Genomic DNA, 53,339 nt, shown 5'->3' with positions numbered 1-53,339 from the left:
AAGGGAATATTCCAATTAGGCATTGATCTTTTGACCCACATGGGACAATCTGCATTTTCCTACAGTAAAATCCCATCAGTAAATGTTAAAATCTCTCAAATGGGTGTCTGATCTTCACCAGATGATTGATCTTGCGTAGAGACAGCTCTTCCAAATATAGTTATGGCAGGTTAAACTTAGCCTCATCTGGTGTCGTGCTCTAAAATAACAGTTTGCTCATTAGAAGAAAAATGAAGATACTGAAACTCCAAAACACGGGATTATGATGAAGTCCCAAATGTTGCATCAATTTGCATCAGACGCGAGAGTTTCAAAACTGGGTACAGAAAAAAAAATATCACTGTAATGACCAATTTGTGAGAATCATATCAACAAGGAAATTTATGTATCTGTCGTACTGAGGTATTCAAATTCCTGAGTTGCAGCGTGTGGTTGGCGAGACGATTGCAATTCTTTGGTAGTTAAACACACATTTGAAGTTGGCATTCGGGAGCTAGGAAATGGGGGTGAAATTTAGCCGTTGGGGGGGTTAAGAAACGAGGTGGTCTCCTCATTTGGTAGTTGAGGTGGTTAACGAGGTCGTGGAGGGTTCTCCTCTCCTATATCTGCGGCTGAGCATTCCAAAAAAAACTTAGACAACTACAACGATACTCCCTCTCTCTCCCTTCCCCACCACCACCCCCGCTCCCCTTTCTATCTCTCAATCTTCATCTCTTCATTGTGGTCAGTCGTTGGTTTTTCCTCTGAAATTCTTAGATCTTTAGTGCACGGTGCAGAAAGATGGCTCTCTTGGCAGCTGTGGCCATTGTCCCGATCGGCCTTCTTTTTCTTCTTTCCGGACTCGTTATCAATCTTTTACAGGTACCATCTTTCTTGTCTAATGTTGGTATCCACACAGACAGACAGACAGAGTCTGTTGGTAGATCTGCTTATCTTGTTCGTTGGTTGATTAGTTTGTTTTTGGCTTCTTTTACCGGATACAATTTTAAATTTTCTTGTTTGTGTCGAATCAAAGGCTGTGAACATGATATGAGAAGCAGGAATTGCATACATTTCGTGGGAGTTCTTTTCCGTTTTGTTCACAAATGCACGCGGGTATGCGTGCAAGTATTCATGCTTCCTTTCAATTCTTGTTTCAGGCCATTTGCTATCTTTCCTTCCGCCCATTTTCCAAAAGGTTGCACAGGAGGATCAATCGAGTTCTCGCTGAGCTGCTGTGGTTGGAGGTGGTGTGGCTTTTTGATTGGTGGGGAGGATTTAAGGTCTCTCTCTCTCTCTCTCTCTCTCTCTCTCTTTACTGCTGCTACTACTACTACGAGGGAATCCGCCTCTGCTGTTTGCACTGCTTCACCAGATGCCATCGTCTAAGCTAATACATTTTCCAAGACATGAATGTAATAATTCTAAAAACATGGATTCCCTGCTTCTCCATCTCGTTTAGCTTCCGAGTCCTTTCATTAATTAGCGACTATGTCTCAAATAGATAAGACGAGCAGTTCCTTAAGAAATTAAGTTCAGGTACTGGAGTTCCTAAATACAGTACTTCGCATGAAACACTTTTCCAATAAGGTGATTTGCTTGTTCAATACTGCATTCCTACTCTACCTCGTTACGTTCCAGCTCTTCATGTTGCTTGTTGAGTGTCCGTTCACCAGGTATTCCTTGTGCATACGTTTATAGCCTTCTAAATGGACTCTGGTTATTAGCAGAGAGAACCCCTGACAAGTGTACTCAATGAAAGTCTCCATATGTATTTTTCCAGACAAGAATCAATGCCTCATGGTATACTGGAGCTTGATAAAATATTCAAGCTTTCATCTGTAGCAATACACTTCAAAGCGCTTCTCGGGAAATAAGAAAAAAAGGATTCAAACACCTGCAATTATGTCTAGAAGGAGTTCACCTGGTCGCCACTGAAAACACGTCCTAGCTAGCACATTGCGACGTTCCTGTATAGCAGGAATTTAATTTGTTATATATCCCCTGTTGCCTTCATTCAATTCACAGTTACCGAACAGAATAAATACTTCTTTAATGTGATAATTGGTCAACACAAGCCTCATGATCAGTGACTATTTTCTTCTGCTGGCTGTCCAGGTTCAAGTGTATACTGATTATGTTACATTACAAGCTATGGGTGGGTGATAATATTTTTATTCATTTACTTTATTTGCATCCCTTGTGTTTATGGGAGTGCAGATGCACTAATGCCATGTTTGCCATGTATAATGTTTCAGGTAAGGAGCATGCTCTTGTCATGTCTAATCATAGAAGTGATGTCGATTGGCTTGTTGGATGGGTTTTAGCCCAGGTAAATTTCTGACAGTCACCTTTTAATAGTTAGCTTGCACACTGTTTCTTTATGAGATAAATAGAAGAGCTTGTTAGTTATATTGTAGTAGGATATGGTTTCTTTTTGCTTTCAATACAATGGGGATGACTGCTCTAAGTTACGGAACGTGTTGACTTGATCTTCTCATTGTAGCGCTCAGGCTGTCTTGGAAGTGCACTTGCTGTCATGAAGAAGTCTTCAAAATTTCTTCCGGTAAGTCTGGCGTCTGGTACCCCTTTCTTTGTGTCATTTTTGAGTCTATAGTTTGTCAATTGCAGTGAATTATTAGCCTTTCTATACTTTTGTTTGTACAAAACTCTTCTGTGTTATATGCCCCTTGCTCAGCCAGTTATATGGCTGTTGAACCAAACTTTTCCGAATCTCAATCTCTGGGCTGGTTCAACCTAGTGGCTGTCACAGCAGAACATGAACGCCATATTTGGACTAAAAAAAATTCGAGACTGATGTACCTCATTGGTGACAGTGGCAACAATAACAACAGCATCAGTAGCAGTAGTAGTCATACGGTAGTATTTGTGGTTTTGGAGAAAGGAAAGTTCTTTTGGAATAACGAATGCTTGACTGATAGTATTCCATATGTTTCCAGGCACTAATTCGTTCCATCAAGCATGTTTGACATGTGTAGGTTTTTGGATGGTCAATGTTCTTTTCCGAATATGTTTTCCTTGAGAGAAGCTGGGCAAAGGACCAAGCCACATTGAAGGTAATAAACCATTACTTAATCTAAGCAGGTAAAAGTAGTGATAAACTTAGCTTTTTGTATGCACATATCTTTACTAATTCCATGGTTTACGTTCTTCACAACTGCAGGCTGGATTGCAAATGTTGGAAGATTTTCCTCAGCCTTTTTGGTTAGCTCTTTTTGTTGAAGGAACACGATTCACCCAGGAAAAACTTTTAGCAGCTCAGCAATATGCAATGACTGCAGGACTACCAGTTCCTAGAAATACACTAGTTCCTCGAACAAAGGTCTCCTTTCTTATGCACTGAAAATCCCGATAAAACTCAATCTTTTATGCTTTAAGAATTTCCTGAGTTTCTCATGATTCTCATTATTTTATCAGACCCTTTAAGAACTCTTATGTTGCTTCTCGTGCTTTCTCTTAATAGGAAATGTGATGACCCTTAAAAATGTGAATTGCTTTCAAGCAGGAAGTCAGTCTAGAGTTTAAGTCCTAACTTAGTGATCTCTTCATAGTTAATTAACATTTATGTTTCATATGGTACATGCATTGGATGTCTCTAGTAATAAGATTCTTTAAATTTGCCTATTTTTCTCATGGCACGTTAACTTGTACTGTTAGCTTATAATGAGAAATATCCTCCCGTATTTTACAATTTTCTGTTCAAAGTACATTATATTTATTTTCTTTTGAAGGAATAGTTGTCAAACATGGCAATGCAAATTTCATTTTATTTATCTGTTGTATTTTATGTTGAGTTCAGGGATTTGTGTCAACCATAAACACCATACGTTCCTTTGTACCTGCTATTTATGATGTCACTGTGGCTGTTCCTCGTGGTCAACCTGCACCCACAATGCTCAATATTTTGGCAAGGAAGCCGTCTGTGGTAAGACGAAAACTTCATTATAATCATGAGTTCTAAAACTTAGCTTTAATAGGTAACAAACAAATAGATTTACAAAATCTTCTTGCAATGTGATACATTTTTCTCAATGGTGTTCATGCTGGAAGTTTGGGCTACATGTTACAGCCTTAATTGCATTCATCCCGGCTTAGTGTAATACCAGCGATACATAGTCTGTAAGTAATTTTTAAGTCTTCTTTACCTATGTTGCACCCTAGGTCTATGTTTTTCCTTCACTGTTTCTTTCTTTTTTTTCTGTTTTCCCTTCAAGCTGAAGATAAACCCATACCAGCATCGATAATCAAGCTTCCCAACAAGCAAAAGTTGGCTCCTAGTGTTCATAAAATCAATCTACTAACCAATCAACTTGTATCTCCCTTTCTATAACCTCTTAGATTTGTCTTTATGTTGTTTACGACACCCTCTTGCCAAAGAATTCTTTATATCTGTGTGCCTCATTACCTGCTTTTTGGGTTGTCAACACACCCCCCCACCCCTCCCTTCCTGAGGTATCCACAGTCCACTATGCTCGACTTTTGGTCCAATCATCAGCTCAAATGCTTTCATTATTATTGTCATTTATTTGTGCTTTAGTTGTTTTTCACTGTTTAAGGTAAAATAGTGTAGAAACACGAACCACAAAGAGAGAGAGTGGAGAACGAACACACAATCTACGTGGAAAACCTCAGAAAGAGGTGAAAAACCACGGGGAGGCTCTGACCTAGGGGCACACCGCAACCCTAGGAGAGAGAAAATTATATTTCACTTAATTCAACACTAAACACAAGTGACAATATATAGAGGAAGAGAGGAGAAGCCGCCTAGGGTACCGAGCCCGCCTCGGTACCCGCGCCCCATAGAACCGGGTCCAGGAATGGATCCGGTTCCCACAGCAACATATTCTAACACTCCCCCTCAAGCTTGGCATACATGTCAAACATGCCAAGCTTGCTAACATTCTTTTCGAATGAAGAAGTACAAAGCCCTTTAGTTAGGACGTCTGCAACTTGATCTTCAGACTTCATATATGGCAGAATCAGCTCCTTTGAGTCAATGCGTTCCTGGATAAAATGACGGTCAATCTCCACATGTTTGGTCATGTCATGTAGAACTGGATTATTGGCAAGATTAATCGCAGACTTGTTGTCACAGTACATCTTCATTTTATCTCCCAGTTCCACACCAATATCAGTCAAAAGAATCTTCAGCCACAGCATCTCTGTAACCCCCATTGCAACAGCCCTGTACTCAGCCTCAGCACTAGACCTCGAACATACTTCTTGCCTCTTACTTCTCCAAACAACTAGGTTACCTCCAAGAAAGATACAATACCCTGTAGTAGACCTCCTTGTGTCAGTGCAACCTGCCCAATCTGCATCTGAGTAGCCCTCAATAGTAAGTTTGTCTTGTCGAGCATACAACAGTCCTTTTCCTGGGTCATTCTTTAGATATCCCAACACTCTTTCTGCACTCTTCCAGTGACAATCCGTGGGAGCATGCATAAATTGACTTAGCACATTTACCGCATACGTGATATCAGGGCGAGTTAGAGTAAGATAGATAAGCTTACCTACTAGCCTCTGATATCGCCCTTTTCCTTCCTCATCCAGAATAGTGCCCGTCTTGATACTTATCTTAGTTCCCGACTCTATAGGAGTAAGATAGGGCCTACAACCAAGTTTGCCTGTCTCCTTTAGTAAGTCAAGAGTGTACTTCCTTTGATTCATAACCAGCCCTGTCTCTGATCGAGCAATCTCTATCCCCAGAAAGTATCTCAGCTTACCCAGATCCTTGAGGTCGAATTCTTTAGCTAATCTCTCCTTCATCTTTCTGTTTTCTTCTTCGTCACTGCCAGTGACAATCATATCATCAACGTAGACAAGGAGAAGACTCACCAGACCACCTCTCTGCTTTATGAATAGGGTATGATCTCCATTTCCTTGCTTGTACCCAGTAGACTTCATAACGATCCTTAGTCTCTCAAACCAAGCTCTAGGCGACTGCTTCAAGCCATACAAAGCTTTCTTGAGGTGACAACATTTTCCCTCTTGAACATACCCGGGAGGCATGCTCATATAGACTTCTTCCTCCAGATGGCCGTTCAAGAACGCATTTTTAACATCAAGCTGGTCCATGCGCCACTTCCTGTGCACAGCAAGAGCAAGAATAACCCTCACGGTCTTCAACTTTGCAACAGGGGCAAAGGTCTCAAGATAGTCGATCCCATACTTCTGGCTGAACCCCTTTGCAACCAAACGAGCTTTATATCGATCTACAGTGCCATCAGGTTTGTACTTCACGTTGTAAACCCACTTAGAGCCAACTAAGTGTGTCCCTTTAGGGATATCAACAACTTCCCATGTTTTGTTCTTAGCTAACGCACCCATCTCCTCTGTCATAGCATGTAACCACTTGGGATCATCCTTAGCATCATCCACCGACCTGGGAATAACAACTTTGGATAAGGTTGTGATAAAACATTTGTAATTTGTACTGAGCTTAGCATAAGAAACAAATCTCTGAATAGGGTGAGAAGTACATGACCTGGTGCCTTTGCGCACAGCAATGGGGAGCTCTTCATTCGATGGACTTGGGTCATCCGGGGAGATCACAGGATTGGGATTGGTTCTATCCTCATCACCAACATATTCCACTGTAGCTTTTTCCTTTCTAACATAAACCTGGCCAAACAAGTGATCCCGGGCAACAATGGGCTGAGCATCCACCGTGACCCCTTCCATATGGCTGCCCTTCTCATTACTGACCGTGACCGTGTCAATCACACTGGGACTAACCTTGTAATCCAAAAACTCCATAAACTGAATTAGCTGATTAGAGGAATACTCTTCCCCTTTGTTCCCAAGACACTCCCCCTGAAGAGGATTCACCGAAAAATATGACTCATGTTCATGAAATGTGACATCCCTCGAAACATACACTTTGGAAGTAGTAGGATCCACACATTTATACCCCTTCTGAGTGGAAGAGTACCCCAAGAAAACTCCTTTAATAGACCGGGGATCAAGTTTTTTGAGAGTAGGGCTATGATTATGCACAAAACAACTGCACCCAAAGACACAAGGAGTAAGAGGCCACGGATTCTGAGTGGGCCACAGGGTAGAATAAGGAGACTGACCATCCAACACCCTAGTAGGCATACGGTTAATGAGATGTGCACTAGTGAGAAGTGCATCACCCCAATTCCGCTTCGGGACATGACGTTGGAACATAATGGCCCGGGTAACATTCAATAGATGACGATTTTTACGTTCAGCTATACCATTTTGAGGAGGGGTATAACTACAAGAGGTTTCATGAACAATACCCTTGCCTTTCAAGAATTCATCAAGGGATTGGGAGACATATTCCCTTGCATTATCCGTACGGAAAGCTTGAACAGTAGTATGGAATTGAGTCTCAACAAAGGCAACAAAGTTTTTCACAACTGCTGGAACCTCACTACGTTCTCGCAACAAGTACACGAACGTACATCTAGAGTAATCATCAATAAGCGTCAAAAAATAGTGACAACCACCACACGTGGGTACTCCAGAAGGACCCCAAACATCGGAATGAACTAAGGCAAACGGATGAGTGGTTTTATTCAAAGAAATAGGGTACGAAGCCCTGACATGTTTAGCCAATTGACACACTTCACAAGCGAAGGAGTCAATTGAGACAGAAGCAAACAAATGAGGAAATAACTTCTTTATTAACTGGAAGGGTAGATGTCCAAGACGCTCGTGCCATCGCAGAACAGTAGATCTATCGTTCACACCAGACAAGTGACCACTCGTGGCAGAAATCAATGCTGAAGCAACTTGTACCGGCAGCCTGTAGAGCCCATCAGTAACCGAACCAATCCCAATCTTCTTCCCCGTCACCAAGTCCTGCAGGGAACAATGATCAGCAGAGAAAATCAGATTACAGTTTAATTCTTTAGTAATACTGCTGACAGAGAGTAAGTTCACAGGAATATTTGGAACATGCAGGGCATTGTGGAGACGGTATTTGTTCAACAGGGACAAGCTCCCTTTCCCAGCCACAGAGATAGAAGACCCATCTGCCATAGACACGCGTTGCTTGCCAGAGGAAAGTTGATATTCTTGAAAGAGTTTAGAGTCCCCTGTCATGTGGTGAGTGGCTCCACTATCAACAATCCAATCACCAAGAGAAGGGTTACCTTGATCAGTCGAGGCAACGAGAGCTTGGGCTAGCTGAGCCCCTTCAGACGTGGAGGACTCCTCAGGGGTAGTAGATAGACGGCTGATGTACGCCTGTAGCTCCTTGAGTTGAGCAGGGGACAACTTGGACTTTGCACCACTAGAAGAATTGCTCTAACTGGAATCAGACACAGAAGGGCTACGCTTGCCAAAGGGAGGACGACCTCTGACCAGTCTCTTCTCGGGATGAAGATCCCAACAGAAATCCACCGAATGCCCCAACTTGTGGCAATGAGTGCAATGTCGGGCAGGACGCTGCCCAGTCCCTGAGGCACGGCTGACAAAGGCAGAAGGGCCATGACCGGTGTCAAGATGCATCACCTGGCGACGTTGTTCTTCAGACTCAACACGAGCATATACTTCCTCTATCCCCGGAATCTCATCACCATTAAGAATCTGGCTACGAATAGACTCAAATTCATCCCGCAGGCCTCCCAGAAACAGAAACGTACGGTCCATCCATTCCTTTTCCCAGTAGAGGGAATGATCTGAACCGCATGTCCACTCATCAGTCACATGATAATCTAACTCCTCCCACTTGGTCTTCAGGGCAGCATAGAAGGCAGCAACAGACAAATCACCCTGTGTCAGAGAGTAAATACTGCGTTTAATCTGATAGGTGCGCAAATGTCTCTTCTTGCGACCATACATCTTTGCAAGCACAGTCCACATATCAAAAGAGGTCGGCTTCCGCAGAATGAGGGGCTGAATATCGGATGACACGGAGCTGATAATCCACACCTTCACTTGGCTGTCCTCCAACGCCCACGTCGCCCATTGAGGATCAGATTTGATGGGCGCAGGTTTGTCGCCAGTGATGTAAGAGAGACGCCCACGGCTAGTAATCCCAATCTCGAGAGCGGCAGACCAAGATAGGTAATTGTCCTTGGTCAGACGGATGGAGGTGACCTGGATCGGCACGTTCTCAGTCTTGGAGGCGCTGCCCGTGTCAAGAACGGCATCTTTTTGAGTCCCCATCGCTTCTGCCATCACAAACAAGCACACAGCAACAAGAGGCATAGCAGCGGGAATGAGGCAACGGCGACGGGAAGGAGGCAGCGGCGACGGCGGCGGGATTGAGGCAGCGGCAACGGGAAGCAGGCGACGGCGCAACACAGAGGCCACCCACGGTGGCAGGAACAAAGAACGGGGCGAACGGAGGACCGCGGAGGCGTAACAGAGGACGGCGGCGGCGGAACAGAGGACGGCGGCGGCAGAGCAGGGCGACGTCACACGGGCAGCAGCGGCGGCGCCGGAACTTCAACGGCGTCGGGCGACGAAAAAACTTGACGATCCTCGGAAAAAACGCTTCTCCAACTCCGCTGGCTCTGATACCATGTAGAAACACGAACCACAAAGAGAGAGAGTGGAGAACGAACACACAATCTACGTGGAAAACCTCAGAAAGAGGTGAAAAACCACGGGGAGGCTCTGACCTAGGGGCACACCGCAACCCTAGGAGAGAGAAAATTATATTTCACTTAATTCAACACTAAACACAAGTGACAATATATAGAGGAAGAGAGGAGAAGCCGCCTAGGGTACCGAGCCCGCCTCGGTACCCGCGCCCCATAGAACCGGGTCCAGGAATGGATCCGGTTCCCACAGCAACATATTCTAACAAATAGATTCATAAAACTTAGGATAAGTTGTATCCTCTCTAGGAAAAACTATGCTTTTGACCTCTAGTTGTGGTTTCTTTACATAAGCATTTCCTCATGAGATGATACATACCATGTCAAACTGCTCTTTTTTTCTTATTTAGAGCTTGAGATTATTTATTTATTCTTGCCAGATACATGTCCTTATCAAGAGACACTCTACTGATGAACTACCTAAGACAGATGCTGCAATTGCTCAATGGTGTAGAGATACATTTATAGAAAAGGTGGATGCTATAATTTTGGGTCATTTCAGTCATTTTCTATAACATGAAAATAATTAGATGTTGTTTATGATCACAAAATAGTATTATGCCCCTTATCTCCTCAAAATATAGCATTGCACTGTGTGGCTCGTGTTTTTTCCTTCTTTTTGTTAGCATACTGTGCCAAAAAACTGCAGTCTTCAATCTCCTCTAATATTGCTTTGTTTGGTGCTAACAATCCTTTCTGTTTATGACAAGCCAGGATTTGTTGTTAGACGCACATGCAGCTGAAAATACTTTTGGTGAGAAAAACCTTCAAATGATAGGTCGACCAAAGAAATCTTTGCTGGTAATTTTTTGATCCGCTAGCAGGGAATTAACATTTACCTTTTAGGCTTTATCTATTGCGAAATATCAAGGCAGATGAATTTTAACTAAAGATGTTGAATGTCTTCTTTTGCGCTGGTTTTTATTCTCATAACGCAAGGCTAGTGGATCTAGAACAAGGCATGTTTTGACTCAATATGATAGACTGGTATTTTATGTTTTGCTACTAGAGTAAGGATGAGAATTGACAAAGTATATGGAGAATCGGGTGTCATAATAGAGTATTAAATCTGGATTGTCAGGAAGTACTGCATCTCATATCCAAGTTATTAGCAATACGTAAGCTGCAACTCTTCTTGTATCTGACTCTTTGAGTGCTTTGGCATCAAACAGGTTGTTCTTATGTGGGCATGCATCCTTGTAATCGGTGCTTTCTTCTTCTTTACATGGACTGCACTTCTGTCGACATGGAAAGGGATCTCATGTATTGTAGCCATCCTACTGCTCATCACACTTGTTATGCATGTGTTCATCTTGTTCACCCAATCAGATCGTTCAAATCCAGCAACCGTGCAACCTGTCAAGCCACAAAATGAGGTCTCGTCGATGCAATCTAAACAAAAGAAGCAATTATAGTAGCTTTTAGCAAGCTTTTACAATTTGGTTCTGATTCACAGTTTGGTCTTTTATGTTTTTTCCTCTTTCTTTTTCCCTCTTTTTCAGGCTCACCGTCCTCTGCTTTGTTAAAGCTAGAGCTACTGCTTCTTGTTGTCCATGTACTGCCAATGATACTACTTATGAAAGAAGCAACTTAGATTCAGAATCTTGAATCAACTGAGGGCATACTAACCCTGGATTAAATCTTGTAAAATAATTACCTTTTTTCATTTTTTATTCATTTTTTGGTGGATGGCGCTAATGTGATTATGAACCTTGTAAAACCATTACATTTCTTACTGTAATTTATTATTTCATTTTTTTTACTTTTATGGGTGGGAATAATGAGTTTAATGCTTAATTCTGCCCATAATGGTAGCAAAAAAGCAAGGATGCTAAATTATGTTGACTTGGCACGTTGGACAGAAATCAAAGACCAGGTCATTTATTCTGACTTTGATAATTCCTTCTGATTTGTTCTGTCTCGTTGTGATTAAAACTTCTTATAAGCCCGAATTTGTAAACCTGCATTGCTCAAGAGGAGCTCATTCCTTTTTGTAAGAATTTCGGGCTCTTCCCTGAGTACCAAACTACGAAGGGGATGACATCTAGCCATAACCCCTTTGCCTGTACTACCTATCTATCTGTCTATATATATATATGTGTGTGTGTGTGTGTGTGTGTGTATATATATGTATGTTGTGTGTGTGTAGAGAGAGAGAGAGAGAGAGAGAGAGAGGGCGAGACAGAGACAGAGCAAGGCTGCAAAATATCTTCTCGAATGAGGGGGACTACAAAAAGAACAATAGACTAAGAGAAAAATGAAACTAGTGAGAGAGGGGGAGAGATCAATAATCATGAGTCGTAACAATACCATATGACTATAAAGGCAGAAGTAAAAGCAGTGCTGAATTAAAACTGGTTTCCTAGCTAACAAAATTTTAAATGGCATGCCTACGATGCAAATCTGAGTTTCATTTCTACATCTATCATAAAACTTTGCCCGAATACCTTTGTGACTACTTACATAGCAAGTACGTAGATAATTTTATACAAAGCAATATCAACTACTGATGACTACCGTGTCTCTTTATGATTCCTGACAACAAGGAGATTATGGTGTTTTCTTGAAACATGAAAATTAATTAGTAGTCAGCTCTGAAATTAACATTTTATTGTAGCTAAAAACATATTGAAAGCCTGTCATCATCAAGTTGTTTTAAATGTGTAGATAATTACTTTAACAGTTTAAAACGGTAACTTGTTCTTTTTCTCTCACCGCCACGGGCGACTAATAAATTGTTCCAATTTCATCACCATGGGTGGTAACAAAGAAATATGGAGGGTGTCAAATTGAAAGCAGTATATTAAGTCTCAACCCTGTAATCTCTTCATTGTGGTGTTTTTTGGAAGGCTTGCAAAAGCAAAAACAACTCTCTCTCTCTCGTTCCTTGTCTTCGTCTCCAAAATGTCCACTCAGATTATTATTTGTTCTTCCGGAGGGAGGGTGCGACTGTCTTCTTCCTGCCAAGATGATTAACCTCCCCATTCTCTCCCAGCTCATCGGCTCCTGTGTTGTCTCTCATTTCTCTCTCACATCTTTTCCTTCCTTTGTCACTTCACATTCTAACCTTTAGTTTGCATTTTTTCCTCCTTTATGTGCAGATTGCTATACCCTTTTCTCGGTCTTTTGCATCTCCTTTTTTCAACTTTTTCTTCCTCCTCTTTCGGTCATTGTGTCGCTACGTTTTCCCCTTTACCTCTTCAACTCTTCTGTCTCTTCTTCTTAGCACATGTTGTTCATCTTCCCCCTTTGTGACCTTTTCCTTTTCATTCCTGTTCTCTTCAATTCCCTTTTCTTCTCTTCTTTTGCCTCCTACTGCAGGTTACCTTTCTTTTATGTCTTGCCTATCTCCTCCTCCTGCTCCTCTTTCGCCCCTTCCCCCCTCCTGGACAATCTGCCTCCCATCCGACTTCATGGAAGGACCTCTTTAATGCTCTTCTCTACCTCCCTTGCAAGTTTCATGCCGCAGCTCACTTCAATGTCCGATATCCCCCTTATTAGATTAAACAATGCGATCCATTACGTCCACAATAACTAAACAGACAGGTGTGTGTATTGATACCAGCATGCTCCTGCGCCTTCGTCTTTTCAGACTTTGTCTGCTTCAAGTCTCTCTTCTGCATCCTGTACATGACGAAGACTGCCGGGCCTCTCTATGGTGCTCTAGCTTAACATGCTCCTCGCCTTCCCCGATGGTGACCGACTTCTTTCCATTAGCTGATTCAGATACCACGCCACCCTCTCTCTACCTGCTCTTCGCCTTCATGTGTTAAGAGTCGAGGAGGCTCTCCCCGGCTCCTTGGTTTGGTGCATATTTAGTTGTTTGGTATATATATATATATATATATATATATATATATTATATATATATATATATATATATATATATATATATATATATATATATATATATATATATATATATATATATATATATATATATATCATATTGGCTAGTTAAGATAAATACAAATTTGTATTTTAAAGGAAAAGGGGAGGAATCTCTTCAATCGGCCAATAGAGAAAAGGTATAGCACCATCGTTATCGATATCTATTTTTACGTTGTGCGTCCATTTTCAACGTTTACTTCTACGTTAAGCGGATGAATGTCGGCCCTCAAAGCATCATTACATTAAAAAAACAGAGCATGAGCAAAAGGTGTTCGGCATCAACAATTGGATGTACCCAATTATCAATTCATGATAATTCATGATAAGGATTTTAATTTTATTTATTCATTAGATTCAGTTAACCGAGTTTTAATCTCATATCTGATAGGTGATCCAATAAAAATCGGACTCAAGGGTGTAGCATAGCAGGTTGCGCTGGTGGGTCTGTAAACATCTGGTGCATGTCGCTACTCTTTAGGGGGCGTTTGGTTGGCAGGAAAAGCACTGTTCAACAGGAAAAAAAATTCAAATTTTTAAAACTTTTCCATTTCATCAAACATGGAAAAAAAATTTGGACCGTTGGAGATGATTCTGGAAAAATATTCCAGAAAAATTTCTCCAACCAGAGGGGTGGAGAAATTTTTCTAGAAATTTTTTTGTGACCGTTGGAGGAGGAAATTTTTTCTCCCTCCTCCCTCCTTCTCTTCTTCCTCATTCTTCTTCACCATTCTCATCAAACAAAGAAATTTTTTCTAGAAAAATAATTCCTCCATAACAAACACAAACTGGTTTTGGAAAAACGGAAAAATTTTTCCGTTTCTTCAATTCCAGAAATTTTTTTTTAGAAATTTTTTTTCAGAAATTTTTTTCTGACCATCAAACGGCCCCTTAATACAAAATAGATGCACTGCACCCTAGTTAACGGGTATCTTTTTATTTGTGTTTGACAGTTTGGAACTTTGATTCCACAATTGAAAACAAAATATTTGATAAAATATAAATTAAAATTATTGATTGATGATTAAATCCATCATGACAGGTGCCTTAAAGAGAAATGAACAAAATCTAAAATTTTGAAATTATATTTCCACCCCTAAATTACAATCATGATTTTGGAATTTTGATTTAAGAATTAACTTTTAATTCTCGAATCAAACAATTTTTTGTTTGATAACAGGATTCTTGTTTCATCAAAATGAAAAATTGGATTTTATAACTCCACAAATTCTTGCCTCGTCAAACACCTCTTAAATTACTTGGTATTTTTACCTGCTAAGGTGAAATGCCAAAAATCAGCTAGAAAATGCAGATCACATTTTCTTTAGCATAAAATTACGACTTCAGAACCTGCAAAGATACCTAAATCATGTTTGACCAGAATACAAATAACTACTTTAACAATGAAAAGGGAACAATTCAAAAGGTTTCTCTCTGTCTCTCTTGGTACATGTCAAATGTGAAATTAATTAGTAATTAGTCTTTAGGATTCTATTGACAAAATAAATTATTTTGTCCTTAAATACGAGTCTTTTGAAGCTATAATTCATAATACATAAATCACAATGCCCAACATGAGAATAATTGTTTATGTCAAATGAAAACTTGAAAAGTGAACAATACAAAAAAAAGTGAAAAGTGAATCTTATGTTTATAAGGTTTTGCCTTACTAACATTGTAGTGCTCCAATGTTTAGTTCGGTATCAAAGATTGTGAGAAATCTTCAAAGGTTTATAAAGAGGGTTATTGATGAAAAGATTGTCATGGTTTCTAATCTTTTTGAGGCTGGAGCCAAAACTGCTAGGGGACAGATTGGGATCCGCTGAATCAGGGGTTTGAACCCAGGAGTGGGTCGAGTTGTTATAGTGGTATCAGAGCTGGTTTCAACACTCGGACCTAGGGTCACACACGCGCGGACGCATGTGCTTTAAGGGAGTAGATTGTAATGCCCCAAATGTTTAGTTCGGTATCAAAGATTATGATGAATCTTTAAAGGTTTATAAATGTGATCATTGATAAAAAAATTGTATTAGTTCCTGGTCTTTTTGATGTTGGAGTCTAAACTGTTAGGGAGCGGGTTGGAATCTACCGAACCAACGAGTTGTTATAAACATATCATTAAAGAGTAACTCATTAAAAAGTGATCACAAGGTTTGGAGAGTAACTCATTAAAAAGTGATGACAAGGTTTGAACTTAAGACCCATTCGAGTAAGGTAGCTTATCACCCAATTGTCTTGGAACCCCATTAAACCTTACATTAAATTTACATTAAATTTGAGAAGACTTTTCCACATAGATGCTTTAAAAGGAGGAAAGGTCGTTATCTTGTTGAGCTATTAAATGAGTCTTATAGTAAAATTTGGTTTTCAAATTTTCCATTATATATATATAAAAATTACAAGGAAACAATATAAACAATATGCAAAAATACCAAATAAATTTATATAGACAAATATTAAATCAAATAAGCAAAAATGAGATACTTTTCATAGAAGTTCATTATTTTTCTTTTAAAGCATCATATTCACGTATGGACGAGAAAGGGATGCACGAAAGAGACATGAGAAAGCAAGCTATATGGTAAAAGAAGATTTAATTATTAGGGGAACATGAAGAGGGAAACATCACACCATGCATGACTTTGAATTTCAAGTTCTCCAAGTGGTGAATGTGAATTATTGACAAATAAGGAGACCATTCATTGACAGGTTTGTCACCGACCTTGGCAACGAAGGAAGCTCCCAACAGCATGGGCTTGTTGGTAAAGTGTTTCTCTCGGTGCCTCATCGAACCAAAAATGTTGGACAACAAACATCGTAGGCATCTCAGCAACCATTAGGAGGAAAGAGAGAGATCTGAAGGGAAGACGAAGCTGCTGGTCGTCGGCGTCTTCCTGTCAATTCCCCTAATTCCACCACCTCCTCCTCCTCCTCCTCCTTCGAGAGGGAGAGCGAGAGAGATCTTCTCTGGAGTTCGGATTCCGGCGGTCGGCAGATTGGCGGGAAGAATTCCGATCCCGCGATGTCGATCAACATGAAGACCCTAACGCAGGCGCTCGCGAAGACCGCGGCGGTAATCGAAAAGACGGTGCAGACGACGGTGCAGGAGGTCACCGGGCCGAGGGCGCTCCAGGACTACGACCTTCTAGACCAGATCGGCTCCGGTGGCCCGGGTCTCGCTTGGAAGCTCTTTTCGGGCAGGCCCAAGGCCAAGCCATCCCAGGCCCAGTACCCACTCGTCTGCATTTGGCTTCTTGACAAGAAGGCTCTCTCTGAAGCCCGTACCCGCGCAGGCCTTTCGAAGACCGTCGAGGACGCCTTTCTAGATATTGTCCGGGCCGACGCAGCTCGCCTCGTTCGCCTCCGCCACCCTGGTGTTGTTCATGTTGTCCAGGCTTTGGATGAGAGCAAGACGGCCATGGCGATGGTCACGGAGCCGCTGTTCGCTTCCGTCGCCAACGTCTTGGGAAATTTCGATAACATCGGCAAGGTGCCGACGGAGCTGAAAGGGTTGGTAAGCGGACGCCGCTACGATCTGTTTGTTGTTCCTTTCGCTGCTCTTTACTTTTATGAGTCTGTGCTGGTTATTGGCTCCATTCTTTTGGAGATTTGTGTCTGTAGTTGTGAAAGTGCTGGTGAATCCTTGTGTGCGTCATTCTGTTTTCTGTTTCATGGTTCCTTGTCCCAAAATCGTATACCATCCAGAATTCCCACGTTCTTGCTGTATAATGTGGAGACATAATAGGTTTACTTCTTTCGTCATTCTCCTTAATTTTATTGAACCATCCCTTGATGCCTTAGGTCACATAATGTCAATCACAATCTTCGTGCTTGCTACTGAAGTGTACCCTTCACTACTGTATGTTCTGCCTTGCGTCTACCTTAAACTACCTTTTTATCCAGCACTGATATCGTCGTCATTATTTAGTACATCCACCATATTCATGTACACCCTAACATCGGCCTTGTGCTGAGCTCACAATTTATCTTGATCATTGGCTATATTTTTCTGTTGTATGTACCTCTGCCTGTCTTCTTGTCTTCCTTTAAGTATATATCCATGGAAATATCTCTTTCTTGAGAAAAACTTGCATGGAAGAGTAATAATAGAGGACCCTTTTTAGTCTTGAAAGAAAGGTGGAAATTACACTTCTGTAAATTTACGATGAGATTTATTTTTTTATTAAAAAAAATACACGGAAGAGTGTTATTCTTTAAGTTGATGTTGAAAAATGGAGATGGTTTATCAGTGCAAGTGACACCGGGCGTTTACTTAATTGCAAAAGCAGATGGCAGTATAATTCACAGAAATTGGCTGGTTGAGTTTGCTAATCTGTCATGTAGTAAATTTGCCCCTAGCTGATATCATGTTGGCATTCACGATTTTGAAGAAACCAATGCATTTAATTATAATGAATAGTTCTTTTGCAGAACCATCTTTTAGGTGCTAAATAACCTCCATTTCATGTAGGAAATGGGACAGTTGGAGATCAAGCATGGCCTACTTCAAGTTGCAGAATCTCTAGAATTTCTGCATACCCATGCCAAACTGATTCACAGGGCCATATCACCTGAGGTAATCCTTATTCGTTGCCACTGGATATCATGCCTCGATTTAGTTTTTGGTTCATTTTTCATGTAATAGCTGCTTTTGGTTAGTCATTTGCTGCTTCAACTATCAGCTGTGAGTCCCTATGAGCTGTGTGTGGGACTCTCATACATGCATGCTTCTGAGCATGTGTGAATGCGTAGTTTATTATTAGGCAATTAAAATATATATTTTTTTCATTGTCTCCTAATTTGTCATGTATTGCATTGTGTTGCTTTTGCTTGACTGGACTATGGTGGTCTGCTGTCAAAAGTTTTTGTACTGTTGTCACATTAGTTTTGCAATTTTTTTTTTGGGTTGAGGCATGAAAGTTTTTTTTTATTGCGTTTCTTTCCTGCCTTGTAGTAGGTATTTCCGTGTTTTGTACCTTGGATGTCTATGCACTTTTGCTCGCTTAATTCCTGAGAATTCTAAAATATTATTAAACTTAACGCCTCCTTCAAATGGCAGAGCACAAATTTAGTGTTGGTACAGAACTTTCTAATTAATAAATCTATGAATAACTAACTGATCAAAATGATAAGTGTGCATGGTTGGTCAACCTTTTTACTTGGGATTGAGTCACTTGACTACTGGCTTCTGGGTCTAAGGGTTGACCCAATGACTTAGAGAGTTATCAACCTAAATTTTAGTGTTATGAGTCTTATGACATAAACAAAAGACAAATAGTGAATGTCTAAGGTGTAAAACCATTAAAGTACATCATTTAATAACTTTTTTTTATCTTCATAACAGGTGTCTTTCTATGAGCTTATACACCAGGATAATAAGACACATGATAGGAAAAGCATAAACACACTTAGCTTTTTTAGTGACCTTTGTTGAAGGCATCATGTGCTCAAGTATCTAAGGAATAGCTTTACACTAAAAAAAAATGCTTATGGGCCAACTGAATCTGTGAACATTTAGTTCAATAGTCCTGGACGGCTCATGCACTGTGAAAGTTTGGATGCAGCAATTTGAAAAAATTGCAGATACAGGGTACCATTTATATATATATATGTGTGTGTGTAGCTTCATGCATGGCTCCGGAAAATAGAAGCAAAATTATTCACAAGTTCATACATGATGCATCTGTGCAGAAGACCCCCTTGGGAGTTAAGGAGGAAAGAGAGTGAATGATAATGCCCTTACATTAAAGTTTTGGATCAAGTTGGGTGTGAATTGGACCAGATCCAAGGTGTACCATGTACCTAGTTGGTTTAACATACCCACGTTTAAAAATTGGCAGACCAACATGGGTACACCAGCCATTATCACTTGCCTATGTTACATAGGTTTTTGTGTATCGAGGCCATTTCATGTGCTTGTATGTTCTCTGACATTAAGTCCTTTATTGAGAAGAGGATGGAATTGATAGATCGAGATATAACCAAAAGATTTTGCCACATATTTTTTGATGCATGATCATTCAATGGAAGCATTGAAGGACGAGCTTCTTGTTTTACTCTGGAATAGTTTGAGGGCAATGACTGGTGTGGTCAATCACCCTGCTGTAAACTGATAGTTGGAAGCTGAGAGATAAATATGGATATAATAATTGCACTTATCTTCCAATTTATGTTGCAAATTGCAATATGTCTGGGGCAAGCTTTTGCCTTGAAAAAATCATGTGATGATGAATCATGGTTGTCATCCTGTAGAGATGTTGACCGCATAGATAGGAAATATTTCCTGATCAAGTCGAAGCTTCCATTCTCCTCTTTTATTAAGTGTACAATTATTTTGCTGGTTTTCTCTACCATTAAATTTGAGGTTTAGTGAGGTAAGTTTTAACTTCTAAGTTGTTAGATGCCTATGCTAAAAGCAGTGTAACCGATCCTGCTTCTTATAATTTCCAGTGCCATTGTTAATAATTCAACTTCTCCACAGTTTCCTGCTATGTCACACATGTACTTAGTAGTCCAACGTGTGCCTAGCCACCTGCGTAGGCACACCCAGGCCTTAGGCACTTACCTTTCGTCTAGGCTGCCCCACCTAGTAATCTCAGTGAAAAAAGGTTTTGTCTTTTTCTTCTCCTATTTTCTTCTTCTTCTTCTTCTACTTTTACCTTTTTTCCATTCTTTTTCTTCTCTTTTTCTTTTTTTTGCCTTCTCATATTCTCTGTCCCTCTTCTTCTTTCCTGTCTTTTTCCTTTTATATACCGTTTTTAGCCCATCTAGGCTTTTTTGGAGGGCCACCTCCTGGCCCACCTAATGCGTTTGATTGCTAAGCATAAGTGGGGGATATGAGTCTGACATATTTCAACAGACATCGGGTGCATGTTTAGCAAGAATATTAGGGGGTAAGTTCTAACTTCTAAGTTGCCAGGTGCCTATGCGAAAAGCAGTGTAATTGAATCCTGCTTCTTATAATTCCCAGTGCTATTGTTATAATTTAACTCCTCCACACTTTCCTGCTATGTCACGCATGTGCTTAGTAGTCTAATGTTTGCCTAGCCACCTGCATAAGCACAGCCAGGCCCTAGGCACTCACCTTTCATCTAGGCTGCCCCACCTAGTCACCTCAGTGAAAAAAGGTTTTGTCTTTTCCTTCTATTTTCGGCTTCTTCTTCTACTTTTACTTTTTTTCCATTCTTTTTCTTCTGTTTTTTTTGCCTTCTCATTTTCTTTCTCTCCCTCTTCTTCCTTCCTGCCTTTTTTCCTTTTGTATACCATTTTTGCTTTTTTAGCCTACCTAGGCCTTTTTGGAGGGCCACCTCATAGGCCCACCTAATGTGTTTGATTAGTAATCATAAATGGGGGATATGAGTGTGACATATTTCAAAAAAGATCAGGTGCATGTTTAGCAAGAATATCATATATATATATGTGTGTGTGTGTGTGTGTGTGTGTATTGTCTTCCAGTTTTTGTTGTTATTTAAGTTTGTTTGGAATATGTTGGAGATTGTCCATTTGCTTACTTATTATGTTTTTTGTCCGAAACTTGTGATTTCTGAGAGCAGTTCCCAGGTATAGCTAGCACCTTCCCATCATTCTCTCTCTCCACCTCCTATCGTGGATTTTATGGTAACTGATTTTCGGTCTTTAGATATCCATTATGGTAGTCTTGTACTTTCTAGACACTTTTTTTCTATTTTTTAAGATTCTAATCTGCAAATACTATTTTTTCTGAGCATTGTTATTTACCTATTTGTATCTCCTAATTGTTCTTTCTGTTGAATTCTTAATTCTTTGAATTAATTTTTTTCTAGTATTTGTATTTTCTTCTCATTTTTGTTTTTCATTTTGAATTAAATAAATCATTCTGTTTTCTGATTTATTTTTTCCCAAGTAACTTTTACTCTGATTCGATGATTCATATATGCTGTTAACATTTGATGGGTTTTTGTTATACCAGGCAGTATTTATCACTTCCAGTGGAGCTTGGAAGCTTGGGGGATTTGGCTTTGCCATTCCTGCAGATCAGAATTCGGGTGATTCAACTACCATACAATCTTTTCACTATGCGGTGAGTAGCTCATGGTACTTCATCAATATTTGTTCCAAATTTTTTTAGTGAATGTGATTATGAATATCTGCCATGACTGATGTCCTGGCTACTGGAAATATTTTATGCATAATGTAACAGATAATGCCAACATTGCTCCTTTGGAAGTTGTAAATGGCCTTGTCAAATTTTCATAACATGTTTTTTCTGTTCTTGTACAAATCATATGTCCTGCTAAATAAATTTACCATCATTACTCCTTCTCATTCTTGTAACTATACTCGAGAGGGGAAGACATTTTTTCTTGCAGATGCAAGAAGGGAAAATAAGCTGCTTTGAATAGGTTGTTGGTACCTCTTCACAACTTTACCTACAGTTTGATAGTGTTGTGTTCAAAACTTCAAATTGTGCAAATTAGTTTTTCTTTGTTTTTACTGTTTGGCATAACTTTATGAAAAATGAAACCAATATGCTCGTGGTTACAATGCATGGGGTTTCTTTTGTTCAACAGGCATATATGAACAGAATTTGCATTGACAAATTTGCTTGGCATGAGTTGCCAAACACATAATTGCGGATACTGCTTAGAAATAGGTTCGTTCCAGTTTAATCAGGTTTTCATATGATTAGCATACAACATGACAGAAAATGAGAGTCCAAAAGAAATATCTGTTTGACATGGTATAGAAGATGGTAAAACTTGTCATGCTAATTGGTTTGGATTTGCCGTTGACGTTTGCCATGTTGTGGTTTCTATAATGATATGTTTCAGTGGCAGTTTACTTTTCTCTATGTAATTTTAGTGTTCCTTTTTCTTTAACTCTAGTAACTAGTAAGGCGGTTCTGCTATTTTGGTCCAGGTGGTTTTATGTGGTCTTCTCATTTAGCAAACATGCATATGGTTAGGGTGATGGCACATGTCCTCTGCTATTTTTCTGTTGCATTGACACATAAAATTACTTAGTCAGACAGGACATCTCTTAACTAACTCATACACTGTTGAGATCATATATGCTTACTAATTCTTATTTGGATATTTTTTGTCTTATTTTATTTTGTAGGAGTATGACATTGAGGATTCCATGCTTCCGCTTCAACCTTCTCTAAATTACATTGCTCCAGAACTAGTACGCAACAAAGACACACAAATTGGATGTGCTGCTGATATATTCAGTCTTGCATGTGTTGCATATCATTTGTTGGCACACAAGCCCCTCCTAGACTGCAATAACAATGTTAAGATGGTAAGAAGGAACCTTGTACTTGTTGGGACCCTCTTTGTTTGCTTGTTCGTTTTTCAAATCTAGTGGTTATTCTTTTTCCGTTGTTTGGTGTTACTTCAGGAAGCTGAATATGCAAAGTAAAAAATGCATCTATGTGTATATAGTGCTCTCAACGTGTTTGCTACTCGGGAAACTGAATCTGGGAAGTAAAAGGTGTATCTATGTGTATATTTCCTTCTTTGCTGTTACCATCAAGCTCATAGTACATGTTCAGAGGTCAGTCTGGTACATGGGCAAATAATGCTCTACTCTAGATTTAAGTGAACGAAAGCAATTCAGAACCGTTTATCAAATGCATGTCAATAGGACATTACTTATCTCGTAATATTAACTTAATCTAGCTGTTTATGAGTTAATTGAGATTCTCAGGCACCATTATTGTTCTTTTATAATTTTCATGTTCCAAGTTAGCCTTGCTGCTGCTTCTTTATTCCAATTTCCAGGAGCACCATGATCCCCATTTTTTCTCATATTTTCATATATTGCTCAACCTTTGTGCCATTTTATTTTGACAACCTAGTGAGACGTAATTTCTTATTGACTTCCCAGTGGTCCTTCCTGAGATGTGGATGTGAAGTAAGGTGCAGATCCATTCATGTCTTGCTAATTTTGCACGTTAAAGGATTTGCTACTTTGCTCTTTTGCTATGAATGGGTGAAAATTTTGTATGAGCCTACGAGGATTGGAATTGCCCCTTCTACAGTGCGGAAACAATCATGAAATACACTTGAAATTTTGATCAGATGATTTAATTTAGCATTTCCCTTTTATTTTGTTACATGTGGTACTGTATATGTTTTTATGAGGCATTTTCTCATTGTTGTATCGTACTTGCAGTATATGAATCGGTTGATGTATCTATCTCATGATGTTTTCTCAAGCATTCCACCTGATCTTGTTGGTGATCTTCAGAGAATGCTAGCTGTTGACAGTCTTTCCCGACCCACTGCCTTGGATTTCACAGGTGCCGTCTTATTCTAGTTTATGCTCAATTAGCTCGTACAAGAATATGCATCCCATGATGGACAATTCTATAATCATGGAATTAAAATTGCACCCAACATATTTAGGTATGATAAGTGCATTTGTTCTTGGTTGCCGATTTACCAAAGAATGTTTCATTTCTCATTTTAAGCTTTTAGACTAAAATGTAACTATTTAACTGAATCATTGCAATCAAATTGCTTTAATGGTGGTTCTCAGGTTAGAGAACTGTTTGACCATTTTAGCCTCACAGAATTGAGACTTCTCTGCATTTGTAGGATCCCTTGAATACCCATATGCTATTGGTTGAATGTTTGTAAAATTGCTTTTATTACTCTTATTGTGAAGTCCAAAGACAGTATAATACCTTGTGTAGAATGAAATAATTGTGCTGGTAGCCAAGAGAAAAGTTGTTTTGTCTTCTCTTGTTCTTTGTTGCAAAGGGTGAAGCCTGAACAATTCATTGTCAACAATCAACATGTATTGCAGTATTGGTATTCCATCTGTCTTGTAATGCAATGCAGGAAGGTCATTTCATTTGATGTTGTGAGCCTTTTATGCTATGCCACATGGACAGAAATGGATGTCGATGTGATGCATGTAGTTGGCACGAAGATTGAACTTTCATAAGTAGTGATACGACCAGAGAGAGAGTGCGTAATTTTTGAATTAACTTTACCCTAATCTCAAAGATAAAAGAGATTAGGGCTGGCGGTAACAAAAATTACAATATCAGTCCAAATAAAATAAGATAAACTTTAAAACACAGATTTTAACTTCCTAATATTGCAGAAAGATTCTGAACAACTATTAAGGACATTTAACAAATAGTTTGGAACTTGAAATTTGTTTTTGTTAGAGCTAAGTTACCTTGTTAAGACAAGGACATTAGAAAACACAGTACGCCCATGACATTGGGAATTATAAATAAAATAGCAAGTGCAGCCTGCATTGGAACTCTTGTGATTGGAAGAGAAATATAGATGAATTCATGGACAGCGGTTCCATGCCTGTTTGACAGGTATACTTGGCTGACATGAGGAAGAATTATAAATTGTAGACATCTGATATGATTAGGGTTATCTTACTGGAAGATCAACTAGTTATACCATAAAATGGTTGCATATGCAGTTATGCTATGCTTTTGACTTTCCTGGTTTAGGCTGGAGTAATTTTCTATTGTTAGGATTGGATTTTCTTTTGCTGCATGACAATTGATGCTTTTTTTTTTCCTTCGTTGTTGTTCTGAAAGCAATCTGTCCATGATTGATCTTTCAATTAATATGATTTTATTATCACCTTTATCTGGTATGATCATTTGGAAATAAATTTGCATCATGCCATCATTAGCTGGCATCTATCATCTGACAAGTGCTCAAGTTGGTCAAAACATGTACTTGTTGTGAAGGATGGTGTTTGCACATGACGCTGACAAATAATTGACAGCCATGTTGGTACATCTTGTCTGCCTGACTGCTTGCCACTGTTTGGCCTTGTCTTTGCCTGACCTGTTACTGTAATCCCTATTATTTTGATCACTAATGCAATTTATAAATTGTTATTATTTGTCCTTATTACTCGAAAGAACCAAGAGAATATGCGTGGTCAGTTGGATATGAAGAAATCATCCCTACTGTTAGGAGATGAGGAAATAGATTCAATGTGTGTTGCGTAGTGTGCACCACCATTTGAAGGGACAGGAGGGAATTACATGAAACATTTCTAGGAACATATCACTGCCAAACTTTCACGTTTCTTTTTGTTCCACCTATGTTCTTACGTTAGAAATGTTTGGAGCTTCAAAAACTCATTTGATATTTTTCTTATTTTCGTTGAGCGCATTTCTGCTTATGGTCTTTTTGACATCTGTTTAGTGCATGTTTCTGCATCCTCCATCATTCTGGTTGTCATAATTCCCCATATCTGTTCGTTGCTTCAGTAAGACACCTTGATCATCCAAGCAAGGCAACCTTTCAATTTGGTCGGTTTAGGGTTTCTATAGCATTAGGGAATTTGGTAAGCATTAAGCTGTATATCGATCTGCCATGTTTAAGTAACACCTAAATTTCAGATGACTTATGTTGCTTTATTTTCAAGATCATGCATTTTGTATGTTTAAGGGAATGACTGTAGTTTTGCGGATCTGTTCTGTTTCATTACATAATTCTTTTTGTTGAATTTCTCATTCTTGTCTCTTAGTGTCTCCATTCTTCCGGGATGATACCAGGTTGCGTGCTCTTCGCTTCTTGGACCATATGCTTGTAAGCCCATTTTCTACTAATTTTTGACTTTGTGCATTTCAAAGAATACATTTTATGTAAAAGAAGACCACTAATTAATAAATGATTCCATGTCAGGAAAGGGATAACATGCAGAAATCTGAGTTTCTAAAAGCATTATCAGAGATGTGGAAGGATTTTGACATCCGAGTACTACGGTATAAGGTCTGCATTCGGCTTTTTTTTTTTTACCATGCCTACCTATGCTATACTGACAACTGATTTTTATATAACTTGGTTTTTCCTGTAGAATGTTCATGTTTTCTGGATTAATCTTTCTCTCTCTCTCTCTCTCTCTCTTTTTGTGTGTGCGTGCTTCTTAAAATTCTGCGTCACTCTTTTGTACCTACACCTGTGACATGGTCTCTATGGAAGTGCCAAATTTAGTTATCCTTCATAGATTCATGGGTTGGGATTGACTGACTTTTTTAATGTAGCAAGTTGCTATAATTTGTTCATCTTGTAGGTGCGTGGATGTCTTTGCGTTAGTTAGTTTAACAAATATTGCAAGGCTTGATTCTACAATTTCTCATGATATGACGAAATTATACATTCTTGTCGCATGCAGGTGCTACCACCTCTTTGTGCAGAGCTTAGAAACATGGTTATGCAACCAATGATATTACCTATGGTTCTAACTATTGCTGAATCTCAAGTAAGTTCACATCTTTAGATTTTCCTTCTTGGAATTGCACCTTCTTGACATCTAAACTCTAACATGTATGTTGTTTTCATATGATTTTTGTTTAGTACTTCCCTACATTGGCTGTTTGGTATGTTAGATGACTATTGACTAAAGGTTCATTTTCACTGTGTGATCTACCCTCTCATGGAGTATTAAGCTGTACCTGGATATCAAGTTTTGGGGTGCTCAAGTTACAGATTGTGTGTGCAGAAACAACTTGCCATTTTCCTTTTTTGGTGTATGTTGCGTGGAGAGGTGGAGAAGAGGGAGAAGAGAAGAACGTGAGGAAGGAGGAGAGAATAGGTAGCAGTCATCAATCTGTCGGCTGCTCCTTTTCCATTAGACTAAATAAGGATTAGAGTTATGTTTAACCCTTTACATAAAGAGTCCAACAAAATTTTAAAAATTCAGAAAGCTACCTAATATTAAATTCCAAAATACATGAAACTTTAAATACCAAAGCAACACGTTTCCTTAACACTCCCCTCAAGCTGGAGCATAGATCTCTATCATGCTCAGCATGCTACAACACTTCATGAAATTGGATATTGGAAGAGTTTTGGTAAATATATGTGCAGGTTGATCTTCAGAAGCAACATACTCAGTAGAAATAATTCCTGCTTGGACCAAGTCTCTAATGCAATGACAATCAACTTCAATATGCTTGGTCCGTTCGTGGAAGACCGGATTATTTGCTATATAAGTAGCCGCTTTATTATCACATTGCATTTTTATAGGCAATTCTATCTGAATTCCAATACCTTCTAGCATGCCTCTCACCCATGTGATTTCAGTAGCTGTTTGGGCCATGGCTCGATATTCTGACTCTGCACTAGATCGAACAACAACAACTTGCTTTTTACTTTTCCAAGAGACTAAGTTGCCACCAACAAAGATACAAAATCTCGTAGTGGACTTTCTGTCATCAATTGAGCCTGCATAATCTGCATCAGAATAAACTTCTATCTGAAGTGAAGTGCTTTTTCTAAATAATAGACCATTTTCAGGGGAGCCTTTTATAAATTTCAATAATAACATGGCTGCATCCCAATGGGCTTTTCTTGGTTTATCCATAAATTGGCTTAGTTTTCCCACAGCAAAGGATATATCAGGTTTGTTACGTATAGTAGCTTTCCAATGAGAGACCGATATGATTTGCAATCAATAGGTTCAGATTTGTCATCATATAAGTGAGTGCGAGAATTCATAGGAATAGATGCTGGTTTAGTTCCAGTCATACCTGTTTCATGTAGCAAATCAATAGCATATTTTCTTTGAGAAAGGAATAGACCTTCTTTACTTTTTTTCACTTCAATCCCCAAGAAGTAATGTAGAGAGCCAAGATCTTTAGTAACAAAATGCTGTTGTAAATACTTCTTTGTGTCTTGTATTTCTTGTTCATTGTCACCAGTTAAAATAATATTATTCACATATGTCACCATAACAACTATACCTCTTGAAGTCCTTTTTATGAACAATGAATGATCTAAAGGTGATCTCAAACTTAGACACAATGTCACACAACTTCTGAAACCGTGCTTTGAGACTCTGTTTCAAACCATATATAGCCTTATTTAACAAACATACCTTGGTACACTCTCCTTGTTTCTCAAAGCCGGGTGGTTGCTGCATATAAACCACTTCAGTTAAGTAAAGATATTTTTAACATCGAGTTGGTACATGTTCCAACCATAATGAACTGCAACAGATATAATGAGTCGTATAGTGCCCAAATGTGCCACATGAGAGAAAGTTTCAAAGAAGTCAATACCATATGTCTACGTGTACCCTTTTGCTACCAAGCGTGCCTTGTAGCGCTCAACTGTACCATTTGAGTTGTACTTGATAGTGAATACCCATTTCGAGCCAACAATATCTGCCCCCAGAAGGAGGTTCAACGAGATCCCAAGTGTGACGAGATATTAGAGAATCCATCTAGAGTCCAACATAGCTTGTTCATGTGAAATAGGAATGGATGTAGCTGACAAAACATCAATAAATTTGCACATATGATCTCCTACATGAGCTGTACTAACAAACTTAAAAAGAGGATGAATTGTGCATTGTCTAACTCTTTACGTAGTGCAATAGGTAGTTCATCAGGAACAGAAGCATCAAGGGAACACTCAGACATGTCATGTAATTCAAAACTACTTACCTCCCGAGAGCAAGATGGTGCAGGGTCATTAGATGATGGATTTCTTCTTGAATATGTGAGAGGAGGATCTTTAAACCGTGGAATGGAGGGAGTGGAATAGGTGGGTGATGATGAAAAAGGAAGGGACTCAAGTGGAATTGGAGGAATTGGAAGTGGAACAGAAGATGGCATCTCAGACTTTGAATATGAAGGACTTGCAGGAAAAAATGGAGACGACTCGAGAAAGGTTACATCGGCATTGACAAACTCTCGATTAGATGTAGGATCTAGGCATCGATACCTTTGTTGATTTTTAGAGATCCCACAAACACACATTTACTTGCTTGCGCAACTAATTTATCTCGATTGGGACCAAGTTTATGTACAAAGCATGTGCACCCAAATATACGTAGGGGTAAAGAAAATAAAACTCTATTTGGGTAGAGAATTTGAATTGGTATCTTGTTGTCTATGGAAGATGATGACATTCTATTTATGAGGTAACATGCGGTTAGAATTGCATCTCCCAAAATTCGGAAGACATATGAGAATGAATCATGATTGTGCAGGCTACATCCAACAAATGGCGATGTTTTCGTTCAACTACACCATTTTGTTGAGATGTGTGAGGGCATGTAAAATGTGGTACAATACCATGGGATTTATAGAATTCAAGTAAATGAGAAGATTTGAACTCGAGAGCATTGTCAGTGCGAACAACCTTGACACAATAATTAAATTGAATTTTTATTTTCAATATGAAAAATTTCAAGATACAAGGAGCTTCAGTTATGTCTTTCATCAGAAACACTCAAGTGACACGAGAAAAATCATCAACAATGGAAAGATAATAACGAGACGACAACCGACTTGGAACCCGACTAGGCCCCCAAACATCAACATGAACTAAATCAAATAGACTGCTAGACTGACTTTGACTCGATGGAAAGGAAGTACGACTATGCTTGCCCAGTTGACAAGCTTCACACTCGATAGACGTTGTGGAAGAAATATGAGGAGATAGCAGCCGAAGTTTAGGGAATGATGGATGACCCAATCTGAGATGCCACTGGAAGGCACTTGAAGAAGAATCAACTAAGAATGATGCCTCCTTATCGGATGTATGCAAGATGTATATTCCATCTATCTCATAGCCTCCACCAATCTTTCTCCCAGGCGATAGATCTTGAAATACACAAGTACCCGAGTAAAAAATAACTCTGCAATTCATCTCTTTAGTTAGTTTGCTTACAGATAACAAATTCTTTGGGAATTCAGGAGTATATAGCACATCATGAACATGCAAAGATGGAGAAAGATAAACATCTCCTGGCGATAGTCTTCCATTCGCCAATCGAACATGTTGAGGTAAATCAAATTTCTACAGGTTTGAAATACTAGTATCTCCACAAAAGTTTTTAGATGCTCCAGAATCAATTATCCAACAACCTTTAGAAGTAGTTTTACCTGCAGAGTATGCTGAATTTGTGACAGCTGTATATGCCGATGAGGTAGAAGGTGTAGCATTTGATCTATGCTCCATAATTAAATCAATTTCAGCTGGACTTAAATTAAGAGAGTAACATCTACTGAACAGTGGGATTCACCTTAGGGGCTATATTGATAGACTGTGTGTTTGGAGTAGAACTAGATGAAGATGTCACACTCGAAAAAGTGGATGAGTTAGGTTTACCCACTTTGTTCCAGCACCTATCTTCTAAGTGACCAAGACGACCACAATATGTGCACTGAAGTCTTCCACGTCCTTCAGGACCTCAGCCTCTTCCTCTACCATGGGAAGAGTATAGTCCACTTCTTCCTCCTCCAAATGAGGCAAGGGCAGAAGGCTGTGAGTTGTTCGAGGATGGAGGAAGAGTAATAACCAATCTGTTTAGTCTATGTAGAAATATGCAAGGAAGAGAGGAAAAAGAAGAGGCACACGATATACGTGGAAAACCTCAAGAAGAGGTGAAAAACCACGGAGAAGCTCTAACCTAGGGGCCAAACCGCAACCCTAGGAGAGAGAAAATATATTCCACTTAATCAACAACACAACACAAAGTGGGATTATAAAGGGGGAACCCGCCTAGGGTACCAAGCCACCCTCGGTTCCCGTGCCCATGGAACCGGGTCCATATCTAGACCCGGTTCCCTTACACAAGATATTCTAACACTCCCCCTCAAGCTTGGCATACATGTCAAACATGCCAAGCTTGCTCACATTTTTCTCAAACTGAGATGTACATAAGGATTTGGTTAAAACATCTGCAATCTGATCTTCAGACTTCATATAAGGCAGGATCAACTCCTTAGAATCAATGCGTTCCCGTATGAAGTGGCGATCAATCTCCACGTGTTTGGTTCTGTCATGCAGGACGGGATTATTTGCAAGGTTAATCGCAGATTTGTTGTCGCAGTACATCTTCATCTTCTCTTCCATTTCAATTCCAATATCTGTTAGAAGGATCTTCAACCATAGCATTTCTGTAACTCCCATAGCAACTGCCCTGTATTCAGCCTTGGCACTGGATCTAGAACAAACTTTCTGCCTTTTACTTCTCCAAACAACCAGGTTACCCCCTAGAAAGATGCAGTACCCTGTAGTAGACCTCCTCGTATCAGTGCACCCTGCCCAATCTGCGTCAGAGTAACCTTCAATATTAAGTTGGTCTTGCTGAGTATACAGTAATCCCTTCCCTGGGTCATTCTTCAAATACCCCAACACTCTTTTTGCACTCTTCCAGTGACAATCAGTAGGAGCATGCATAAACTGACTCAACACATTCACAGCATAGGTGATATCAGGGCGAGTGAGGGTAAGATAGATGAGCTTACCAACCAACCTTTGATACCGACCTTTGCCTTCCTCATCCAAGATGTTGCCAGTCTTGATGCTTATCTTAGTACTAGACTCCATTGGGGTTAGAAAGGGCCTACATCCAAGTTTACCTGTCTCCTTTAAAAGATCCAGGGTGTACTTCCTTTGGCTCATAGCAAGCCCTGTCTCTGATCGAGCAATCTCTATCCCCAGAAAGTACCTTAGTTTACCCAAATCTTTCAGATCAAATTCAGCAGCTAACCTCTCCTTCATCTTCTTTTTCTCTTCTTCATCATCACCTGTGACAATCATATCATCAACATATACAAGAAGAAGACTCACCAAACCATTTCTCTGCTTAATGAATAGGGTGTGAGCACCATTTCCCTGTTTGTACCCATTAGTCTTCATCACTATCCTCAGTCTTTCAAACCAAGCTCTAGGAGACTGCTTTAGTCCATACAAGGCTTTCTTGAGATGACAACATCTTCCGCTTTGGGCATATCCAGGGGGCATGCTCATATAGACCTCTTCTTCTAGACGGCCGTTCAAGAATGCGTTTTTGACATCAAGCTGGTCCATGCTCCACTTCTTTTGCACAGCAAGTGCTAAGATGACTCTCACGGTTTTCAGTTTGGCAACAGGGGCAAAAGTTTCAAGATAATCAATACCATATTTCTGACTGAATCCCTTTGCAACAAGGCGAGCCTTATACCTTTCCACAGTACCATCAGGTTTGTACTTCACACTAAACACCCACTTGGAACCAATCAAATGAGTGTCCTTGGGGATATCAACAACTTCCCACGTGTTGTTCTTTGCCAAGGCATTCATCTCCTCTGTCATGGCCTGAAGTCATTTAGGATCCTCTCTGGCATCTTCCACACACCTGGGAATCACAGACTTAGACAAGGATGTAATAAAGCATTTGTAATTCTTACTAAGTTTCGCATAAGAGACAAATCTCTGAATAGGGTGAGAAGTACATGACCTGGTTCCCTTGCGCAGGGCTATGGGAAGCTCTTCATCCACTGGACTTGGGTCATCCGGGGAACTCATAGGATTGGGATTGGTTACATCCACACCTTCAACCACATCTGTCTTCTTCCTGACGTGCACCTGGCCGAACAGATGATCACGGGCTGTGGGCTGATCATCCACAGAGCTCCCTTGCACAGGGCTGTCGCTATCACTTCTGACTGTCTCTGACACACTGTGGCTGACCTTGTACTCTAAAAAATCCATAAACTGAACCAGCTGGTCTGAGGAATACTCTTCCACCCTTTTCTCTATATACTCCCCCTGAAGAGGATTCACAAGAAAATACGCCTCATGTTCATGAAAGGTAACATCCCGAGAGACATAAATTTTGGAGGTAGTAGGGTCAAGACACTTATAGCCCTTCTGAGTTGGAGAATACCCCAAGAAAACAGCTTAGGATTCCCTGTCATATGATGCGTAGCCCCACTGTCAACAATCCAATCACCAAGTGAGGGATTACCTTGATCGCTTGTGGCTACAAGAGCTTGAGCTAATTTAGCTCCTTCGGACGTGGAAGTTTCCTCTTGCGTAGTAGACAGCCGACTGATATAAGCTTGTAATTCCTTGATTTGATCTGAGGAAAGTTTTGATTTTTCAACAGTTGAGGAACTACCCTGACTAGAGTCAGGAACAGAAGAACCCCGCCGACTAGAAGGAGGGCGACCACGAACAAGTCTCTTCTCAGGATGAATATCCCAACAAAAATCCACAGAATGCCCCAACTTGTTACAATGACTACAACGTCGAACAGAACGTTGTCCAATCCCAGAGGCACGACTGACAAACGCTGAGGGAGAGCTCCCATGGCTGGAGTCAATATGCATAACTTGACGACGTTGTTCCTCAGATTCCACCCGGGCATACACCTCCTCAATCCCGGGAATCTCGTCACAATTAAGAATTTGGCTCCTAATGGATTCAAATTCATCACGTAAGCCTCCAAGGAAAATAAAAGTCCGGTCCATCCATTCTTTGTCCCAGTACAGGGCATGATCAGAACCACAATGCCAATCATCATTCACATGGTAGTCTAGTTCCTCCCATTTAGTCTTCAGGGCTGCAAAGAAAGAAGCTACAGACAAGTCACCCTGTTTAAGAGAGTAGATGCTACGTTTGATTTGATACGCACGCAATACTCTCTTCTTACGGCCATACATCCTCGCAAGCACAGTCCACATGTCGTATGCAGTCGATTTACGCAAGATCAGAGGTTGAATATCTGCAGAAACAGAACTAATGATCCATACTTTCACCTGACTGTCTTCCAACGCCCAAGTCGCCCATCGCGGATCCGTTTTTGAAGGTGCAGGTTTCTCCCCAGTAATATAAGGCAGGCGACCATGACTGGTTATCCCGATTTCTAGGGCCGCAGACCAAGAGAGATAGTTGTCCTTGTTCAGCCGGATGGAGGTGACTTGAACAGGCAAGTTCTCGCTCTTGGTAATGCTGCCCGTATCTAGGGCATCATCGATCTTGGGAGTCATCGCTTCGACCATCACAATCACCAAAGAGAAGCAATCCCCAGCACCAGAGACGACAGACAAGAGGCAGCGGAGGCGGAAGAGTAACTGGCGGTGATAGCTAGGACGGCTGCGACGGCGACGATGACGCCAGGCGACGGCTCACGCCGGCGATGTAGGAAAGACGACGGCGCTGAAAATAACCCCGGCGGCGGCGCTGAAAAAAAGAACGCCGGCGGCGGCGCTCGAACTGGCGGCGGCGCTGCAACAGGCGGCGGCGCTGGAAATGGCGGCAACGGCGGGAGACGAGCAGCGGCAGAAACGATGAAAACGCACGATCACAGAGCAAAACCCACACACGGTGGCTCTGATACCATGTAGAAATATGCAAGGAAGAGAGGAAAAAGAAGAGGCACACGATATACGTGGAAAACCTCAAGAAGAGGTGAAAAACCACGGAGAAGCTCTAACCTAGGGGCCAAACCGCAACCCTAGGAGAGAGAAAATATATTCCACTTAATCAACAACACAACACAAAGTGGGATTATAAAGGGGGAACCCGCCTAGGGTACCAAGCCACCCTCGGTTCCCGTGCCCATGGAACCGGGTCCATATCCAGACCCGGTTCCCTTACACAAGATATTCTAACAGTCTATTAAAGGCCTAATCAAGATCAGGAAAATCTGAACCTGTAAGCATTTGAGCCTTGGATGCAGAATAATCAGAAGATAGTCTAGCAAGAAATTTAACCACAATCATTTGCTCCATGTGAGATTTGAGACAATGCTTACAGGGCGGTTTTAAGTTCACCTTTTCATAAGTAAACTTCAACTTTGTAAAGTATTTTATGAAATCCATGTCACCTTGCTGTGTAACAATTCTTGCTGAACTTGTAAAATTTTGCTGATGTTTTTGTCTTGAGAGTGCGTCTACCGAAGAGAATTCCACATATCTTTGGCTGTATTATAATAACAAAGCCCTGCTGCAATGTGGGGCTGAGTGCTATTTATAAGCCAAGCACTAATAATGCTGTTTTCTTCCTCCCATCGTGCGTATTTCCCAGTCTTTTCAACTGGTTCATCTTCTTTCAATATATATTTATTTCCATGTCCAACGACTGACAACATGAAGGTTCTAGCCCATACATCATAGTTGGCTCCATCAAGTTTGATAGTAGATCCAAACGAGAATGGACTTGAGAAAGCTTTGTACTCAACACCAGCCTCTATGTGCTGATTTTCAGATTCAGTTCTATCAAGTCGTATAGATTGTTGGCAGCCATGTTAGAACCACGAAACCAAAACCACGAAAATAGATAACTATAAAAGCCCCCAGCAGACAGGATATATACCAGCAAGCACAGATTTTTTTAGCCAAATTTCAACACCAACCTACGACAAACTGAACATAAACAACATTCGCAGACTTACTGCAATCAGATTTCAAGACAAACCAGCTCCATTTTGACTGAGAATCAACTCTGCACCACATGGCCAAGCAGATCAGACGTTCTCTGGTCTGATTTTTTTTTTTGAATGACATCCACGGAGTCAAATCTAATATATTCTGCGACAGTCAGATTTGATCAACATCAACTGTTTGTCAACGACATCACCTGAGTTAGATCTGATACACTTCGACGTTCAGATCTGAACAAAGACAACAACTTGTCAACTTCATCCGATTAGGTTCTTCAGCAACATCAAGACTTCGACAGCAACATAGGGTGCAGATCACCTCTCTACATGCAGAACGTGATCAGCCTCTTTTCATCAAACAGTTCCACCGTGTCTTTTGAAGGCAGCAGCAACTTTAGACGTCCAACCTTTTCTTGAATGAAGGGATTAGAAAAGAGAGAAGGAGGGAAGCCGCGTGAAACCCTAGATAACACGGTCCTAGGTCCGAGGCTCTGATACCATGTTGCATAGAGAGGTGGAGAAGAGAAGACCATGAGGAAGGAGGAGAGAATAGGTAGCAGTCATCAATCTGTTGCTCCTTTTCCATTAGACTAAATAAGGATTAGAGTTATGTTTAACCCTTTACATAAAGAGTCCAACAAAATTTTAAAAATTCAGAAAGCTACCTAATATTAAATTCCAAAATACATAAAACGTTAAATACCAAAGCAACACGTTTCCTCAGCAGTGTAAACTGTAAAGTATTCAATTTCATATTTACCTGAATCATGGTGTCCCCAAGCATCTTTGGAGGTTTTTTCTGAAATTTGGAACTTGTTCATGTGTATATATTTTCTGTGGAGAAATGTTCTTAAGGTGGCACAACTATACAACTGACTCAGGATTATCTAGAGCAGGCTTTGGCTCATCCAGGGCTGCCTACTTTTTGTGCATCCAGTTGGATCTCATGCAAGGGCATTGCCATTTTTCTGGGTGTCTGTTTATTGTTGTTACATGGATGTCATCATACTACAGCTTAATATATTATTGAGCAGCTAGAAGACCATGTATATGTGCCCTAATTCAGGCAATACTCTTGGTTCTGCATAAATTGGATTACATAAACTGCTTTCTGGCATTTTCTTCAGATATATATTTAAGTTGGATATGCTATTCATGTTTCAAATGCTTTCCACATAATGTTCACTGCTCTCTGGTGTCTTAATATCTTGTCATCTTCTATGATCATGGATCATGAAGCTTTCTTGGAATTTGAAAAGGTGAGGGCGTTATTGTTTCTGAAGGTGATTGGAGTAGGAATACTGAGTGACAATGTGATCAAATATCACGAAGGATAGAAATTACATCGGGATATAATTTGAGGCATTTATCATGGAAAGCTGAGAAGTTTGACAAGAGGGGCAAGTGTAAAGTTCCAGTGAAGATCATATTCTTCTCTTTTGCTAAATATTAAATCATTAAGTTGTTGTATGCATCTTGAAGTAATATGAACACTCATCTTCAGGATTTTTCTGTATTGTGACAAAAAATGAGAAGGAATCAAGTGAACATGTTTCTTGTTTCCTCTTCTCTTCCGTATCCCTTTTTGAGAGTTTAAGCTCTTGAGTGCTCCTTGCATCACTTCCTACACGTGCATCAGGCTCTGGCAGCCTCATCTTGTCTAAAAGGAGAAGCATATTTTGTTGTCTTATTTTGGGGGAAAGGATCTCATCAAATTAGATGTATATTAAAGGATGCTATCTTCTTAGATTTACTTGAATTGTGGCCAGCAGCCTATCTTTCTGTTTCTTGTGGTTCACATGGTACTATATGCATTTACTTGTGTTAGGGTCATGGCCTATCAATTGATATTAAGATGGAAATTGTTTTGTTTCTTCGTTGTTGTGGATAATTTGTTAATAGCTATGTCCTTTTTGCAGGATAGAAATGAGTTTGAGCTCTCAACCCTACCAGCACTTACTCCTGTACTGGCTTCAGCTTCAGGTGAAACATTGTTGCTGCTAGTGAAACATGCTGAGTTAATTATCAGCAAGGTACCTGAGGCCTCATGTTTCTGACTTGCTTACTAGAACAGATCATTTTTTACCTTCAAGTTGGTTTCTAGCGTATACATACATGAGTTGATCTATCTTTATCCATACTTGGATTTACATAGGTTTTAGGGCGTGGTGTTCTAATATGCTTTCTCTTCTTGGCTTCACAATTTAATGAAAGTAAATATGGTTGCCATGCTTCATTCTATCTTATGCCACTAAAAGTTGGTGATCATCAAGCTCCACTAGTCAAAATAACATGCTGAGCATGTTTCAAAATGAAATAATATGGGCCATGTGTTTGAGGAATAAATAATCCTTGCCTGTTGGTCATCAACTATGTAAACATAAAACAAATATTTACTACTTTGTGCCTGAGAATGGAAGAGGGATTGATTTTGAATGATCCGTTTTGGAACTAGTGGATTAGAACAAAAGTTATCTGGCAGTGAAATGCACCCAGAACTCATTGTGATTACATTTCCACTAACCTGCTTACAATTTCTGTTCCATTAAAAGTTTGGAATGTTAGCTTGAGTAGGTCAAAATTGCTTAGTAATTAGTATCCCTTCTATTGCTTCGGGATAGGTTATGGCGTGTATCTTGACCTATCTGTGTATCTTGCTGTCCGCACCTCAAAGTGCATTGATCAAATTTATGATATTTCTCTTGCTTCATCATTATTAGCTGGAATGCTTTGTTTTTTATTCTTTATTATTATTCCAGATATCTTGCAGAGCTTAGGTTGAACAATCTATGCTTGATTTGTCATTCTGTAGGCTAATCATGAGCATTTACTCTCTCACGTGCTTCCCTTGCTCGTCCGAGCTTATGATGATGCTGATGTACGCATACAAGAAGAAGTTTTGCGAAGAACCGTTTGCCTTGCAAAACAACTTGACAGCCAGGTGATCAACAGTTTGGACATTTTTAATATCCTGAATTTCTTGCATATTGTGTGTTAGATTCTAGTTCTGTGTTTTTTTGTTCTCTTGTTGCATTATTTGTTTAAAACATTGTACCCGGAATAAAATATATGTATGGTACTCCTACTCCTACCACAGTAGTTTATAGTTTTCCAAAAGAACCTTCTTCATCTATTTAGTTCTTTTATAATGTCAAGAATGTGATTGAAAATGAATCATGTTATTGAATATCAATTACTTCTATTGCAGCTGGTGAAGCAAGCTATTCTGCCCCGTGTTCATGGCTTGGCTCTTAAGACTACAGTTGCTGCAGTATGCTTCTGCTTCTGAATATCTTAGCTAGACATTTTCATTTTTACCTGCACAGATGGATGCAGATAGACGTATTTTCTTTGAAACTTCCTTCATGATGATAACTGCCAAGTGTTTTTGTTTCTGGCAGGTGCGCGTAAATGCATTACTATGCCTTGGGGATTTGGTATCGTCATTGGACAAGCATGCAGCATTAGACATCTTGCAGACACTGCAGCGTTGTACTGCTGTTGATCGGTCTGTGCCTACTCTTATGTGTACATTAGGTGTTGCAAACTCAATGTATAAACAGGTAAAATTTCTGCTTAACACCATCTCTTTGTGATGTTCGGTGAACGCCCCAAGCAAAAGGCTGAATTTGATTAGCTGGATGTCCTGTTAGCTATTGGTCTTATGTATCCCGAAATAGCTGTGCAGTTAGGTCATATTATTGGTTGTATCATGTGCCTGAATTGAGTGTATCGATCAAGCTTCTGAGATTCTTTAGGCTCTTAGGCCTATTGCAACGTGGACAAATTTAACATAAAATAAGATAAAATATTCATTTTAGTTTTGTACAAATTTTGGGATTTTCCCAAGAACGACCATGCTTCGAAAGTATTCCTGAGTTTTTTTTTTTTGAATTGTCATGAGGAGATATTGATAGTCTTAAATGCTTTTGTCCTCATTTGCTGGTTCTAGTAGCTGCGTATGTGGAGTTCCTTTTCCTGAGAATTTCCTCCTTCTCCTTTGTTTTCTCCTTTCCTTTTTCTCAACTTCCTTGACTTGTTTTCCATTAGTGTGCTCCTGGTGCACTATTGTTAGAATATATTATCTGGAGGGCAACTTGCAGCAATCTGAATGATGCTCGCTTGGATATTGCCATATTGCTGGCCTAATCAAATTTAGTTAGGCAGCTCTAGGTCTACATACCTGAGGTAGCTGCAACTTTGATTTGATCTTTTTATTTGAGAATCTTGAGATCCATTATATGTTAGCACTTCACTGGGGCATTTCATGTGGTATGCGTATACTATGGATTTTCCTTGGATAAAGTGCATGTATTTGTCTTTTCTAATTTATCCTGTTGTTCTTGTGGCCTAATCAATCGTGAAGATGCCGAGATAAAGCATGTTCCATTGACCTTGCATTATTTTGCCCTGGTCCTCTCTTAATGCTTTGTGTTCCCCTGTCCTCAGTATGGCGTGGAATTTGCAGCAGAGCATGTCCTCCCGTTGCTTGTGCCACTTCTTATAGCTCAGCAGTTGAATGTTCAACAATTTGGGAAGTTCATGCTTTTCGTCAAAGATATCCTTAGGCAAGTCGTTCTTTATCTGGATTAGTTTTCAATGTACTTAATAGTTTTGGTGGTCACCATCATGAAAATGCAATTTTCTTTTCTTTTCCAGCTCATAGTGGTTACTGAAAATGACTGCATTCTAGGTCCAAACTCATGTTTCTTATGTTTTCATCCTTTTCTCCTTTTAGAGCTATACTGTTAAGCTTACTGTCGAGTTTATTCCTGAATTTTTGCCTTTCCAGAAAGGTCACAGTAAAATTGCATGAAATTTTCTGAAGATAACATTGGTTGCTCGTACAGTTTTCTGATTGTTACTCTACATAAACTGCATTTGTCTGAGTTGCTTAAGTTTCAAAATTCTCCAGGAAAATCGAAGAGAAACGTGGGGTGTCGGTGAGTGATTCAGGTGCTGCGGACATTAGTGTCAAGCAAACTGGAGTTAATGGTCATCCACCCGAGGCTGTGCAGAAACCAAGTGGACATCATTCATCTTCAACAAAGTCTACCAGTTCATGGGACTCTGATTGGGGTTCGATGCTAAAAAAAACTACTTCGTCATACCGTGCACAGGAGTCCAACTTACCTCCAAAGTCGGCAGCAGCTACTTCCCAGCCAACACCGGTTGCCAACTCCCAGTTTCAGTCAACATCAGCACCTGATCTTCATGTTCCTCTGTCCTGTCCTGCTGTTGATATCGAGTGGCCACCTCTGGCACCTACTATTGATCAGAGTTCTCAGGTGGTTGAGAATGACAAACAGAAATCCAATCCTCAACTGCCTGGGGATTCTGGTTTCGATGAAATTGACCCATTTGCTGATTGGCCTCCACGCCCAACACACACTGTCAATAATAGTCTAGGCTCCATGATCAATAACTCAACAGGCATGCCGAATCAGGGAAAACCAGGTATGGGTGCAAGCTTGGGCTCGACCATCAATAACTCAATGGGAACATCCTTCCAAAATCAAGGGAGACCAGTGCCCAATGCTAACCCTGCCAGCTTACCCTTGAACAATTCAATCGGTCTGTCGAAACTCTATGAGCAGACCCCGTCCTCGACCATAAACACCGCTAGCAGCTCTAGTTTTCCTATCAACAGTTCAGTCGGGAGAGGTACTTCTGCCATTCAGACAGCTAGAAAAGAAGTCGACCTGGGGTCCATGTTTCCATCAGCCAAAAGTGAGCAGCCACCCCCACTGAGAATTGCTCCACCCCCACCGGCTGGAAAGAGCGGAGGAGGGCGAGGTAGACACCAGGGGCGCACAGATTCTGCCTCATTGTATTCATTGAAAAATCCAAAAGCAAAACCTGAACAACCGCCTCTTTTGGATCTGCTATAATGACTATTTTCTGCCGAAGATGGAAGTGGTATGGTTATTTTTGGCCGTGGCTAGTTAACAGCGGCGTAATGCACCTAGCCTCCAAAAAATGCAAGGCATCAACATCACACACAGGCGGATACAAATGGGATTCGTTATGCATCCTTGCTGCCTGCAGGCTTGGTTTTCAATATATAAAAAAGATACATCGATGACCCTCGTGTAGCATTCTATCTGCTTGCTTCTTCAGTAGTTTGGGTATGACAGATATTTGTATACTTAGGGTTTTGTTTTATTGTTTTCCTTTTGTTTATTCCTCATATGGCTCGAGGATTTGTCCAGTGTAATTCTTTGAAGTCCCTCCAGACCTTTACAGAAGGTCGCTGGTTGTAATAAAAAGAAAATTCCAAGTTTTCCATTTTGCACTGCTGTCAGGTTTTTGAAGGAAATAGACCTCGTTGCTATTGATACTGAGAAACATATCTCGGCGACGAGGGAGTAGATTTTTCATTTTTTATAACTTCATATAATGAGTTTGATGGCAAAATTGTTCATATTTTATAGTCTCCCACTCTCTCTTTCCCCCATTTTCTCTCTCTACATTCATTTTTCATGGATCTCTGTAGAAGGAACTCGAGTGGCGGAGACTTATTGCGTTTTATGTACGTTTTCTTGACCTTCTTCATCTCGAAGACCTTGGGTTTAATCGACTGGCTCAGGGAAGTCACATTGGCTCTCCTGCCATTAGCTACTGTGTCGGATCGGAATGCTATCACCTAATCGCAAACAAGTGGCGAAGGGGAAACATTGGCGAACATAATTTGGTTCTTATCCTCATTAAACGTACTTCGTAATGTTGGGGTTTTTAGTCCACTGGAACTTCAGTGTTTTTTTTTTTTTTTTTTTTTTTTCGGGGTGGGGGGTGGGTGTGTCAACTGATTTTTAGGATTTGCATTTGGATTTGAATGTAAGACATGCAAAGCCTTGTCCACCTCCTACTAAGACTTGGATGTGTCAATGAAAGTCAAACATTGATCAGATTCGGTATTTAGATCTGATTACCAATCCAATGTGGATTTCTTGATTGAAATCAACTACTTCAATTTGGATCCAAATTTAATGTAGATCGGTCTGCATGTTACTAGCTGCCTTTACTTTTTCTTTATACACACACACACACACACACACACACACACACACACATATATATATATATATATATAAACTTGCACATGGCACTCACGCATATCAACTTCTATCATGTTTTGTTCTAACCACTAATTTTCAATTAGCCAATTATGATTGTATATCATGAAGAAAGGGCAGGCGAAGGTACTAAATCTAGTTGTGCCACATTCAGTGGTGCAATAGAAAAAGGAATGTTGCGATTGTCAACTAAAAAGTCCATCTCATTTTAAGAACTTGAGCTCTCAAGGATCTGAATCCCAGAATCTTTTGTACATACGTCAGATCCTTCGATGGGGATGACCTGCTCTTAAGAACTGTTGCAAGTCTCTTCTTCGTCCTAGTTTAGTCTGTCGATTAAGCCAAATTATCCAATCGGTTCTTGGCCATATCACTTTCCAAGTGGCAAGTACAGGTTAAAAGTAAGGTCACAAACGATTCAGACTCGAACGATCTAAATAGGGTCGAATTTAACGATGTCCAAAACGATCACGAAAACTTCCCTACGCTTTTATTAACGTATTGCATCCATTGTGGAGGTTTGTGTTTGGTTCAACGCTTCATCCCTAACCAACGGGCTTGCCTCAATAGGCGTGGTGCAGCTGGGCGGCGGTAAGATGATTCACACTCAAGAAATTTGAAGTACGAATTGGTTGCTGTCATATTCAAGTGCATTATTCTTATGAGCTGCAAATGTAGCAAGTGCGATACTCCAGTTGAAAACTATATCATAGGTTCACGCAGACCCCGAAGCAAGTCAGAACTTTATAGGGAAGGAGAGGCTTACCGTGAGGGGCTGCGTTCCTGAAGAACCACCATTGTTTTTAGTTTCTTTTTCAAACAAGAAAAGGTGTTCTCACATGAAATCGCAGTCGAGTTTCATATCGCGAGGACAAAAGAAAAGAAACAGCGAGAAAAGCCAGTCCTGATAAGCGAACAGCTTAACATAAGTTAGAGGCACCAATTGGTTCGTCTTAGTGGTTGAGAAGAAGCAACGCAGCTGACCAACATTTATCCTGCAGAACCTTCTTCGTTCATGATCATACTTCAAAAGGAACACCGAACGCAACCATAATCAAAATCATGGTATTCGTTCTGGTCGTGGACAAAGAGAAAACTCACATGAAATTAACTGAGCTGTACCAGTTATCAGCACTTTACCATGTTTCAGGAACGGAACTCCAAACCAAGAATTATTTCAGTTAACTCACAAATGGTCCCTCCATTTCACATAAACCAATAATATAGGTGACTGAGCGTTATAGTGCAAACATATACACAGACATACAAAAAATGTATATGCATGCTATGCTTCTGCAAGCTTTTAAACTGATGCCATTTCAGCACCGGTTTCAGCTTGATGGTCGTGTCTGCAGTTGCAAAAGAATCACGCATTCTTGGCCATAATGTTGAACTGCAGCGTACCTCTAAACAGGCTTTCTATTTATGCTACTATCTGCTATGTGTCACACCTGCAAGTAGCTACCGTGATGAATGGAGGGCTTCACAGTTTTCTAGCTGGCTTGCAGAATTTGTATATCAACTTTAGATGACTTGCAAACTGAACCTGTTGAAGGATTTGAGAAGCTGCCTAATTTTACTATATTCTTTTATAATAAAAAACTTGTGTAGGTTCTTATCTGCATGTTTATATATCAATATTTTGTAGCCCATCTCTCTTTCTCTCTCTCATATATTCATATATATGGAGAGAGAGAGAGAGTATACATTCATCCATGTTCAGGTTTGTAGGACATCCATCAACAAGTTGAAACCTATTTCTTCCTTTTACGATGACAGAAGGGAATGACAGGAAATTGGTTTTCCAAGAATGAGGATGAAAAACTCCAAGTAAAACATCAAAGAAATTCCATTAAAGCATGGAACTGAAATTTGAATCTCTCCCAACCAAGAACGGTCCCTTTTAATTCGAAAGAAAAAGAAGAATATTTACTTCCTGCAAGCTATCTAGGGTAGTTCTAGTATTGGTTACATACATGCAGTACTAAAGCTTGGTAGGTTCCAGTTATGGGGTTTCGCCGTTCCTGGCTAAACATGATCGGATCCACATCCAAACACCAATGCACCATGCTGTCCAAAGTGGGACTCATTTTGCATCTCTGTTTAACTTACACGCCTTCAAGGAAAAGTTTGTCTTCGTGCTTCAACGAAGCAATGAAGAAAATGCTGTAGGCCTGCAACAGAACCGCAATAACTAATAGTTCTTTCAGTAAGTTCTTAACTCCAATTATGAGTTCATATGGATAATAGATGATGACCCATTTACCTGCAACACGCTTTTATTCCACACTCGAACCTAAAGCAGTCAAATCTCATTGTGCAGTTGAACAAGAGAAAAATGAAATTAAACAGTGACATCTATTAATCGAGATCTGATACAATGTGAACCATTTATCTTTTGTCCCTCCCCTTCAATCGATATTGGAGCAGAAGAACTCCATGATTCACTTGAATGCTTATCCTACTTCTGTTGGATGACTGGATATCAGATGAGGAAGCGCCTGTGCATTGTGTTCATCCTACTTCTGTTCAAATTGGGTAAAACCAATACCAGGAAGAATGCTGATCGGAGAATCGACAATCCTCCCAAGTTCCCTCATCAGACGTTATACAGGGCTCATTAAAAGCGGCGGGAGAGCGGCCAAGTTTAGTCCTGTATCCAAAATTTCTTGAGAATCCCAAAAGCATATAATACTGCATGTGAGGCCTCCAATCCGCCGACCGTGGTCACGCGCGGTTGTAACTCGAGTGGGGGCACATAAGGTGGTTGAACCGCATGTTGGCCAGGATCGGTGAGGTTGGAGGTGCGTTTGACGGACTGCCCTGTTCCAAGCCAGGAGTTGACTCGGCGCTCCCGATCGAAGGGTTGGGCGGGCCGTTGCCTTAGAGTGGAGGGGACCGCGTGAGGCTGGTTTCACAGAGCAGCGTACACCTCCCTCTCTTGGCGGTGGAAGGATCACAGACCGTTGCCCTCCGGCCTCGACCAGCCGATCTTGGCCTTCTATGCGCGAACAAACCCACCTTTTGTGCCGATCATCAATTTTTCTTTTAAATTTCATGCACTTTTCCATTCTAAATCAGAATACTCATTGTTTAATAGACAAAAATTTTTGGTCCTGCCCTTGAACCTACCTAATCTTATTTATTTAAGTAGTTCATAAAATTTTATGTTTTGCAATTTTTCCTATTTTACTCTTTCTAAAATGCACTCAACAAAGATTATAATCTTTTTATGTAATTCTTATATTATTATTATGAAGCATCGAATTGACTAGGGAATTCACGCCCCATATCATGAATCAGTCATTGGTCCGAGCGTAAAGGCTATGTAGCGGTCACAAATAACATGCAGCCACGTTTCAAGCACATGAGCTGTTTCCGTTTTTTTCCGGTTCCTCGACCGACCGTGGCAGTGGCCAATTATGACTCCAAAGGTGGCATGTGCACCGGCAACCTGTTTGTGAAAATGTCGCAGCGAGACCTTGATTTCAATGTCTGGGGAGAAATGACACGGCGGTCACATGTGGGCGGTGGCCGGCGGAAGAAGGAGGTCGTCTGGCTATTAATTGAAAGGCGATGAAGGTCACGGACAGACATACCCAACACTGCTGTACAACTTGGGTGGTTGGTTAACTCAGAAAAGTTGGGAGTTTGTCTCTTTCTCTGCACATAAGGCCAACTCTTCATAAAGCCACAGCACCCTTTCCTGTCAAAGACAAGGTGAATGATAGAGAGAGAGAGATGTGGATGCACATGAGTTATTTGGCTTCTATTTAGAGTTGTGAATAGTCTTTCTGAGTAATCATTTCCGCGAGGACATTGGGCCTACGTATGTGATGTTCCTTAGTCTGATTTTAGACATTTTGTCTTGTTTAGCAGATTTTCTCGTGTTCATCACAGAGCAGTTGTTTTCTACGGAGGTTAACTCGTTTGAATTGGCTTGCAACGAAAAGGAAGGGTTCAGTCATTGTGGTTAAGGGATTTTTAATCGACTGCATCTCTTAGCATAATTTGCTGGAGATTGATTCTGTCCAATCTAAATTTACCCAAGAAAACAAGTCTTGCATCGAGATGAAAGTTGCAGGAGTTTTGTTTTGTACGCTTCCCCACAGGAAATTGAATTCAAACAAGATTTACATGTGAAGAAATTGGACTGGGACTCTGGGCACACTGTAAAGAAATTGTCGAGATCAAAAAGTTCTGATCTCGAAGCTGGTTATGTGTTTGGGTGCCAGACATGGGACGGCATGTTCGTGTGCTTGGAATCACAAATGAATTCACAATTCTCGTGAAGAAGATTCCAAGTTAAACACATCTGAGGCATGCCATTGGAGCTTCAAAGTTCCGTGCAAGATGCGAGCATGCATAAATACAATTAGATGTGAGTAAATCTTGCAACAAGCAAAACGTCTTATAATCTTCATAAAAAATGTTTTATGCAGATGGAACTTTTGGACGTAGCTACAGATCCAGAGAACCAAGAAAGTGACTTTCCTATTTGAAGATCGGCCCTTTCTCTGTGTTTTCACACTGACAATCTGATGTGAAAGGGACCTTGTTATTTCTCAAACAAATTCTCCTAACATCTATATATAAATGCTGGGTGGTAAAAAATACTTTTCTTTGAATTGTTGATTCATTGCCATGGATGGCTTAGGACTACTATTAATAGTTCATTATGTAATGAATCTTTCTGCTCTAATACTCTATCTGAGAATTATAAGTTCCTATTTAATAATGGAATGCTATTGGCTCAAATCACAAAGACATTGTTGAGAAAGAGATGTCTTTTTTCGGATGAAATGAAACATTCGATTCATGCACTGGAAGAATGACTTCTCATTTCTTAGCCAGATTATCTGTGGTCATGAAAGAGAGATCAAGTGGAGCGGAATTGATTGGGTGGTAGAGTCATGAAAACACTTGTTTATTTCATATTTTTGACCTTAACCCTATGCAACAATATGTGACGGCTGAAACATGGAACAATTGAAATCTTAAATTTATTATCACAATATTTTTTTTGTTGTACACATCCACCTTTGTAAGATAATAGCTAGTAAAGTTAATCTCCTTAGTATTTAGATCCTTTCAAACAGATTAGGATACTATAAGGATTAAGGTGGGGGTCGTAAATTTAGGATGAAAATTTTGAAAAATATTTTCAAGGTTTGATGGAATAACAAAAGCACGCTTAACATCTTATTGCTTTCGTTTAACTGCCTAAATTATATAGAAAAACAGTAATTAAATGAAAGAAATATAGACTTAAGCGTGCTTTTTTTTTTTTGCACTGCCAAAAATTGAGATTGTCTTTGTAACAAGTTCAAATTTGGAATTCAAGACACCAGGTTAAGGCATACCTTTAGATCCCATCTCTCTTCTCTCTCTCTATATATATATATATATATATTCCTGTGCGTTTACGAGGACTTCAAATTCCCTATGGGAAATAGGTTTTCCTTGCTGCGAGAAAGTGACCTTGCGCTTGCAATGAACATTTCAAAGAAACAAATATAGTTTTTTATGGAACACAAAGTAGCAAATGTTTCGCTTGCTTCAGTGAGCCACTTGGACTAAGTGATGAACTACAAAGAAGAAACGGCAGTTCAATGATTTTTTGTGAAGCATGCGCTTGTTTTTGTTATTTGAATACAAATTAGGTGTTTTTTTAGAGTATCTATTTCAAAACGGGACAATAATTTCCAGATTGCGGTGGATTAGTCTTATTAAATAAACAGATATTATGTCCCAGTCATTTTGTCTCCGCAATCTTGTAGAGATCTCGTCATGCAACTTGACGTTGCACCTCGAATCTCATGTTTGCCTGTCCTCAATATGTTCCGCTTCTAAAGAATCCACCTGTGGGTCACCTTGTTTGGATTGAAAGACATTTCTTGAGATCTAAATTTGTCCCACTACATGTCCGCGATCCAAATCTGTATAACATATAATTTGTTCAAAATTCTTTTCATTCTCAATCTTTTGAGCATTTGGGTAGTAAAATCGCCCTTGAAAAACAGTTATCCAACAATATAATTTGTTCAAAATTCTTTTGATTCTCAATCTTTTGAGCATTTGGGTAGTAAAATCACCCTTCAAAAACAGTGATCCAACAATATAATTTGTTCAAAATTCTTTTGATTCTCGGTCTATTGAGCATTTGGGTAGTAAAAATCACCCTCGAAAAACATAATCCAACAACATAATTTGTTCAAAATTCTTTTTATTCTCCATCTTTTGAGCTTTTGGGTAGCAAAATCATCCTTGGAAAACAGTGATCCAACAATGTTTTGGAGAATTAGGGTTCTTAATGAAGAGATTTATGTACATCAGGAGATGTTAGACTGCCATTATGGAAGGTGAATTTGATCTTAAAACAAGTTCCTAATTTATTTGATTCCTCCTTGACCACCATACGCTCTTTTTATCGTTACGGGGAGAACACACCAAACCACAAAAGGATTGCTCTTTCTTACTAATCTTACTTATTTTATTAAGATAAATTGTCCCGTGTGAATGACAATGATGCATTATTTTGCAGCAATCTACAATGATAACAATCATATTGGGTAAGATTTTTTCGAATAAATAAGAAGGAAGGCCTCTTGCAATTTACCACGTTTGATCAATTCAAAACAGTGAAAGATACAAAAAATGCTATTAGAAAATTGTGCAAATGGACACTTTTGTTGGTGACAAAGCACAAAGTTATGAAAGTTGCTGGAACAAGAGGCTGGCTATATGAACCTTGAATTTTGTCAGGGCATGATAAAAAAAAAATTAATCATTTGAAATTGTTTTTTTAGTTCTTTATTAAAAAAATCCCACTTAAATCCAAAACAGCGGATGCCACCTAAATCTCTCCATGATTTTACAAATAGTTCACGATTGCTGCTGCTGCTCTCTCTCTCTCTTTCTCCTTTTAATGTAATGAAACTGCGTTCGAGTCGAGAGACTTTGTTGTGTTCACTGGCGGTGTAAAACACCAACTTTTTCTCTCATTTGTTTTAGGTCATGTTTGATGGCAAAGTAATATTTTGAGTGGTAAAATTACCATGGAAAAAAGTCGATGGTAAAAAGTCGGACTCCCGAGGTCCAACTTTTTTCCAAGTTATTATCCTGATCCATCGAATTTGGTTTCCTTGCGTTTGATTTGAAAATGAAAAGTTGTACAAAATCTGGTTTTAATTTGAATTAATTTTCACAATGAGTCATAAAATTGACCGAGCTTAATTTGGATATTTTCTATTCTTTTCTGCTCGGTCAAAAGCCGTTCTGCTTGGATATCTTTTCCTCTTATTGCAAAGCATATGAGGACATCCTTTGTCTTCATTCTTTCTTTTTTTTGTAAATAAAAAGCCAAGAACATTAAAATGATGCCATTGCTTTTTGACCTTTTGACTTGTTTGGAGTGAAATTGTATTTATGAAGCGCCGGTTGTTAAAGTAGTCAAAGGCCAAAAGATCCTACTAGTTTATTCTTTTCACACACACACTATATATATATATATATATATATATATAGAGAGAGAGAGAGAGAGAGAGAGAGAAAGAATTGTGGCTAGAGTCATTCAACTCACTCATGAGAACCATTTGATCCATCTAGATGGATGTTTGAGAAAAAACAAGAAGAAAAATGTATAAAAAAATAAGAAAAGATGAAAATACCATCACCTTTTTTTATTTGCACCTTCATGAAAGTCACCATTCATTTTTTTAAATATTTATACTATTTAGTGCATTGTACTATTTGATTATTTTATATTGGTGCCCGGCCGTGAAAATATGAAAATCTTTGAATTAGTGTCCTCAACTCAAAATATCAGGTTTTGCGACTTTATATATATATATATATATATATATATATATAATTACCTTTGTCTTTTGCTTTTCCAAGATTGGAACTCTGTTCTTGTTCAATGGGTGCTGCATCGAAAGTTGTAGTAGTCATGTTTCCTTTCTTTTGCTGCCTACCAAGTTAGGAATTATCATCCTTTTCCCGACTTTCAAGTCAGGAATTCCATTAAGGGCGTTTGATAAACTTGGACTTAAATCTGTGGATCTAATGTTGATTATACGGCATGCTTTTGCTGATATGGTAAAAGATCCACGGTAAAATCCAACTAAGGATCTTAGATCAGACCAAAGAGCCATGTTTAAAATTGTTGTTTTACTTCTTTGAATCGAGAAAAGGTTGGGTTTAAGATTAGAGTGAGGATACTTTGATCTTAAATCTATTGTCTTCAAATCATAAGGATCTCAAATATGAGACTATCAAATGCAGCCTGAGAATTGGGGATTCTGCCCAACTGATCTTCTGCGGCCAGCTGCCGGAGTTTCTGTACAGCTCCTGATTCGCCTATAAGACGGTGTTTGCCGGCAAACTAAGCTAATGGAACGGGGAAATACTGTTTCATGAATCTATCACAATACTAGTTCTAACATTCCATGAACCTGCCTCAATTTTTTGGGTAGGTTCACAGAAGAGTATATTTGGTCAAATAACCCTCAGATAATTGATAATGTGAACTTTTTATCTCTCAAAAGTTTTGACAGTTTCCACTTTCATTTTCTTTTCTGTTCTTTTAAAAAGACATATTAGACCCTTTTCAAAATCTTCCCTTTTTGTTTCTGGAATTTGTTATGTCTACAAAATAAAGGAAAAAAGAGAAGATGATAAATGCAAAAGTTTCTCAAAAAAAAATAATTTACCGAAAACCAAAGAAATGGCTGCCCACTTGCAAGAAAACAAAAATAGAAGCAGAAAATGGACCTTTTAGGTCATTTCCCTTTCTAAGACCCAACCATGACCAAAATCCATCATTATCAAACCATATTTAAGAGAGGGATCAAAGTGGGACCTTAATGAGAGAAAGTGTCATATCCAAGTGGGTCCGAAAGCGTGGAGCTTTTAATGGGTCTGGTCAAAGTCACCGGTGCGAAATATTTGCTATCGGATCTGCTCTACTCTTTTCATCAATGTACACCAAAGTCAGAAAAATTGGTTGGAGAAGTACTTGTTTAAAAATACTCAAATTTGGTAGGGCACTTATATATATATATATATATATATATAATATATATATATATATATATATATATATATATATATATATATATATATATATATATATATATATATATATATATATATATATATATATAATATATATATATATATATATATATATATATATATATATATATATATATATATATATATATAAGGATAACTATTTAACATTCCCATTTAAAAATAAAGAACCTTTATTAGACTGGTGTGGGCAACTGCCCGCACCAGTCACAATGTGGCTGGTGTAGATTTGGGCATCCGGTTAGGTACCCAATATCCGGCTGACTTGTGCATCAGGGTAGGTTGAGTCAATCCTAGTTGACCCGATAACTTATTTTTTTTAACCTACTTTTCAATCTCTAACTGCATTCACAAGCTAAAGCCTGGCCTGAAGGCCAGCCCCAGTCCATTCACTAATAACATATTTCCACTTTCTTGAAATAAAAATAAGCGTGTAGTGATTTTCATGCATGAAAGCTTGAAAACCAACCAGATCTTGCTTTTTTAGTCTTTTAGATGAGTTTTATAACCCAAAATAATTCAGCTCATTGATTTTGAAAGACTTCAGTTCTGTATTTTGGTACTTTTGAACACATTAAACGAATGCAAGTAGGGGTGAACACAAGCCGAGTCGAGCCTGAGTTCAATCAACTCGAGCTCGACTCGGCAGTTACGTGTTGAGCTCCAGCTCGACTCGATTAAGGCTCGACAAACCCATTTGAATAGAATTGATATTCATCGTTACATGTTGAACTCGAGCTCGACTCGATTAAGGCTCGACAAACTCGTTTGAATAGAATTGATATTCATCATTACTTATTGTTCCCAAACTCGACTGGATTAAGGCTCGATAAACTCATAAACTCATTTGAATAGATCGACTTGATTAAGGCTCGACATACTAGATTAAGGCTCGAGCTTGGTTTGGCAGTTACATGTTGAGCTCGAACTTAACTCGATTATTTGAACAGTCAACTCATGAACTCGAGCTCAACTCATTAAGCAAATGACTTGGCTCAAACTTGTTCACGAGCCGAGCTTTAACGAGTCGAGCTCGATCACCCTTAAATGCAAGTTGATTGTTACCTTTTTCTTTTTTGTCTTTCCTCCTCTTTACATACTCGTTCACGAGCCGAGCTTTAACAAGTCAAGCTCGAGTTTGACTCGTTGTTCACCCTTAAATGCAAGTTGATTGTTACCTTTTTCTTTTTGTCTTTCCTCCTCTTTTTACATAGAGAGTTATCATATCTTGATAATATCACTCCAAAGCATCACTATTTGGGAAATCCATGTGCAGCACCAATATCAGATCTTCAGATCCTACATCACAATATTTCATATCTTTATTTTTCCAACAAGGGTTTGAAGTCTTTCATTTGAAAGAAAGGAAGGATTACATTATGGATTTGCAGAGCTTACATTTAGAGAGAGAGAGAGAGAGAGAGAGAGAGAGAGAGAGAGAGGGAGATGCATGGAGGCAACATATGCACATGGGAGAGCACATCATGTTGAAGGAGCGCATGTCATGCTCGCCAGTAGTTGCCGGTTGCCCCGGACACTCTTCACTAGGGGTGGA

The 53,339-nt window shown here is 39.6% G+C and overlaps 2 protein-coding genes across 3 annotated transcripts; both read left to right on the top strand.

Annotated features, from left to right (window-relative positions):
- The first annotated feature begins 262 nt into the window (after window positions 1-262).
- LOC116266567 (1-acyl-sn-glycerol-3-phosphate acyltransferase PLS1-like) lies at window positions 263-11,343 on the top strand. 2 transcript variants are annotated; one of them, XM_031647818.2, is made up of 12 exons: window positions 265-861; window positions 1,140-1,262; window positions 2,098-2,137; window positions 2,238-2,311; window positions 2,486-2,545; window positions 2,979-3,056; window positions 3,164-3,322; window positions 3,800-3,925; window positions 9,962-10,054; window positions 10,296-10,382; window positions 10,754-10,957; window positions 11,084-11,343. In XM_031647818.2, exons 1-12 carry the CDS (start codon window positions 781-783, stop codon window positions 11,105-11,107), a joined length of 1,149 nt encoding a protein of 382 aa, XP_031503678.1. In that variant the 5' UTR covers window positions 265-780; the 3' UTR covers window positions 11,108-11,343. The 2 variants fall into 2 exon arrangements, with proteins under 2 accessions (XP_049937251.1, XP_031503678.1); XM_050081294.1 differs by lacking the exon at window positions 9,962-10,054 and having other exon boundaries at window positions 263-861.
- A 4,922-nt stretch (window positions 11,344-16,265) lies between these two features.
- Window positions 16,266-42,043, top strand: LOC116266769 (SCY1-like protein 2 A). Its single transcript, XM_031648106.2, has 14 exons — window positions 16,266-16,983; window positions 17,941-18,045; window positions 21,418-21,528; window positions 22,569-22,751; window positions 23,628-23,754; window positions 25,974-26,035; window positions 26,132-26,218; window positions 26,622-26,708; window positions 37,532-37,645; window positions 38,425-38,553; window positions 38,821-38,883; window positions 39,014-39,175; window positions 40,062-40,180; window positions 40,528-42,043. Exons 1-14 carry the CDS (start codon window positions 16,492-16,494, stop codon window positions 41,501-41,503), a joined length of 2,817 nt encoding a protein of 938 aa, XP_031503966.1. The 5' UTR covers window positions 16,266-16,491; the 3' UTR covers window positions 41,504-42,043.
- Window positions 42,044-53,339: the final 11,296 nt, after the last annotated feature.

This window comes from Nymphaea colorata, chromosome 13 (assembly GCF_008831285.2).
Source record: "Nymphaea colorata isolate Beijing-Zhang1983 chromosome 13, ASM883128v2, whole genome shotgun sequence".
NCBI classification, from domain to species: Eukaryota; Viridiplantae; Streptophyta; class Magnoliopsida; order Nymphaeales; family Nymphaeaceae; genus Nymphaea; species Nymphaea colorata.
Note: the sequence above shows the minus strand (reverse complement) of the source record. Positions and strands in the feature narration are given on the sequence as shown.

Coding starts and splice junctions, on each gene's coding strand:
- LOC116266567 (XM_031647818.2), top strand. CDS start 781: ATGGCTCTCTTGGCAGCTGTGGCCATTGTCCCGATCGGCCTTCTTTTT. Junction 2,546..2,978: donor AGTCTTCAAAATTTCTTCCG/GTAAGTCTGGCG, acceptor TGACATGTGTAG/GTTTTTGGATGGTCAATGTT. Junction 3,057..3,163: donor AGGACCAAGCCACATTGAAG/GTAATAAACCAT, acceptor TCACAACTGCAG/GCTGGATTGCAAATGTTGGA.
- LOC116266769 (XM_031648106.2), top strand. CDS start 16,492: ATGTCGATCAACATGAAGACCCTAACGCAGGCGCTCGCGAAGACCGCG. Junction 26,036..26,131: donor GCTTCTTGGACCATATGCTT/GTAAGCCCATTT, acceptor ATTCCATGTCAG/GAAAGGGATAACATGCAGAA. Junction 38,554..38,820: donor CAAAACAACTTGACAGCCAG/GTGATCAACAGT, acceptor CTTCTATTGCAG/CTGGTGAAGCAAGCTATTCT.